The sequence below is a fragment of the Mercenaria mercenaria genome, chromosome 14 (assembly GCF_021730395.1).
Source record: "Mercenaria mercenaria strain notata chromosome 14, MADL_Memer_1, whole genome shotgun sequence".
Taxonomy (NCBI): Eukaryota; Metazoa; Mollusca; class Bivalvia; order Venerida; family Veneridae; genus Mercenaria; species Mercenaria mercenaria.
In genome coordinates, this window is record NC_069374.1 from 75,234,780 (window position 1) to 75,295,727 (window position 60,948).

General features: G+C 34.3%; 2 protein-coding genes across 2 annotated transcripts; both read right to left on the minus strand.

Moving 5' to 3' along the window:
• Nucleotides 1–22,135: 22,135 nt before the first annotated feature.
• On the minus strand, nucleotides 22,136–33,472 carry LOC128548602 (uncharacterized). Its single transcript, XM_053523924.1, has 6 exons — nucleotides 33,222–33,472; nucleotides 27,377–27,507; nucleotides 24,775–24,860; nucleotides 23,065–23,175; nucleotides 22,682–22,816; nucleotides 22,136–22,436 (listed from the first exon to the last, which is right to left on the minus strand). Exons 1-6 carry the CDS (start codon nucleotides 33,369–33,371, stop codon nucleotides 22,420–22,422), a joined length of 630 nt encoding a protein of 209 aa, XP_053379899.1. The 5' UTR covers nucleotides 33,372–33,472; the 3' UTR covers nucleotides 22,136–22,419.
• A 3,087-nt stretch (nucleotides 33,473–36,559) lies between these two features.
• Nucleotides 36,560–57,838, minus strand: LOC123527728 (uncharacterized). The gene is made up of 7 exons (XM_053523925.1): nucleotides 55,181–57,838; nucleotides 53,147–53,195; nucleotides 52,514–52,651; nucleotides 40,056–40,154; nucleotides 39,519–39,635; nucleotides 37,794–37,893; nucleotides 36,560–37,643 (listed from the first exon to the last, which is right to left on the minus strand). Exons 1-6 carry the CDS (start codon nucleotides 55,196–55,198, stop codon nucleotides 37,799–37,801), a joined length of 516 nt encoding a protein of 171 aa, XP_053379900.1. The 5' UTR covers nucleotides 55,199–57,838; the 3' UTR covers nucleotides 36,560–37,643; nucleotides 37,794–37,798.
• Between the last annotated feature and the right edge of the window lie 3,110 nt (nucleotides 57,839–60,948).

Here is a 60,948-nt window from a genome sequence, read left to right on the forward strand (position 1 = left end):
AAAGCCCCGGGAAAATTCTTTAAGTTTTAAAATGTTCAAAATGAAGTAATATAAAATTCCCTTCTTTAAAAGATAATGTCTTTGCCCCTGAATTTGTAGCAATATTTATTCCTTCTTATCTTAGAGGATGAAATAAAAATTTTTAATGTATTGAACCTTATTAATTTTTAATAATTTTTTATATTAAAGCAGATTTATTGTTTTTTTCTAAAAAAAAAACTTTGGACAGACCATGTATGATATTATTTTTTGTATAACGTTTTAAAAAACGGTTAAGTTTGAACATTAGCTTTTTTTTTCAGGTTAAAAAACTGCAGTAAACGGGTTTTTTTTGAGGTCTGCAAGTACGATTTTTAAAAATTTGTGAAACAAAAGTAGTTATTTTTGTCTTTTTAAGACCTGTGGGGAATATTTAGCTTACAATGCATAATTTTCCCTTTTATTTCGAATTCATCATTAATATGTCATCCAGATAGAAAAAGTACTGTTTGTCCATTGAGTACCCCCCTTTTATTTGCTTGAAAAATTTTGCTTTTCACAACTGAGGGTATCAGTTGCCCTTTTTGCTGTGCTTTTTTTAAAACCACATTTTGGGGGATGCATTTTTTCATGCAGGAAAGTTTACCCTTTAAATTTACATAGTTTTGGGTTTGTTAAACACAAGTCCCTGCTCTATTGCCGAAGTAATACCTGGGGTTTCTTTCCCCAAATAAAAGCTTAAAAGTCTACTAAAAAAAATTTTTTGGTCCCTTTTAATTTCTTTACATTTTGTGTTAACAAAAAAAGCAGTAAAGTACTCCCCAAAAGAACTGAAAATATGCTTTTTGTTTAATTGATAAAATGAATTAGTTTTTTGCGGAATTTTCTACATTTTAAAAAATTAATCAATCTCATGTTTAATAATGTGCGGGTTTTAATATCAGGGGTTTTCTCAAGCACTACTTATGAATGTTTAAAAGGTCACCCACACTGTCTTTTCATCATTATTTGATCTCACAGACAGGGTACATAGAGCTCTTAGCTTTTATTTTGTCGAATTGTGCCTCTTTTTTAAAAACTAGAGTTTTGGAAACAATTTTGCCGTGTCTCAAAAATACTAGGCTTCAAAAAATTACTTTGCTGAAATCAGTTATTCAGATAACCCACAGGGCAAGTTGTGTAACTCTAGCTTCGTCTTGTCGAAATTGTGCCTCTTTTAATTTAGAAAATTTTATTAAGTTTAAAGCATGTAAGCGGTTTCTCATAAAAACTTCCCATATGTGATAATATTTTCAGCTTTGAATAGTTAAATAAAAATAAACATGGATGTTAGTGAAGCCCTGTTTTAAGGGTTTGGTGTAATTTTTTAAAAATCAGGTTATCTGCCTTTGTTGTTTTATTGTGTTTTTGTGTGCATTCTTGTGCATTGACCCTAGGTAAAAATTTTCCCTTTTAAATGCTTTTTTTCTTTGGATTTTCTTTATAAGATCCCTGGTCATTGTCTGTATAGTATGAAAACTAAATCTAGGAATATAAACGGTTTTTTTTTATTTAGGGACCAGATGTAAAAAAATAATGTTTAACATTAGGTTTTGGGTTTTTTTTCCCCAAAAATTTGGGGGCCCCGCCAAAATCTAGGGGCCAGGGGCTATGGGCCCATTTAATTTTATCTTGAATCATGTATTAAACTTTTTTTTTTTAAAACATTGAATTAATTTTTTGGATTAAATACAGGTTTTTTTTTTTTTATTTTCCCTAGTTTGAAATTATAATTCAATGGTCCATAAAGTGTTATTAATAATTTTATCTTTTTTGGATTGGCCATTTGTTTAGACGTTAATATTTTGTTTCAAAATGGAAAATCTTTCTTATTCACTGTTCATTCTCTATTTGCATAAAAACCTTTTTAACCCTTTAAAGGGCCCTTTAAACCCGATACAGTGGGTGTGGTGTGTTATGTGTGTGGATATTGCTGTGACTTTTGGTGCTTTTAGGTAAAACCTGGTATGAAAATTGTATTTGAAACCCTTTAATTAATTGCATAGAAAAGTCATTTGATTTACACACCCCTGAAGTATATGTATTTTAGCTGTAATTGCATACACACACAGTATATTTTGAGCCTGAGATGTTTTTATTTGTTTAAAAGGATATGCTTAATTTGGAATGTAGGGTATTTTGGTAACAACTTTGTGTCTTAATGTTTGTAAGTATTTTAGTAAGTATTGTTCTATGTTTTTTTTGGAGCGTTTACAAAATATAGGGTGATTAATATTAAATGAAAAATAAAATTTGGGTAAATTGCTTTTTTGACTTTAAAAGGAAAACCGAGAAAAAACCCCTTTCCCAAATAAACACAATTATTTTTACACCCATTTCATTATGGCACCTATAGAAAAACCGAGTGGCTAACTATTCTATTTTACTGTGGTTAAAATTTATTGTTTTCCCCTCCCAAAAGTTTTAGTATGGGTAGTCATCGTTTTTTTTCTTCATATTTTTTTTTTCACAAAACAGTGTTTAAACTAGAATTGCAGACGAGCAAATTGTAAAAAATTTTACATTCAACTAAATTTTTTCGAAAAATTGCACTAAAGAAAACACAGTGATTATGACTGAAAGAAGAAAAAAGGAATCGTTTTCATTTGAAAAATTTAAAAAGGGGGGTTGGCAACTTTGGCAGTCTTAATTTTGGGGGTTGTTTTTTTTCATTATTTAGGGAAAACATGAAAATATGGTTTTTTTTCAGGTTTATATGGTTGACACTGTACAAGACTTTAAATTGAAGACAGTTTGGTGAGCAAAGCCCGGACACCTTGTTAATCTGCCCTGTTATCTACTGAGTTTTACATACAAAGCCGTAAAACTTCTAAAATGAATTCCCTTTTTAAGCTTTTTTTGCTTGCGTATGAAATATATGGAAGCTGTCCCACTTGCCCCCGGGGTCAGCATCCCTGTTACAACTGTTAGACAAAGGTGGGTTTTTTCAAATTAAAAAACCTCAATTTAACAAGGGAAAAAACTTGGCACCAGTATTCCCTGAATTATTCCCCTTTCGTACTAAAAAATTTCGGTTAGTTTTCAGGCCCAATTTTTTATTCTATTAATTATTAAATTTATTAAAAAAACTTGTAAAATTTTCAGTTGTTCCCGTCATCCCGCATCTAATGAACAAGGTCCCCAAAAATACACAAATTTTTTTAAAGAAATTTTGCCAAAATTTTACTTACTTAAAAGAATGAATTTTTGGGTTTGTTGAGTCAAAAAAAGGTCACTCGGTCGAATCAAAGGAAGCTTTTAAACACTAGGGTCACAGTTTTGACTCAATCTTTTTTTTTTGGTCAGAAATTTAATTTGATGGTCTCTAGGCTAAATTTGAAATGGGTTTTTGAATTAAAAACTAGGTCACTAGGCCGATCAAATGAAAAAACTTGTCAAACTTTTTGAAATTTCACAGTTTTTGTTGGAACCGTGAGAATTGGTTATAATAATTTTTTTAAATTATGGATGGTCAACTTTGAATCTGGGGTTTTCTGGGGGTTAAAAAACTAGGTCAATCTTCATGAAAAATTTGTCGGTGTTTATCTTGATGATCTTAATTCCAATATTTAAAGGGTCTGTGGTTTTAAAAAATAGGTCACTAGGCTAGATCAAAGGAAAATCTTGTTAACCCTGTAGAGTTTGAAAAACATGAAAATGGTCAGGGAAAGCTTTCTGAAGAATTCTAGGTGGTTTGAATAGGGTTAATTGGGGGCAAAAAAACGGTCACGAGTCAAAAAAAAAAAAAAAAAAAAGGGTGTATGTGCAATAGGGGCTGCGTTTTGAATGGTATTGGTGAAATTTTTCAGAATTAAATTTTTTAATGAAATCTAGATAAAGTTTGAAATTTGGGATTGGGGTCAAAAACTGGTCACCTGGTCAAGTCAAAGAAAAAACATTGGTCTGCAATGGGGTGATTTGTCTTTGATGTGCATGAAAATTATTTGAATGTTTTTCTCCCTCAAATCTCAATGATTTTTTTTTCTGGGTCACCTTGGATGAAAAAAAGTTTAGCAGGTCAAATCAAAGAAAAGGTTTTTCACTCTAGGGGCCCACATGTTTATTAAATCTTATACAGCTTTGTCGATGTTTTTTTCCAAAAAGTCAAAAGTTATAGTCTTGGTTTTTGTGGGGTCAAAAAATTTGGTCACTAGGTAAAATCAAAAGAAAGCTTGTTTACACTCTAGAGGCGACTTTTTTTTTCCCCAAATTTCCCAAAACTTTTTCAGATGTTTGTTTTCATCAATCTGATTTATTTTAAATTGAAACATGTAGGGCCAAAAAATAGTTCATTTGGTCAAATAAAAGAAAAAACTTGTTTACACTCAAGAGGCAACATTTTTTGGTCCCTTTTAATGAAAATGTCAGTATTTTTCTCCATGAAATCACTAGGTTAAACATGTTTACAGTTTGGTTTTTTACTAGGGGCAAAACCCTTTGTCATCTTTGGCCATTTTGTTACTTAAATGTTTGGTAAAAATTTTATTTTGATGAACATTCACTCTCCTCTGTTATTATTAAATGGTTTTAAAATTTAATTAAAATGTTGTTTGGCATCATCACCCCCATCACATGACACAAGGTCCACAACTGGCCCAGTATCTCTGAATGGTGCCCCCATTTTGCTCACCGGAACTTTGTTAGGGTTTAGCTGTTGTGAAGAGGGATGGTTCGTTGTACATCGCCCCGGGTTTCCCGTGTATAAAATTCATTTATCCTGTCACTTGCAGTATTTTCGCCGATTCAGGGTGCCGTAATTTTTCTTGAATTTCCGTCAGTTGCCGTGACCGTGTATACGGTCGTTTTAAAATTTTGCCTTATGTCGATATTGTTGTATAAGAAAATTTGCATTGAAACCATCACCATTTTGTTGGAAATGTCGAATAAAAAAAATGGTGGTCAAAAAAAAGGTTTTTTTCAAAAACGAGAAGTTATTGCGTTTTGCCCGGGGATTAGTTATTATTAAGTGACGTCATTAGAATATGCGTCTTTTTAAAACGGTTGTCGCAACTTTTTTTGTAAAATAAATTGCTGTTTTCAGAAAATGAAGTAATGACTAAATAGAAAAATAGGTTGTCCCAAGGGGGAAAGTTTTCTGGGTGGCTCTGGACTTTCGGTTCGCCTTCGGCTCCCCGTAACCCCCTCCCCCTCGCCAGATAAACTTTCTCATCTACGGCACTAACTATTTTTTCTTATTTAAACATCTTCTTTGCTGAAACTCCAGTCAGAATTACAAAAAACTTGGTCAGTAACATCCCGTCGGATTTTAATTAAATGTTTTCTAAAATTCTTTTGATTTTATGTGGCCATCAAAAGCTAAAAAGGGAGAAAAACTTTTAAATGATTCTTCTTATGAACCGCTTGATGGATCTTCATTAATTTGGTTTGTGCATTAATTAAGGTCCCCACCCAAATTGTTCATTGAGCTGAGGCTGAGCTAAAAAAAGAAAAAACCTTAAAATTCACTTTTCATGAAAAAGCTGAAGGTTTTTCTTCAAATTGGTATATCGGCTAAAATAGAAAAAAAAAAGTAGATAAAATCCTTGTCTTGAAGCTTTTTTCAGATGTGATCAGTAAAAACATAGTTGTGCATTGTGAGTTAGGGTCTTACCTTTCCTGCTGTTTTTTTAATGAATTGTACATTACCATTAACTGTAAAAAGGGGTACTTAAGAAAAAAAAAAATGCTGAATGGTAAACAGTGCGTCTGATCAACGCATGGATGGGAGGGGGTTTAAACATGTTTACATGGTCGCAAAAACAGAATCTGTCGTGTCCGCATGATAAGAGTTAACATATATTTTGCTGGGGTTATGGAACTTTGTTTTTTTTAAGCTCACCCCAGCACAATGCTAAGGTGGTTTTTGGCCGGCCATTGTCCGGCGTCCGTCGGGTCCCTCGTGCATCTAATTTGCCTTGTGAACATCTAAAGGCACATTTGGACCCAATCTTTTGTTCTTTGGGCGAATGTTGTTTGTGACTCTAGGTAGGTTTGAAAAGGGTCATGTGGGTCAAAAAAATAGGTCGTAGGCCGTAAAGGAAAAGCTAGTGAACACTTAGGGCCCCAGTTAAATTTCCCCCTTTTATGCAACTTGGCCCCGAATTTTGCCTTGATTATTTCAGGTCAAGTTTGAAGCTGGGTCATTGAGGTCAAAAAAAACTAGGTCACCCGGACAAAACAAGGAAAACTTGTGAACACTTTTGAGGCCACAGTTGTGACCCGTCTTTATGAAACTGTCTTTTATTTCTAGGTTTTAAAATTGAAATGGGTTTTATGTAGGTTCATGGTTTCCGAAAAATAACTCATGAAAGGCTTGACCCATTTTTTTTAAAAATTTTTTGGTACAAAGGTAAATTGAAAAATACATGTAAATTTGAAATTTTTTGGGGTCGTAGGTCAAGGTCAAGGTTGATTGACCCCGAACAGTTAAACGTTTCCAGATGATAACTTGAGGGTGCTTGCACCTTTGGGCATTAATTTTGGACACAGGTGTAACTCATAAAATGCAGGTTAGTTCGACTTTGTGTTGTAGGACAAAGTCAAGGTCCAGTGATCGGAAAAAGTTAAATGGTTTCCCCCTGATAACTTGAGAACACGTTTGGACCTAGGATCATGAATTTGATACAAGGGGTAACATCATGAAAAACAGGTCAAATTTTACTTTGGTTCAGTAGGTCAAAGGTCAAGGTCAAGTGACTCGGAACTTAAATGCTGCCCATGATAACTTGAGAAAAGCTTGGGCATAGGACATAAATTTTGGTACACAGGTGTAATATGAAATTTCAGGTCAGATTCTACTTTGGGGTTTAAGTAGGTCATAGGTCAAGGGCCAGGACTCGGGCAGTTAAAGGTTTCCGGATGACAACTGAGAACGCTTGGGTTAAGATTATTAAAAATTTTGGGACATAGGTGTAACATGATAAAAAAAGGTCAAGTTTTGGGCTTTGACGCTAGTAGGTCAAAGGTCAATGTACAAAAACACAAAAAATTTTTTTAAAAGGTTTCCAGTGAAAACTTGAGAAATTGGGTCTAGGTTAATGAAAATTATAGGGGGTTTGGGTTTTGAAACCCGCAGATCTCAAATGATTTTGGGCAGTGGTCACAGGTCAAGGTAACGTGCCCCGGGAAAATTTAAACGGTTTTCGTTAACTTGAGAAGTTGGCCGAGGATCATGAAATTATAGGGAGGTTTGATCATGCCAGCAAATTTCCCCTTTCTGATTTTGAGGTCGTTGGTCAAAGGTCAAACCTGTTCACTGTCGAATTGGCTTGTTCGTGACAATGACTTTGTGGGGGGGATAATTTTGTCCTCCCGTGAGAAATTAGTTTTCATTAAAAATTTATCTATAGCCTATTGTAAAGTCTCTCTCAAATTTGTTCAAAAGAGTGCACATGCGTGTTTTTGCTTTTTTTACTGATCACAAAATTATTATTCAGATTCTGTGTGTCTAAAAAATTTCAATGTCAGGTGAAGGTTTGACCTTTTTATTCATCGTTCACATTAGCTTGTACTCAATTACCCCTTACAAATTCCTACATGGGAGATTAGGCTCCCAAAAATTTTTGGGGATTTGGGGGTCAAGGTCTACAGTCAGAGGAAAAAACCCATATGGGGCAAAACACGTTCTTCAAACAGCTCTTTGATATGGTATCTTTGGGTGTTTTTTTTTTTTTTTATTTTTTCGGTATCCATCAAAGATTGGCCTGGGTTTACAGAAATGAAACCAGCTGTGATTTTTTAAAAAATTTTTATAAAGTTCAAATGGAAAAACAAATTTTAAAAACACGACGACTTCTTTTATTTTTAAGTCCACTTTAAAAATAGGTTAATTTATTGATTTTCAGACATAAATGTATGGTGAGTTCAGTTTAAAATTGGGCTAAATATAACGCTGTAAAAGGAGGATTGGTCATGCTGAAAGGGCAAACTCTAAGGATTATTCACAAGCCCAAAAGCCTTGTGTCTCTGAATTCGTAAGAGAGGGGAAAATGTCAAAAGGTCGTATTTATGCCCCTTTGAAGAATTGTGGTGAAAATTTTTTTGCCATTTTTGGTTGTCGGCACGTTTTAATAGGAAATTTTCTGTCCTGACGTTCGTCCCTAACATTTCTATCGTAAGTATATATCCCAAACCCCCAAAAGGGTTTCATGAAACTTTGGTCAAATGTACCTCTTAAAAAAAAAAATGCAGAACCTATGAGGGCAACGTGTCTGCTCTGTTCCCTTAACCCCTTGAAGGGCTTCATGAAAACTTTGGTCAAATGATCATCTCTCAGACTTTTGCAGACCCCCGAGCGCCTGTTGGCTCAATGTCAAAGGTTTTGAGCTTGTATTCCCCCAAACCCCTTTAATTATTTTTGAAAAATTTTGGGCAAATTTATCACCTCATCAAGACAATTTTAAGAACTTATGGTCAGCCATTTGGCTCAAGGTCAAGGTCAAACTCAAGGTCAAATGTTTGGCCTTTATTTTTGGGGCTGCTCTGATCTTCTTAACCCCCTTTGGAAAAATTTTCAAATCTGATGTCATATAATTAAAAAACGTCGTGTTCCACCCATTCCTCAGCCCTTTCCTATTTTTTAAAAGGGCGGCGGCGCTGTTTTTTCGAATTGTCTGTGGTAAGAGACTTCTATTGTCAAAGGGCGTTGAGACTAAAAAATTTGTTGCTGATACTTGAAGAGTGCTGTTTCTGACAGATTTAGAACTACAAATGATTCCTGTCTCATCAAAGATCATTAGGGGCAGTTGTTTGAAGGTAAAATGGGGACCTTAGCGAAAATGTTCTCCGGGCCCAAAATTAAAAAACCCCTTTGCCTACAGCCTTTAAAAAGTCCTAGGGAGATTGAATGTAAATGACCTATACTTTTTACGTGGGCGGTTGTCGGGGTAAAGGGGCACTGCCCCCTTTGACTGAAAAAGTTCTGCTTTAATAATATGAAAAACTTGCTCCCCTTTACTTTCCAGGCGGCCTCCGTGGCCCAGGGGTTTTAAGGTCGCTTTACTTCAAATCACTACCCCTAACCGACGGGGGTTCGAGCCTCCTCGGGGTTTGAATTCTTCATGTAAGGAAACTATCCAGTGGCTTTCGGAAGGTCGGTGCCCCCCTAAGATGAAATAATGCACGGAGGGGCACCTGGGGTCTTCATTCACCACCAAAGCTGGAAAATCGCCACATGACCTATAACTGTCGGTGTGAATTAAACATCAACAAGAAAACCTAACTTCACAGACTTACTTTCTATTTTTAACATATGACACTTGAGGTTTTTGCTGTTGATGAGTCAAAGTCAAAGTGAAAAAGATGCTCATTCATATGATTTACATACTAAGCCGGGGTTTGAACCTGTATTGAAGTATGGGAAGTTTTTTGTTATCACTAGGTTAGGAAAGAAACAGCCATAAGTGTCATTTCGTCATGATCTGTACGAAACAAGGCCGGAATGATTATTTTCATAAAATCGCGACCAAGTCTGAAATTTGGATCAAAAACTAGATCAAATCGCAAAAATACACGTTTACAACTAATGTCACATTTTCTACTTCATGTTTTTGTTTTGATGAATTCAAGTTACAAACTGTTCATCTGCGAGCAAAATATACGTCACTAGTTGAAATCATAGAAACTATCATACTGTTTCTGTACACCTGTCCTGTCAACTTCAAGTATTTCGACAGAGTAAGATAGGTATGTCTGTCAGTTAGAAAAATTCTGAATAGTACATGCAATAATTAATCACAGGTGCCCATCCGGGCATTCTTTTAAGAACGAGTGGACACTTATAAATACTGTCCTCCCATAAGCCATACTGACAACATCCTCACGTGATTTTCGAACCCACAGCGAGGCAAGTGATTCGAAGTCAGCGACCTTTACCACTCATAGACACCATTCATTAATCTTACCAAGCAACTGGTGCAACGCAATGCATGGAAACATGGTACCGTACATTGCCTTGTGTATATTTCTACACATTCATAGTTATTTTAAGCATATATGAGCCGCGCCATGAGAAAACCAACATAGTGGCTTTGCGACCAGCATGGATCCAGACCAGCCTGCGCATCCGCGCAGTCTGGTCAGGATCCATGCTGTTCACTAACAGTTTCTCTAATTCCAATAGGCTTTGAAAGCGAACAGCATGGATCCTGACTAGACTGCGCGTATTCGCAGGCTGGTCTGGATCCATGCTGGTCGCAAAGCCACTATGTCGGTTTTCTCATGGCGCGGCTCATGTATTACCCAGAGGGACTTGAAAATCTTGCAAATTGGGCCGTGATAGATCGGATCTTTTTCAGTGATGTATCCTCTGTAGTTTATAGGGCATTTAATAGTCGTATATACCAAAATAAACTTGAAGATATTTCCAATTGATATCATCATCTTTTAGAGCAATAAACATGCGTATGACGTTGCCATGACGTCGCAAACATGACCCGTTTTCGCGCTTTTTACGTCCGTTAATGGTAGCACTAAAATAGTATAAAACTCGATACTACAAGCGTATTGTTGGCGTCAATGCATTAGATTATATATCAAACGACAGAATAAAGCAATTTCTTAGTGATTATTAATATGAACAGGTATTTTCTATCTGAATTTTCGAAGGAGGTTCGAAAACAGACATTTGGTTGTTTAAGAAAATTCAGGAAGAAAATCGATTCTGATCCATTTTGCAAAAAATTGGCCCGTGGAATTTTTGCCAAATTTTTGTGTGTGAAAATTCATTATGTTGTTAATATCTATGCCAAAATAGAAAAAAGTTCCCCGAAGCGTTTTTTGTAGTAAAACCGTTTGAACTTGACTACTGCAGCGTCGTTAAAAGACATGAAATCGTTATGTAACTTCATGTGTTTATTTTAAATGGCTTGTCATAATTCTACCTGGAAACCTAAAGCAAGCAGTTATGAACATGAATTAAATATTTCAATTTAAACGTAAAAAAATTACACATTTCATAACATGCAGTATTCCAAAATATTTTCATTGAAAAGTGCGTAATCTTTTAAATTACTAGAAGTTCTTGATGTTCATTTCAATAGCCACTTCATGCACCTTTTTCAAACTCAGCTGCTCTCTAAAATAAGTCGCGATAAATACGGACAGTTCAGAAGGCTAAAAAGTTAAGTTTTTGAAGAAAAGGGAGTGTCGGGAGTGATAATAAAACGGAGAAAAGCAAAATAGAAGAATCGTCGATTATGCATATTTTGGTAATGAAATTGACAATGGTTGCAAAATATGCGGAAAAAGACTTTACGAAGCCCGCCCGCTTAGCTCAATAGGTAAGAGCGTTGGTCTACGGATTCGGGGTGGCTAGTTCGATCCTCGGACGGGGCGTATGTTCTCCGTGACTATTTGATGAAACGACACTGGTTGATATCATTAGTCCTCCACCTCTGATTCATGTGGGGAAGTTGGCAGTTACTTGCGAGAACAGGTTTGAAACGGGTACAGAATCCAGGAAAACTGGTTAGGTTAACAGCCCGCCGTTATATGACTGAAAAACTGTTGAGAAAATGGCGTTAAACTCAAAACAAAAACTTTACTGGAAAAAACCTATTTTCCGAAACTAAGTATGGTCTATATATGTACTACATTTTAAAATGTAAAATCTAAAATGCTACGGCATTTTACGGAACCCTATTCAATAAACGTTGCAGCTGCATTAGGTAAGCATGGGATAATTAAAATACAAACATTTCCACACAGTTCTATCCAAATGTGAATTTCGTTTAAATTGTATTAATGATACAATTAAAGGCAGATTTATAGAAACGGTAATAAGACTGTTAAAAAAGTTGATTAATTTTCTGAATCAAGTTTTTACGCTCGTTTTCAACAGTATGGCGGGTAGTTTCCTTTAACATTGTTCCTGGGAACGACCAGTACTAAAACCCCTAACCTCCGACACAAACTACCAAGTGTTCTCACATAAAGAGCCATGTTCGGTAGCGGGGCTCGAACTTACAGTCCCCCAAACAGTGAGATATCTCAGTGAATCAGACCACGTAGGCAGTCCTAAAGTTGACAGTTTATATATATACGTTATTTTCTTTGCAAGCAGTACAACGGAATTTTAAAATTCGAATGTTACGTATGAATTTTAAGATTCCGCCGTGTACTGTTTGCAAAGATTACACGTCAAAACATTTACATAAATGGATACCGTTCTACCTGTTTTAACATATGTTATTTGAGCCGCGCCATGAAAAAACCAACATAGTGGCTTTGCGACTAGCTTTGATCCAGACCAACTTGCGCAGTCTTGTCAGGATCTATGTTGTTCGCTTTTAAAGCCTATTGCAATTTAGGAAACCGTTAGCGAACAGCATGGATCCTAACCAGACTGCAAAACCACCGTATGTTGGTTTTCACAAGGCGCGGCTCATTTCATTTAAATATTTCTGTTATTTGTTATTTGTTGCACAGGACGTGGAAAAAAGCCTAATAGAAACGACTAAATTATGAATTTTAAACATGCCATCACGGACATGCCCCTTCCGTTACATGACGACATAACGATATAGAATGATGAATGTTCGTCCATATGCCGTCGCGGCTTGTTTCACAATATTGTCTTTCCTAAAATTCAATAAAAATATATTAAAGTTTGCAATGTTGGTCCAAATAGAAACTAGCGGTATACACTAGAGAACGATCACTCAAAAAGATGCTAAATCCGTTCCCGATCCTGGATTATGTACTGAGCTTTTATTTACACGTATTTTAGAAAGAATAAGTTTGAATAGAATGGCTGTATAATAGGTCTTAATAAATTAAGAATGCTTACATTTTTAATAAAAAAAGCAGCCAATGAGCGGCAGTAAGCTTGTCTACCTGCCTGACATAACTGAAATACTGAAAGGGCCGTTTTAAAAAAGGATTCTATCAATCAAAACAAACAATAATATGAATTCATTTGGAATTTCCATATAAGCCGACAATCTCGCATGTTATGCGCCCTTTTCCGAGGTCACCGTACCGCGCTACTGATAATTTCCTGACAAGTCAACACGATGCTGGTACAAATCTATACTTTAGGTTGTGTTTCTGTAATAAGAATGTATATAACAGCCGTACTTAATCAGTAATCTGTTTGTCTCCCTTGGCTATATTTTTGCATGAAGACAAAAATGGGATAATCTCGTAAATATTGTACTAAAGAAATATTATCAATAAATCTATCTAAATATAAATTTGCCAATCAAAAAATTATGTTTGTTTTAAGCAACTTATTACATAAAATAAATACACATTTCATAAATTATATATATGTAATTTAACACGCCCGTGTGAGTGATAATTATCTATGACTGCTATATAAGTTTAATAATTTTCTGAAAGTTAGAGTGAAAAAGAGCAATATTTTTATTGAGTTTTTTGTCAATTATTTATGTTAATTTCGTTTTGAAAATTATATTATTATTGACCTTGAGCCCTTGGATATGCTATGGTATTCACTGGAAGAGGTCAATATTGTCCTCCTCCGTTGAATATCACATCATATCCGATGGCTTAACAGTCAATAACTGTTTTATTTTTATGGGTTCAAGTTTATAAATAAGTAACAAATATTGTTGCAACATATGTAATGTTTGAAAGTAACAATAACTGTGTGAAAACTTATCAAAGTTTACACGAAAACAATTAAATATGGTCAACTTCACAGATGCCAAAAAAAAAATGGAGCAATTCTGTAAAAGCTATGGAGCCCGATATTCGTGCTCAATTGCATAAAGAGGCAAGCAATTCTGGACTGATGTACAAACATATTTTTACTCTACATTTTAATTGTCCTGAATATTTTTTTTTTAAAGAACAATTAACAATAGAAAATAATTTCCATTGCAAGCTTGTTTTCCAGTGCAAAGTGAGTTTCAATAAATCTTGAAGAAAAAGGAGAAGCTGAATTAATACAGGCGCTAGAAAGCATAGTTCCACATATGTATGGAGAGCACCATCTTTGCAGCCACTGGTGTAAAAATAGGCTAATAATGTAAATATTCACGTGCTTACGTCATGTCTTAAGCGACGTTGTTTATTGCGACACAATGCTCTAATTCAAACGGTTGTACTAGAAAAACGCTTCGGTGAACTTTTTTCTATTTTGGCACAGCCATTAACAACATAATGAATTTTTACACACAAAAAATTGGCAAAAATTCCACGGGCCATTTTTTTGCAAAATGGATCAGAAGCGATTTTTTTCCTGAATTTTCTTAAACAACCAAATGTCTGTTTTCGAACCTCCAACGAAAATTCGGATAGAAAATACCTTTTCATGTTAATGATCACTAAGAAATTGCTTTATTCTGTCGTTTGATATATAATCTAATGCATTGACGCCAACAATACGTTTGTAGTATCGAGTTTTATACCATTTTAGTGCTACCATTAACGGACGTAAAAAGCGCGAAAACGGGTCATGTTTGCGACGTCATGGTAACATCATACGCATGTTTATCGCTCTAAAAGATGATGATACAATTTTGAAATATCTTCAAGTTTATTTTGGTATATACGACTATTAGCAAATCTTAAATTTTGACAAAGTACCATTCCCCCTTAACAGGGCCAAAATCATTTCAGGTTATGTAAAAAAAATCGTACTGTTTTTAAGTTTGTACATCAGCTCCATTGCCTGTCCTATGGTTTTCCCAAATGTCCGAAAATTGCCCCAAGTTATGTTTAGGGTATGTTCACATCAACAGTTTCTTTATTTCTTACACAATCCTTCAAATTATAACAATTCTGCGTGACACTTATCAATATCCAGAATACGATACTCAGACCGTAACAAGGAACCATACTTTTATACATTCTTTCATGGCACATATATAAATTTTATATAAAGTCTTCAATGATACATGCAAAGGTCTCAGTTCAGCAGTCAGTTTTAAATGTCTTGTTTTGTATCATTTTCACATAACAGTTTTGTCAGAAATAAACATTATTTCTTGAAAATGAAAGTTAATTTTCACAAAAGGCGCGTTTCCGGATTTAGACCGTTGAAAAACTGAGATTTAGTTAGGGAATACACGTATGTAAAGGAAGTATAAGACGGGTGATGGTAATGATGGCTCCAAGATTTTTAGTGAGAGTAGTGAGTTTCTAGAAAGATCTGGAGGTATCATTCCCGTGAAAAATTAAGAAAGAAATTTGGTGATGATTTTAAATTTTCATAATACATGGCCGTTTTCGTCATCCAAATTCACAATACAAACATTAGCATTTTACTGTAGCTCGAAGTAAACCGAAAATATCGTAATTGATGGCTTATATCTTTATTTTTAAAACGATACCCAGTAAGCTTTAGGGGTTTGAGCGTCGCCTGATCAATCCGCTCGCCTATTCTTCCGTTTTCATTGAATCGGGGATCCTCGGTAATGTACGTTATATCACGAATATTTACGGAGGCTCCCTAGGGTTATGTTTGTGTCGTCTGCTATTTTTTTAATCGGGGATCCACGGTAATGTACGTAATATCACAGATATTAACGTAGGTTCCAGGGGCAATTCATCCGTGTGTTTGTCCAGCAGTCTTTGTGCACACTTGTCATGTTTTTTTTTTCTTTTTAATATGTCCAATCGTCGTGTCTGAATGAGAAATTGAATGAGAGAAAGAAATACATTGGTCTGTTGTTTTTTTTTAAATCCCTTTGCACTTTTCACCGCCGAATTCCTTCGGCCCTCAGAACAGTCTTTCTACTCCTACGATCTACTTTCCAGGGATCTAATTTTCAGATTTTATTTCTACTCCTAATTGTAAGATGGTAAATCTTACATATACTATTCGGCCTACTTCAAATTCAAATCATTTTGAATTATTTAATTCACTTCAGTTGTGGTAAAAATATTTAGATATATTGTTGATATTGTATTTTGTATTTCTTTACACAATGCGTGAGTTATTGTTTGTGCAATTTTGTATTAGGCGTATTTCATCTTATGTTAGGCTTTTTATATTACGGAATAAGAATGAGAGTAACGAACCGACGCCGGGAATTGCTATGACAATAGTAAAATAAAGGCTTTGACATTATTATAGTTTGTTTGATAAAAAGATGACTTAATGCCTTGTGGTTACACAGTTATATACAAATGGCTGTGATCATGCGCGTAGCGTGGCATACTCGGTTACTCAGCTGAGTATCATTTAAGATCCAAAAATAAAAAATAAAAAGGTTAAAAACTCCATATAAGCAATAAAAAACAGATCAGGAGTAGGTATGGAGGTATTGAGGTATGGACAATGTCATAGCATATGAGTATGCTGTTGTCTTGGTCGTTGACTTTGTTATAATTTTTTTGTGACGGCAGACTGTTGTTGCTCTTTTATCAAAATTTCTAAATTTTGTTTTTTTCTTGCTCTACTTGCTCTTGTTATTGTAAATACTTATTTAAATCTAGATATATTTAAAATTCTAAATACACATATGATTTCAGATGCATATATACTATAGCTGCTATTGACCATAAGAACAATCTTCCTAATGGCAATTGTCCATCAATAGTAAAATAACAATTGTGTCTGTAACAACTATGAATTCACATGGCTCGATTTGATTAACAAAGACGGAAATGTTGTGATTTATTGTTTAATTTACCACGGTTCAGATGCTTCAGTATTTAACCACTCGGGCTAACACCTTGATGGTTCAATTCCTACGCATCTGAACTCTGAACCGCGGGGAATTAGACGATAAACCACTCGAAGGCCTTGATTATTTGTTAATTATTTCCTGTTTCGCTACGCTGAAACAAAATTAAATTATCTATCCCATAATCAAAGAGAATCAACGGGAGCAAAAAGAACAAATTCATAAATTAACATTTAGGCTTTGTTATCCGCATTGCCATAGTATAACACTCAACATCAGTCATATAAACTATCAATTCATTAATTTCTACTTATAAATTTATACTTTCTGGGTCATTATGCTAAGAGGCACCTACTCATCCCTACTTCACCCAGTCGTGGGAAGGGGGACTATAGAGAAACAAAGTTTCAACACCAGTCACCTTCTTATGCCCCGACGCTCATTTCCCAAAATGTATTGCCAGAAAAATACATGAATCAAAATTATTTAACGCATGAAATAATTATACATCCTACACCTCAATACCTTTGAAATACGGTAATGCCTCGATTTCTTTAAACCTAGGATACACATATGTAATAAATGCTCATAACCAGCATTTACGGTAAATTCTCTTTCTTTTAAATATTGCAGTTGAAGAATAATGTTGTAAGCATTATATTGATTTCTATACCAAGGTTTTTTAGCCATCTGTTGCATGTTTACAAGTTGCATGTTGCATTTTAATATAACAGTCGTCCTTCCCATGAACATTGATTTTCAAAACACTGTATCTCTACATCCTTGGAAATCAAGTAAATAATGATACAGAGACAAAGTCTTGTGACAGATGTTTAGGCTGAAATATAAAAATCCAAGTTCACGAAACGATAATAAAGGAAATGTGTAGACGACATTAGTAATTAAATATTTGAACTTGAAGAATGAAATAAGAATCTATTGAAATAGCTTCATCATTTTTTTCTGTTTTGAAATTGTGCATAGGTCAGTGTTTGTCCTCAGCAGTCTAATCAGTTCCTAGGCAGTTTATAGTATTTATTGCAAGATGATTTGCATATATTCCGTTAAAACACGCATGCAGACATGTGTACTTTATTTAAGAACTGAATGCTATTTTCTGGGACTTCTTGCAAATTCATGAATCGCGCTAGCGATTCTTTTGATTGATTGGCAAGAAGTCTTCCAGTGTGGTTCATGCCCATATAAACGCACAAAAATACCGTTCAATTTTACGACAGCTTGCTACAAAAATAAACTGATTTACTTTCCAGGAGTATCAGAAAATCAAAATAAATGTCAATATATCGATCTTTTAGTCACAGTAAAAAAAGACCCGCCCACGTTCAACTATAATTCTGATAAAAATACAGTTCCTGGTTTTATTTAAAATATGTTTAACTCCAGTGATGATTTATACAGTCATATCATTCAGCTGTGATCTTTGACGTAAAAAAAATTAGTTAAAGCTATAATTAAATGTTCTTTTTGAATGCTTTGGCGTCCAATTTTGAAAGAATGTTTGGAACGAGGCCATTTTGTTCATGTTTTTGGTGAAGGACGTCAGATTACGCGTGCAATCTCGCGGAAAGGACCGTCATTGATATTATTACTGCAATGTTTAACGCATTTGTCTTTACATTGTAAAATGTATAGTGAATGCAAATTTTGTATACAACAAATAAGTTTGGAAAAAGAGCTCATGTTGCTTAATTTGTGAATAACAAATTTCGTCCTGAATAAATAAACAGCCTAGTTCAAGTCCTTCCAAAATGCCAGCCCCACCCCTCTCACCGACCCCGATTTGTATCGTTCATCAACTTATATAGACCTTTCTTTACATTCCGAGCCGTTTGTGAATATTTTGTTCAAAACTGAGGAAGCATAGTTTTGGTGAGAAAAGTCTCCAGAAGCCACCCTGCTTTCTCTAGGTTTGCTCTAAAGTTTCCACGAGGGAGGCTCCTCGGACCCAGCCGGAGGAGGGGATTCCTCTCCCCCACACTCTTCCCTTGAGTAACATCTAAGCTGATCACGCTACGCTTCTGGTGATTAAGATGAAAATGTATTTCAGATTATACACCAAAGCACAATCCAGACTCGCAAAAATCACGACTTTTCGAATTGTTCGTAAATTTCTTCAACGTCAGATCTTCTGAATATGATGTACGCATAAAAATTGCTTTTTTACCAGTCCGAATTCAAACAGACGAAATATGAACACTTGAATATCATCTCAGCTAACTAGTTTTCCGGTGCGAATATTTTTGTTTGTGTTTTGGAACACATTTATTTTAAACATTTATCTCTCCGCCGAAGAAAACTTTTATAAAATATGCTTATTAAGTAAGATTCATAAATTTTATTACATGTTTATGTTTAAATTATGCCGGTTGTTTTTTTACTAAGCAAGTGCCCGTTTTATTTACACAACGTTAAAAAAAATGTAGACTGCGTCACTGTGTTTAACCAGTTACGAGAAAGTTACGAGAAAGTTACGAGGATTGCGATATGCGGACTTACGAGGACGTTGATAAGACGGTTTGCGAGAATCATAAATATTCTCGTAAATCGGAACTTACGAGAAATGGACCTCGCAAGTTTCTCGTAAAGTTACGATATTGATAAGACGGTCCCAATATATTCAAGACCTTCTTGTCGTTTGTCGTCTGATTTACCATGTATCAGATGATTGCATACTTAAGCACTCGTGCGTACGCCCTTGTGGTTCAATTTATGTGAATCTGAATTCTGTCCGGTGCTAAATCCAATGATTATCAAACTATGGCCTTGATCAGTTAAATTGTATTGTTACATTTATAAAGTAATCATAGACCAATCAACCTTGGCTTGCGCAATATTGAGATATATTTAGACTCGTACGCTGCTAAAATTCTTATCAGCTTGTCCATCAGCTAGTTACAAAACCTGTCATGTAAAAATAAAACTGCTTATTCTAAGTTCGTTCAAATTCTAAACTTGTTTTCTGAATCTTCCTTACTGTGTGGAAAACATATACATAAAATGATATTATGTTTCTGTTACTTGTTATTAACTGTATCCAGTTTCGTTTTTGTGGCTTTAAAAAGAAAGCACTTGTGGTTTATTGTAAGCTTCATTTCTGTATTAAAAACGTTGAAATAAACTTAAAATGTCTCGTATGTTTTAAATGTATTACAGTAACAGCAGCTGAACCTACAACCTTAAACTTGGACCGCTGTCCATTGTTTATACTGTATAAAGTAATGAGCTTAACCCTGAGCAAATTATTCCAGGAAGCATTGACATACTGACGGCAAAGTCGGCCAATTTACAGGTCTGCGTTTATATGCATCGAAACTCTTTGTAATTTCTTACATGTAACTTGTTTGTCACGGATAACGTAAGAGGCTAGTACATGAAGTAACCTACAGCTGGGAAACACTTTTCCATTATTTGCTGCAATGCGTTTTTGTTATAAAATTCATTTCGAAAATAACTAACATTATCTTGATATTTCATGCTTATTCATTATCATTCAGATCTGTCGCATACTGAAATAAAAGGCAAAATAACCGAGTACTTACGAAAACTGCAATACTTAGTATGGGTACACACAGTCAAAACAGACAACGTTAATTCCGATCTTGGCGGAAAATGGCGACTTTCCAGATTCTGATGGTAGAGGAAGACCCCAGATGTCCCTCCGTGCACTATATACCTTGGTAGAACCTAAGACCTTCCGTAAGCCAAATAGATTGCTTCCTCAAATGAAAAATTCAACGTCTCGAGCGAGGCTCGAACCCACATAGGTGTGTGTGTGTTGCGGGGGCTGGGGGGGGGGGGGGGGGGGGGGGGGGGGGGGGCAAGTGATTTGAAGTCAACGAGCCTATCCACTTGGCCACGGAGATCTCCGGTGTTACTAAGTAGGACAGATTTTGCTAAGTAGGTAAAATGGTTCTATGTAGTTCTGGTTTTGCTTGCTAAGTCAGATGCTGCTACGTATGACACATGTATATGCTGATATCATCCGTATTTTACATCAATGATCTGATGTTTATTTTATTTGGGATATTTTCCAGAGTCTGCCCTTTGCTTGCATTTCTTTATTTTTTAAACCTGGTAAAAGATATTTTCTGTTTTGGTTTAACTAGACATTAAAGCTAGCACTCATTACAAAATAATCACGTTTCTTTACATATCTCACGATGTAATTGACAATATCACAATCGCTCTGGATAAAACAGCTATTCATTACTACTGTATGTCCGGAACCGTAATTCTAGCCGTAACATGTGGGCATTGACACAACTGAATTTATTTGCAAAAAAATGCAAAAATGAAGTTTCTAATTACTTATTGCGCTTTTGCATTTTATATGTGTGTAAAAGCGTGTGCTTGTTGTCATCTCAGTATAATAATTCTAGCTTACTTGCTGTAAAACAAAAACTGCAAAAAGCGAGAGAATAGTCACGTTACAATAACAAATACGCGTCAGTTTGCGGGAAGATCTAACAGTGGAAGCACATTTGAATGGTAAATATGCTTTGTGAAAAAGGTAATTTTCACCAAGGGCAATTTGCTAGTACTCGGGCGGGAATGCAGTGCACGATGATAGCGATGGTTGCTCTTGCGGAACTTAGGTTTGCCTAATGCCAGATCGTGGACTGAGGCAGAGATTGACCAAGTCGTTTTTCCAGGCAGTGCTTTATATGACTCGTATATTGGCATGGGCACAACTCGACTGTTGGTTATAATGACCTCCCGATTGGTTTTGAATTATCTGATTTATTGGTTCAAAGTACAACTGTACATGGTTTGTACTATGGTGTTGTTTGGCGAATATGCGGACCCACTGTCTTTGTCAACTGATTTAAGAGAAGCGTTTATTAACGGAAGGACAATTTCCAACTGCAAGGGCCATGACAGTGTTTCTGTCCTGGGATAATGAAGGTATTTTTTTTGACTCCCATGCGAGAAATGTGTATGGTTTTCCTGATCCAAGTGGTTCTGCTGTTTTGCATGAGTTTAGTTCTGTTGATGTGGTGGGGTTTTCATCACGTTTGTGATAGGTCTAGTTGAAAACAGCGTCCTGTACTGCACGTTGTCTGCTGCCAGCGTAGTGTGCCATCTGGAACTGGTATAACACTTGCATTGGCACGACACGTATAAGCTACTGTTCAATGTGCTGTACAACCCTAATGAAATCATACACCTGCTCCCTTTTATGTCTGGTAAGTATTATATACTGGTTTAAACACCCAAATCGTGATCGTTCATCTGGATTTGAGTTCAATGTGTACGTTATTTGGCAGGGTTTAAGGGGCTTCCTGTTAAACATGTACGGTATATAATGTAACGGCAGGGTTTTAGGGGCTTCCTGTTAAACATGTACGGTACATAATGTAACGGCAGGGTTTTAGGGGCTTCCTGTTAAACATGTACGGTACATAATGTAACGGCAGGGTTTTAGGGGCTTCCTGTTAAACATGTACGGTACATAATGTAACGGCAGGGTTTACGCATGCATGAACAACACAAAAATATTTTATTTTCAATCCTTATGATTCCAAGTAATCAGTTTATTTATTATGACAGTTACAATATTTACTAAAACGTCATTGCGTGGATAGGATCTAGAGAATTTTAAAAGAATAAGGCATAAATGATGCTATGAACGTATAAGGACTAAGTATTCCGTGACCGGTGCATAAAAAGAACTGTGATTTCAGATTATCTTGCACGAAAAGTTATTTGGAATACTCAGTATCATACGAGAAAACAATATTCAAAATGAGAAATGCATGATCTCGTTCACGTATACCATCCTCTACACTTGGCAGGGTACTGAAAGGGAAAAAAAACAAACAAAGTCTGTGCGAGTTAAAATGCTCATAGCGTTTTGTGGTTGCATTTGGTGTTCTGTCGTATTTCTTTACAAGTTATTCATTTAACTATTTTAAATGTCGTTTTAAAACGTGCTTCAGCCAGATGTTATTCAGATATGTGTAACGTGTAACGACTAAATTTGTTTCTCCTTGAAAATAGATAACACTGCATTGATTTTAAAAGTGCTTTTACTTATAACTTACCGTCTTCCAACCTTGTAAAATACCATTCAAGTCCATTAACAAGTCCAAATTTTACGCCTGTTGTTATCCATAGATCCTCGACAATGTCATTTAGTGGAGCTGTACTAAGAGCTGTCGGGTCACGTAGGAAAAAACCTAGAATGATTTTGCCTTATAGGTTTTATACGTTTACAATATTTTACGATGATGAAGATAAATACAAAGTGAGCATGTCTTTTGAAATACACAACAGAGCTCTGTTTTAAATAAGATGGAAATTATAAATAATTATGCGATTGTTTAAAAGTAAAGGAGGCAAGAAAAAGTATAATAACTGAAACACTTTAACAGGAGAAGGTATTCGTGTTCAACTATATAAAATAAACGCTGCAAAATGTCCATACTTAGCCTCGTGTTGCTTGGTGGACACTCTGTATTACCGGCATAGTTTGTACACTGTATTCTCCAAATAAACTTCGTCGGACAGCGAGACCAGTATGCTTCAGTTATAGTATCTGTTATAATAAGGTATTAAAATTGTCATCCTATAATACAAATACAAATGCATACAAAAGTATTAGTCAAAATCAACAGACCACTCATGGTAGGAGTATTGCCTCACATTTGGCGTTCACATTTATCATACTTCTCCTTCATGGTAGGAGTACTGCCTCACATTTGGCGTTCACATTCATCATACTTCTCCATCATGGTAGGAGTATTGCATCATGGTAGGAGTATTGCCTCACATTTGGCGTTCACATTCATCATACTTCTCCTTCATGGTAGGAGTATTGCCTCACATTTGGCGTTCACATTCATCATACTTCTCCATCATGGTAGGAGTATTGCCTCACATTTGGCGTTCACATTCATCATACTTCTCCATCATTGTAGGAGTATTGCCTCACATTTGGCGTTCACATTGATCATACTTCTCCATCATTGTAGGAGTATTGCCTCACATTTGGCGTTCACATTCATCATACTTCTCCATCATGGTAGGAGTATTGCCTCACATTTGGCGTTCACATTCATCATACTTCTCCATCATGGTAGGAGTATTGCCTCACATTTGGCGTTCACATTGATCATATTTCTCCATCATGGTAGGAGTATTGCCTCACATTTGGCGTTCACATTTATCATACTTCTCCATCATGGTAGGAGTATTGCCTGATATTTGGCGTTCAAATTTTATCATATTTCTATAACATGGTAGGGGTACTGCCCCATATTTGGCGTTCCAAATTCAATCATATTTCTGTATCATGGAAGAAGTACTGCACATATTTGGCGTTCAAATTCAATCGTATTTCTCTATCATGGTAGGAGTATTGTCCCATATTTGGTCATCAAATTTTATCGTATTTCTGTACCATGGAAGGAGTATTGGCTGATTTTTGGCGTTCAAATTTTATCAAATTTCTCCATTATCTGTGTTTTCAAAGGGAATCACAAATCAAGGTTTGCAAAAAGTAGGGTATTACAATTTTTAAAAATAACAGAACATTCCTCCGTCAAAGTATGTTTCATTGTCATGCATATTTATGAGCGAAATTGCCATACTCATACAAATTATAAATATCACTACATCAGTATCGAGAATTAATTGCTGAATGACTCAAGTTAGAAATGAATTATGACACGTACTTTAAACGCACCTATGAATGTCATGCTCCACTTGAAATTACTAGCCTATGATTAATATCTTGTACTGTATTTGAACGAAATTAATTATCTACTATCGGCAGTTGTTGGAATTGCAAACGTCCTGACGTCGCATCACAAGGAATGCCTTTCAAGTCAAACGTTTATTCAAACTGCACTTATTTCATAAGATGACGTGACGTACAGAAACCATCGAGCGTTATGACTTGAAGAATGTTTTGCCTTTCCGGTCCAAAATACTGTAATTGAACCTGCGGATTTTCTTACTGTACATTCTGATGATAATAGAGATTTGCTTTGACTGATACATTTCTTTCAATTTGTGTTGAGAAATTAAGTATACATACATAAAATCTAATTCATAGACTTGAAATATTACTTGCAGTTTTTGATCATGTCTTTGCATGTAACATAACTAATATATAAACTAATGTGTTACGTACCGCTCCCAGACACATAGGTAAACATAGCTGAGTCCGTTCCAGGCTGAGTGGATAGGGATATATTGAATTGTACGCATTGTGGAGCTCTGCAAAAGGAGACGCAGTTATCAAATTTTGAGTGTCAAAATATGTGGGCATTGTGAAAAGACAAGCGAATAGAAGGCTGTGTTTACACTTTTTGTCATTTCTACTCACAATTACCAAATAAATCCTATTTACAATGAATAATGAATTCATGCCTGCCACAATGGCTTAAAATATATACTGTTTTACTAATTACATCAACTAAAAGATAAAAGGTAGTTTATAGGGCGGGGTGTTTGGGGGGAAACAAGAATGAATATTCAACAGGGAAAGCCACGTTCCTAAAACGTAGTCTCTCCACACACAGTAAACCACAGTAGCGCAGACACGCACGTACAAAAGAGAAGATTATAAACAACTTTGCCTATCAGTATCTTGTTAGCTCTCACATGACGCATTATTGAGATATCCTGAACGAGCCAGCAATATACATTTGTATTAGGCTGTGTCTAAATTCTGAATGCGGCAACAATACACATTTGTATTAAGACTATGCCTACTATGTTTTAACACTGTGTACGCATTTAGAATTAGCTTGAATATCAAAATATATCAAAGTATATATAAAAATATTGAATATACGATAGAAAGCACCTATTAAAGTGAATTCTATCCCAACCCGATTTATTTTCCTGTTCAAAGGAGATTTAAATTGTATTTTATTATGCAAACAACCACTGTTAGTACGACACAGTTATTCCGTCATAGCGTCAGACGTCATAGCGGCACAAAAACAGACAAAATGTCGTTGATGTCGTTAATGATGCTGATAATGATCATTGTTAGATTCGAAATAATATACAGTCTAACCTGTCTTAAGCAGCCAGCAAGGGGAAACAGACAATTTGGCCGCTTAAGCCAGGTGACCGCTGATCAGAGGGGCAGCCAGTATATATATATTTCAGACTTCTGACGACTTAAGCCATTAGGCCCATTTCTTTTTCGTTTTACACTTATTATTTTACCAGGATACATTGACGTGCATTTGCCTTCGCAATACGATTAGTCTTCTTAGCAATCAACAACTCCGGCTTTTTTTGGACAACAAAATGTATCTCTTACATTGATTTGCTCTTGAATAAAATGATTGTCTTTCAGCTACGCCCTCGTGATATAATTCCTTTGCATCTGAACTCCAAACAATGATTTCATTCAACGACAAATCACCGTTTTGGGTACTTTATTTCCTAACTATAAACGTGGAATAACTGAATAAAGACAAGCAAGGTTTTCCTTTATGTTAAATCCATAGCGGTAATGCATATTGTCATACCTCTAATAAGTAGGTTTAATGAAACTGAGTTTGATATCGTACAGCTTGGAGTTGCAATAGGCTTCTAAGGGATATGCTTTTAGTTTCGATTTGTTGCACATATCAAAATTGTATGTCATTTGCTACCAACGTGATTTATTTTGTATAAGTGAATGTTTGGTATCAAATTCACAAGCGATATTTTAGAAGATAAAGATTTGAGATAACAACATAAGATTTACAGGCGGTAGTTTGTGAGAAAGAGATGGGATATAAAAAGGTAGAAGTAACATGTATAAGCTTGGAAGATAGATGATGGGATATAAGAAGGTAGAAGTAACATGTATAAGCTTGGAAGATAGATGATGGGATATAAGAAGGTAGAAGTAACATGTATAAGCTTGGAAGATAGATGATGGGATATAAGAAGGTAGAAGTAACATGTATAAGCTTGGAAGATAGATGATGGGAGATAAGAAGGTAGAAGTAACATGCATAAGCTTGGAAGATAGATGATGGGAGATAAGAAGGTAGAAGTAACATGCATAAGCTTGGAAGATAGATGATGGGATATAAGAAGGTAGAAGTAATATGTATAAGCTTGGAAGAGAGATGATGGGATATAAGAAGGTAGAAGTAACATGTATCAGGTTGGAAGATAGATGATGGGAGATAAGAAGGTAGAAGTAACATGTATAAGCTTGGAAGATAGTTGATGGGATATAAGAAGGTAGAAGTAACATGTATAAGCTTGGAAGATAAATGATGGGAGATAAGAAGGTAGAAGTAACATGTATAAGCTTGGAAGATAGATGATGGGATATAAGAAGGTAAATGTATAAGCAGAAATTAAGGAGACAGATAACGGGAGATAAATACGTAGCATTTACAAGCGGAAGTTTAGGATGTTGGAGACGGGGCATAAGAACGTAACATTTACAAGCGCGAAAAAAAAAAAAAAAAAAAACACTACAAAAGGATGTTTAAGAGATAGATAATGGGAGATAAGAATGTAAAATGTACAAGGCAAATGGCTATATATAGGCTGCTGATTTCTTCATTTAATATCATTTGCGTTATAACTGAAAGAGAAATAGTGAGTTTTACGGATTATGGTCATATTTACTTTATTTAAGTCTGCGAGCAATGACGTGTATTTATCCTTGTGATGATACATCACAAAGCTCAAAAATCTAACAAATATTTAGTTAAAACATAAGGCTTTTTACATATGCTCTATCGACATCATATGTATGCCCTACTTACTGTCCAGTACAAGTTCGCCAGTATAAGTTCTCGCTGAGTTTTGTTATTGTGCATTGATAATTCAAATCTGGAGTGAACGGAGCGGGCACTGGAAGTGCGAGGTACACTTGTCCTAGTCCGGTACCAATTACCTAAAACATCAACAACAAAACGCAATAGTTTGTTCAATCACATAAGTCATTTTCGCAGCATAGTTCAAATATATGGAACAGAATTAGGGCAAAAACTGCATTGTGCTTTCGTACATCCAATCTTGCGATTTACATGTATGCATTTGTGATTCTCACGTTCACATGCTTCCTTCGGACATCCCATTTTGCATTGTTACATGAGCATTTGTGCATCCTATGTTTACGTGTTCCTTTCTGACATTTATACATGCTTAATTGTGAGAAATGATCTGTGCTTCCTTCATTTTTTCTAAAATATTCGTGTTGCTTTCGGACATGCTATAATCTGACAAACCACATCCATCATTCATTTTATTTACTAGTGGTTACTTGCACTGTGTGTTCTCTGGAGCGTCAACGGTGTATGCTTATTGATGAAAAGAACATAAGTGGTTCTTTAAATGTTTAAATGCAAGGAGTTTTGATGCTTACATATAAAATTAGCTGTGGGTTACGATGCGTTGTGACAACATACCTTTTTTACATTCTCAAATTCTTGTTCAAGTGGAGACAACACCCTTGCACTAAAATACGGAAACACACGAACTGTACCGAGAGTGTTAAGACTACATGTCCGGTAACAGGACAAATAACAAAATTATATTCTTATCTGAATCCAAGTGAAATAAGCATTGTTTTCGAAACACTACCTTTACTATTGTGTAGTTAGCAGATATTTATAGCGCGCTTTAAATAGCCTACACAACAAAATTATGTCAACTGAATTAATTGTCTCCCCACATACGCAGACGAGCGTATATTTGATAGCCTTAAATTGAGATTTAATGTAGCGCTATATCTGTATCAGTAGTTTTTTTTTACTTTATAATTTACGACTCAAACGCGGTATCACCCGCAGAACCAAAACATTTTAAGACCATTTGTGCATCGTGTTTACGTGTTTCTTTCTGACTTTCATACATGCTTAATTGTTTCATTTGCATATCATGGTTACTTCTTCATTAGTCTATGACATTATCTTGCTTTCGGTCATGCTGCAATGTGACATGCATCACTCGGTGTATTAGCTTGTGGTTAACCTAGACACATCTTCCCCATGTGTTTATGTTGTCTATATGCTGATGTTATGTACAGAAGTGGCTCCTGGACAGGTTAAATGTGCTTACTCGTACGCATGAACAACTAACAAAGTTTTAAACAAACATAATCTCACTTGTCACAATACAGAATGCAGCATAGCACTAAGCATAATGAGGTTACCATAATGTACATTTCTCATTATGATACCAGAGGGCGCTTTTATATTTGTGCTCGGAAGCTTCCGCTAAGTCACGGAAAAAATATACGACACTACGCATTTTAGCTATGTGTCCGGTGACCGGACCTAACCTGTTTGATTTGTCTAGACGTCCGGTAATCAAGTTTGAAAAGGCCTGTGTATCATCAAACATGTACGCATCTTATTTATTGCATTAATTCAATTGAGATACCATTCGTTTTAGCTCGACTATTCAAAGATTTTTTTCTAGGTTAATTACCAACCACACTAGGTCAAGTCTTATAACTCTGATATGTATTTTGGCCAAATTAAGCCCCCCTTTGGACTTAGAAAATCACACGTGTCTTCGGGGTGGGTTATAAAACTAGGTGATATCTCTACTTGAACAAGGATTTGAGAATGTAAAAAAGTATGTTGTCACAACGCATAGTAACCCACAGCTAATTTTATATGTAAGCATCAAAACACCTTGCATTTAAACATTTAAGGAACCACTTATGTTCTTTTCGTCAGACACAATCAGAAGACCGAAACATAATGAAAAAAGAGAGTTGAAGATCAAACATACGGTTTCAATACATCTGCAGATGTCTCTAAATTAATTACATTCCGGTACTTACAACATGTGTAAATGTTGAGTTCTGCTCAACCCGGGGCCAGAGGGCGTGAGCGGTAGCTTGTACTTCCACTACCGTCAATGAACAGGCTTTACAACATTTTCGTTTATGTCGTGTTGGGCGACCTGTGGTTTTTCACTTTTTTTATTTTAAATCAAATATGTAGTTCAAACTTAAATTGCCCATCGATCAGGAACTCGTGAATATTAAGAGACAACAGCTGCCATCTCAGTTTAATTGGAAAATTGATGTTCTTAATCAGATAGTGTGAACATGTCAAGTTTTGATAAATGAGATGTAAACAGCTTGCTTTGAATGAAGTGATTGGAAATGAATATGGTAAATTTCTAATTGTAGCAAAAAGACAAATCTAAACAGTGAGAAGGGAAAATTAAAACAAACAAGTAAAGCAAAGTATATTAGAGGGAACTCGCATTAGAAAGGTGGCAAAACTATCACTTGAACGTTTCAAAAAGTTAATTGTGAGCACCAAACCTAAGTCTATACCTCCCTTACGTTCTAAAAGTACGGCACAGGTAAATACAAAATACACACAAAGGTACTCCTCATACAATAATGGTTCCAAACAGAAGGGAATCCACGCTAAAAAATAATGATAAAATACAATACATATTGCATATCCGTAGCCGCGACCGACCTATAAACCGGACCAGTTTATTTTATAAGTACCACAACACTGTTGACCCATTTAAAACGAGGAGTAACAAAAGGCATGCTATGTAAAACAACACACAAAATTGTCTGTGTAAACTTTTATATAAAATAACTATTAAGAAATCATAAATGTGTGTATGCAATGCAGTTGCAGAAGACAGCGCCAAAAGAGAAACAGGCAATTCCATCCCTGTTGAATTTAACTACCTATGTTTGAGTCTACCACCTGTTCCTTCAGACACATTCAAAGAGAAATGCGAAGCGAAAAAAGTAAGAGGGCTAAACACCAAACGTGCGGTTTTAATCAAACATGCTCAAGTAACAGTACCATGTGAAATTTTGAAATACAATTCCACATCGTTCATGTACTCGTACACATGTTGATGATGAGTTTTGAATACATCAATATTTTGATTAGTGAGGTGTAAACAGCTTGCGGTCTGTAAATTCTGTATTTGTTGAAAACAAGTCGTTTTGTTGAAAATTAAAGATAAAAGAGCCTTTACAAACTCAAACGTATCTAACATGTAAAATGCAAATAAAGCAGATTGAGTTCATTTGAAAAAAAAAGAAAAAAAAAAAAAAAAAAAGGAAAAAGTGTTTACAATTTAAGAGTTAATGGCCTGCAATACTTATACATAATAAAATGATTGAACAATTTTATTTCTAAAAAGTCTTATAAAGTGGACAAATATGTAATTATCTTAAATATAAATTCATACGACGTTGTATGGTATTATTAAATTTGGTTTACAAGTCCACATATGAAGGTTCTGTTACCTTCTTAGTAAGTATTGCATACTAATATATCGTAAACAACTGACACAATACTTGTTTATAGATTAATTAAATTGTTATTTTCACCCTTGAAATGACTAGTGCATATCAGAACCAACGTTCAAAATTATGACTAATGCAGAGAAGTAGAGAACGAGAAAAAAGGACATCTGAAATTTATAAAACTGCTGGTGCTGAAGCTGACATGTATATAGATAACAGAAAAATAAGGATGTAAAAATAAAACGGTCACCTTTTCGCACGTGCTGACGCCAACAGTTTTAATACGAATAAGTAAAGAATGTATAACGTATATACTTGAAATGAGAAAACAGACAATTTATTCTCGAGCATGTTGAAATAGAGACATTGTATTGTTGAAATCATTTAAGCTGTGGTTTATTTTTAGAATGAAGTTCAACACATTTGTTCCGAAGGACAATACAAATGCGATAATTATTGTAACAGTTCAACGGGTAATGTATTGCTTAAAATAGAAACAGTGGAAACTCCTCAGGTCGCCCAACACGTCAAAAATGAACAGACTCGGTTTGATTGAGCCTGTTCATGGACAGTAGTGGAATACATAGTACCTTCCAAGCTCACTAGCTCTGGGTTGAGCAGAACATTTGCACGTGTTAAAAGCACTAGATATCCGTAGCTATGTTCATAGGCGGTGTACATCTTCGTCCCATTCGTTCAGTCAATGCCCAAGCTAATTGAGTTTGCAACAGAAGCATATATCATAATTTCAAATACGCTCAAGTTATAATTCATACAATATGACAATTAAAAACATAAGCAGAAAACAGTATTTTAATCGATCGGGTAGTCGTTTGGAAACCTTTTGGTGATAAGAAAATATTTTCATATTATAATAATGGAGTCTGTTTATTTCTATATTGATTAAAAACGCTTCCCGGCACTGCACGTGTCTATCCAGCATACACGTATATGCAACGGCTTTGTGGAATGGGCAAAGCCGTAAATCATATATCAATTAACTTTGGAACGTTGTGGTTAATACCAGTAAACATTCACCAAAAGAAATAACCCGCTATCCTCCATTAGAAAATCGTAACAACTCTGTAATTGGACTTCTAGAAGAAAAAAAAGCTATGTCCAGCATATATTTACAAAAAAGCAGTATGCCAGCTCTACCTTTTTGATACGTTTGTTTAAGCATTTGAAAGGGCTAATTTAATGTTAGAAAAATATGTAGGCCGACACAATTGTTCTTATTATGTTTAATATATGTTCTTATTATATTTTGCATTATTGCAATATACTGTAATATTTTCTATACATACAAAATACAAATATTTGATCCGTATAATTTTATGTCTCAGTGTTTTGAAACGCATAAAATCATAAAACAAGAAATGGTAACAAAGAGTTGTTTGAATATCTTTACGCCTGACAAAATATAAATTTGCCTGACAATGTGTGAAATATGGCATTTTAAACAAGTTTGACTATCTGTCTGCCTAATAAAATGCAAATTTTGCTATACAATGCGTGAAATGTGGTATTTTAAACACTTGTTTTGCCTAGGCAGTACAGAGGTTACGATTTTATACTTACTCGTGTAGGATTTTTTCTATATCTAAATATATACCTGAAGTATCAGAATTCCAAACACAACGAGTTATTCAAAACAGAATACATTTCTTATCATTGTCGTAAGAACATTTACAATTATTGCAAGTTTATGAGATTTTTTCACTAGTTGTAGGTGCAGACAGATGGGAATATCCAGCTCGAGGGTAACTATTTAGGCGATAACGAACTCTCATCTACAGAAAGAGTGTCATCTACCCAGAGGCATAATAAGTTTTCCAGCAACGGTGAAATTGCCGGAAATCCCATTCCGGTATATAAGAAACTTTAAATATGTACCTACTTTAGGCATATTATCCTCTTCTACGGTAAAGTTATTTTGACATGAGTATACATGCGATAAACATAAATTACGTAACAACTTATATTAATATGATAACAAATGTATTTAATGTGTCTAAGATTTGCATTGGCACATAAATCGGGTTGTAAGTAAGTATTCCTGATTCAATTCAGTTTCATCAAAAAGTAAATGGCGTGGGTTTTTATTTTACAAACATATATTTATAATAGCTTAGAATGTGTCGCATTCCCAGTGTAATCTAGCATTATATTCTTGAATAATCTATTTTTCGGGAAAAAGAGTATAAAAGCTAAAGCATTTAACATAAAAAGAATCGGAAAACATACATTATGTAAATAATATCTTGAACAAACTTTACTCTTAAGCCATTTTGATTACTTACATGTAGTGACATCATTAAAGACGCTTCCAATCCTAACAATTAATAAAATATTTTACTCACATTGTTTTCAAAGTATTGTAGTGATAATAACTTATTTCTTTCCGGAAACCTAACGTGATTCAGGTTTAATGGTCTGCCGCATGACTTTCCAGAACTTGACGCATATACTCCACACGTAAAGCAAATAAATGCAATTATTCTGAATTCCATGTTAAAATACCCAGTTTGCTCCTTCGTATAAGACTGTATGAAAGTAATGTGCTTTGCTATGTGTATATTATTTTGTATTCTGATCAGTCTATTGTAGTGCAGAGATTTGATTGGCCGAGGAAAGTGTAGGCAGAAAAGGTTTAGACTGAACAGAGCGTATTGGTTTTTTTATCGAGAATGTAGCAGACTGAAAAAGACATGCAATTAAACCTTGAAATTGATTGTCGATATATTTAATGAACATAAGATATTTTAACCTTTACCATGCTGGACATGATTGATTCTGGCTTTGCGACCAGTGAAGATCATGATCAGCCTGCACATCCGTGCAGTCTGATCAAGATCTGCACTGTTCGCCATTCACCCGCCCGCTTAGCTCAGTAGGTAAAGCGTTGGTCTACGGATCGCGGGGTCGTGAGTTCGATCTCGGGCTGGGCGTATGCTCTTCGTGACTATTTGATAAACGACATTGTGTCTGAAATCATTAGTACTCCACCTTTGATTCATGTGGATAAGTTGGCAGTTACTTACGGAGAACAGGTTTGTACTGGTACAGAATCCAGGAACACCGGTTAGGTTAACTGCCCGCCGTTACATGACTGAAATACTGTTGAAAAACGGCGTTAAACCCAAAAGAAACAAACAAACTGGTCGCCATTCAGTCAGTATCCTTTTGGTAAAAACCCCTTTTAACAGTTAATGGTACTGTCCAAACTGAAAAATGGACAAGTTCATTATAGAAATTTAGGAGGGTAAGGGTTAAGAAGATATAGCACATATTTTCATGAGACTATTTTAACAATTTTAGAAAAGGGTATATTTTATAATTAAGGTAACAATTTGTCTGATGTTAAGACCTTGAACGCTCGGTGAAACATAAACTCCATACTTTATTTTAACGAAACAACTATCCAAAGTCGATAATTGCCGGGAACTTAGTGATGATATGTAGACAGCATGAATATGTCAATATCTTAATACTTGAAATGTAAAAAAGCTTGGTTGGAATGAAGGGACTGACAAATTTGTATCATAACAATCCACTGCAGCAGTGTGTACATCTGGCTTTGTGAATGACTGATATTTACATTTAATTTAAAGGCATAGAAAGTACACAATCAGACGACAAAGTCATAACAAACAAATAAAAGAACTCACTCGATGGGGAACCGCTTACGAACGTTCGCAAGGTCATCACTTGAGCAGTTACTTGAAAGTATGGAAACAGGACTTTCAGAATCAATAAGCATTCCACCCTTATCTTGTCCTATAGCAATTTTTACATAATAACAGGATGCTTTTTCTTTATACTAACACTTGTAAGCTGCTTAACCTCAGTACTTTCACATATTTATTGACCTCATTTTTCACTTATTGGCCCATTTATATTTCTGGTGACTGAAGTTTCGGCCACAACCTCAGTCCGATCTAGTTTTCCTGAGACGACGCATTTTGTTTTGCGTAACAACGACTTCCAGTATGCCATCTTTTGTTACAATATGTACAAATAATATCCCCAGCACCAGATTTCATGTTACTGTTCTTTTGAACTGTGAACCTCGTGTTTCATTCTGAGACCCTGTCATGCGCGGGGCACCATACTGTACAACGGAGAATGAACTACTTGCATTTACATTTGAATTGTATCCTTATCTCGCACGGCCGTAATTATAACTAAGGCGTTCCAACGAGATATGTATTGGTCTCTGGTCATAACCTTTAATTTTGCCGTCATTTGTTGCAAATTTTCGAGAGTGCAATCAGTTTTCAATTTAATTGGTCTAAGGGACGATATACTGTAGACAAACCATGTTTTCACTTAATGATTGGGTTGTCAATCAATTTCGTAACTTTATTAAGTGATCCTTGTAAAGTAGCATGTTCAAACACTTCACTAATTGCTTTGTCCAAAGTGGTTGGGTGTAAAAATTGCACATGGGTCTGCAATTCAAAGTTACCTTAGCCGTGAATATATTGGTCTAAAATACAAGACTCAGGGGCAGTACTGGGCATTAAAGAAAATGCTTTTTGGCCAATTCATTGCAATGCCTATCCTTGTTGCAAAAATCGATGCGAAATACTAACTAAATCTTTTAATTAAGACATGTTTGATGTCAGATTTATAAGTTAAATGAGTTGGAAGTAATCGTTGAGCGTTTCTTCTCAAACTGACCGATAACATACATGCTTTCTGCTGCTCACCCCATGTATTATATAATCGGCCCATTCACTGGTAGAACCATCGACCGTATCTGGTTTTATGCCCTTGATCATACTAGGTTAGGTACTAATAGTATATGTGCACAAGTATTAGTTACTGGACCACTGGTTGTCACAGGAATATATACGTGTTCATGAAACTTGTTTGGTTTGGTAACACAAGAGGTGATGAGTATGAGTCATTTGCTTGCGAAGCACATACTTGAAAGCTGGTATGTGTAGACTGACCTATATTTACAGAAGAATACATATAGAACAATATATGAGACAACGGTGCTTGATAAGTGTTAACCATAAATGGAGTAGTTCTTCTACTTAAGTTTTTAACAGTTATTAAAGGGGCTGAGCTCTTAATATCAGTATGAAAATTTGGAGAGCATATATATGACTCGTCATTGTGACCTAACAGACTCGTCAGTTACAAAAGTATTTTCGAAGCTTTTTCTATACCTCTATGAATCCGACGTGCATCATTGCTGTGGCGGAAATGACCTTATATTAGGATAACAGGTTGGATTCTCTGAAGTCTTTCTCGTGCGAGACAATTCATATACGTATACATTCTGTCTATCAAAACCGGTCTTGTAATTTAAAGACACTTGTGCGAGAAGGTATTTCTAAATGAAACTTGGTTTTAGATTTACATCTCTCTATTTATGACAATATTATACATACCAAAATTTATGACAAGAGGATGATTTTAACTTTAGTATTGTAAATATTCTCCATTTGGATAAGGATGTACCTCAGGCTACATCTTATGGGGTATGTATTTCTCAATTAATTCTGTTTGCCAGAGCGTGTAGTCATGTCAAGCATTTCAATGAACGCAATCTATATATTACAAGTAAACTTCTTCAGCAAGGCTACCGTTATTACAAATTGCGTAAATATTTTGCTAAATTTTACTATCGTAATTCTGATTTAGTTTTAAAATTCAATAGTAATTTAAAGATACTTCTGCGAGAAGGTATTTCTAAACCCGTTTTTTATGGGGATGTGGTTTACAAACTTCGTTAGATCTTAGGTCATGGTAATTTTCCAACTGTATTTGGTAAAATTATAACACGTTTAATTAAAAGAGGTTACGACCCAACTGTTTGAGACATACCGCATGTTTAGTGTTCAACCCGTTTACATTTGGACACTACGCTTCCCTCTTTGATTGTGTCTGACGGAAGAGGGGGAGGACTCTATGATAAGCAGTTTTTAAATCTTACCAGGACTGAACTGTTTTGATATCTGTCTTCTGGCCTGTTTCGTCGGGCCCTTAAGGGTGTTTCTCTTTTTTCTCTGTCTTCTGAAAAGGCATTGAGTACATACGTTTTGGTTCTTAAGGTTTGCTTTTTATATATTTATACACGAGCATTTTTGTGTTTTACATGCCATGCCTTTTTGTTTCCATTACGTCTGTTTGAGATCACCTGGAGGGGATTACTTTTATTTACACCGTCCCGTGTCTTTGGAACGTGGTGGGGGTAAGAATGAGGTTGGGTGCGCACCATAAACTGGTTTATGCTTACTTAGATGTATGACGATAAAATATTGGAGTTTCCTCAAATAATAAGTTTATACAAAACTGATCAAAATACAGGAGATTATTAATTAATGAGAATTACATTGTAAACTATAAACCCTAACGAAAATAAATCAAACGGATTTGTCACTTCATTTAATAGGGACTAATATATCATTTTATATCTTCAAGAGATGCACATATGTTCACTGTTTGTGAAAGGATATTTCTAGGATGCCTCCACATTCCACAATGTTCCAAAACTTTTGTATGTTTTCAGTTCGCCTATTGCATACTCAACACACACACTATATTTCCTGGTACATCTGTTAAGTTTTCGGCATTTTCGTCCTTCTCCGCGATGCTTTCGCCTCAACTGAGCGGACGTGTATGGCGTGTATGGCGTCATGATACAGCCATATTGATGAGTGTTAAGAAAGTCCACAAGTTAAAGAATATTGCCCATATGTTCAGGGAAATAGCATATTACGACGTACATTTTGAATGATCCAGGCTTCTACTGGGTTAATCTGTTTCTATAAAGGACAAAGAATATGAAATGATTTGAAATAAAAGCTTTCTAAGAAAATATACATAATCTGTATCGAAACGAAATATGTAAAGGTTGGTCGCTTTTTACAGTAAGTTTACTGTTTTAAGTTCAATGGAATTGTGGGCTATTTTACCTTATTTAGAATTCACAGCATTTAGCACAAGAGCCAATGTCCTGCCAGAGTTTGGGACATCTTTGAAAGCAGTCGCATGCCTCGTGAGTTTCATCACGTGCTGTAGAGAAACGAAAAACAAACACGTACTAATAAATATACTTCCATAAAGATGCGTTAACTCATTACAATACCTATCAATAACTCGAAATACACATACCCCGACCATTTACTGTGAGCAAAAACATCACAGTGAGTTAAATTAAATGGTTGAAATGAATTATTTCTAATATATCAGTATAACACAAAGGTACTTCAGATCTCTTAGTAAAATATATACATGTAATTTACAGTATTATGACTTTGAGGCCATTCATAATTGTTTACTTATAATGACCTTAAATAAAACAAACAGTATTCTTTATTATCTATACTATTGAAATATCAACGGTGTTTAATTCTATATTCTGTTTACATGTAAAAAACCTGTATTGCTAACAAATTTTGCACCTGAAGAGGACATTCTGTTCTTGGGTTATATTTCATTTTTATGATACCGTTGTGTTAATTTATGTATAAACCCCGGTAATATTCTGAAATAAGTTCCACTTCACTGCTTCTGTTATTAAGACAATAATGTGACGACAAAGAAAAGTAAATGCAAATATATGTTTTGTTTTTGCAAAGCGATACGCAACGGTATCATAAAAACGAAATAAAACGCAATTTTCATATTTACAATCAACATTCTTGGTTTATCCAGTTTTGTTCAATCATACAAAAATCAGTTACATGAAGTACTTGTTTTATTATTCTACATGACAAGCTAAACTTTCACAGAAGCTGTTTACAATTCTACTTACTAGGCAAAATACATTGCGACCTTTGAAACTTTGAATGCACTGACAAAAAAAAAGATGAAAATGTTTAGATATCATAAAATTATAGCTATATTTCTTAAGAAGGCTTTGAAGCTTACTTTCTTATGGAAACACATAAGAAGTAGTATTTTTTGTTTGTTGTTTTGTTATTGAACGAAATCTTCAAAGTTTATCGATATCAAAATTGAATAAAGTGAAGTTTTTATGTGCGCTATTTATAGAACTGTGTCAGGTCATGCATATTAATGAAAGTAGTCCAGCAGCATACAATACGAAGGTACAGTACGGAATTTAAAAGGTACAATACGGATTTCTTTTCTGCCTGTTCATATTTAATTGTGAAATACAAGCCGATGTTTTACAGAATTTATACAGGTATATAACAAATCTTTATATTTAATAACTGTAATGTACGTATTCCTCTGCGGTGTCATGAGCAAGAATGCAGGAGTTTTTGTCTATGGCGCGGCGGCCCCGGTTCGAATCCCGGGTCGGGCATGTCTTTCTCCTTGATTTTGCATTTGTTAAGATAGGTTATAAACAAAAACTCATGTTTTAACTTTCTCATAATATGTCTAACCTTCAATTTTAAAGAAAGATCATTTTATCTGGAGGTCAGTGCCTTAAATGCTTAGTAAGATCAAAGATCCACCTCCTTACGCTAGTTTATACATTGACGGACACTGGCTGGAACCACCGGCTTTCCGCGAGCATGCTTAAAAGCTTTCTTACAAAACATTATTTTACACACTTAGCCAGGTTTTGAACCCAAATTTGTGACAGCGAAGTATTTGCAAATCAGCAACCTTAACCATTTGACCAACGAAGTCATTTCATAGAAAGGTAACTGTCTCATTACACTTACATGGGCAGCAGTAGCGATTTTTATTGTTGTCACATCTCCCGAGAGGTGCCTCGAAATTGGGACAAAGTTCTAAATCGACACTGTGTCTTTTCAAGGGTACGCATCTTTCCTCACAGTCTGTTTGAATTGAAGACATTAGTAAATTCCTATACTGAAGATTTTATTCCGACCCAAAGTAAGTATAAATATGCCGACATTATCTAATATTACTTCTTGTAATACTGATTCCTACACATCGGATTTTGCATCAAACACTAAAAGAGTGCAATAACCCGGATAAGGAAGGGAATTTAGTTTTTCATTTACTGACTAAAAATATTTGTCACTGCAGAAATTCAAGATATTGGACGACGGTAATACAAAAGGAATGGATATTTATTTGTTTACCTTAAAATTGACAAAACTGTGACCTCGTTATATTAAAATAATGGAGGTTGGTCATTGTAATATATAGCTTCATTTGAAATAATTGAAAGAATCTTAATAAATTGTCCTTGGAAAGTTAATTTGAAAGCTTAAAAAAACAGTTAGACTCACCGCAGCAGACACAGCTTGCTCCAAAATCACCAGAACGTTTATATGGAAATGGGAGTTGTTCACAATATTTCAAGTCGGTTACACATATACAGTCCCCAACTGGTTTGAATGATCAGAAGTTGTATTAGTATTTTGATATAAAATAAAAAATGGCAAATGATTATCAATCAAACTTTTAAGAACTTTTAAGTGTATCAGTTTATCAATTAAAATATTGTTATGGCAAATCCTTACTGCAACAATAAATCTAAAATCTAAAATGCAAAACAATCAGATATATGGATACGACATTTAATCATCCCCAGCTTTTATTATATTTGACTGGCTTGTCATAGTAGGTTGTCCCTCTTGAAAATTATCCGATATAATATTGGGTTCGCTTTTGATATTACTTTGAGCAATAGAATATATAGGAAATTTATTTTTAATGATTATTTTTGAATATGTCTTTTGGTGAGAGAGAATGTGTACATTTATTGAAACAAAAGACACAACATGGTTTCTACGATGTGCAAAAGAAAGGGTGAAATTATCAGACGCGCAATATCATGTCTATTTTAGAAATGAAATCCAAGCGTAAAAGAAAAATTGGCATGTTTCCATGAGTTTGCACGGTTGGATTATCACTTTAATACGACCTACATTTTTTGTCACGGCTTTGTTCGTTAAAAAAACAGCCATCTTTACAGCTAAAGACTTTAGTTTACACGATAAATTTGATTTCATGATTGAATTGTATAATATGTACAAACACATATCTGAATGGCATATTTGATTTATGTATAATCAGGTAGTTTAGACACTATAAATAAGTAGACAGGATGAATCAGAGCTAATTGTTTAAAAAATGAGTAAGGATCTCTATGATACACATACACCAATTAGAGATGGTACCTAAGGCTACATATTCAACGACAACAACAACAAATCAGGTGCAAAACTGAAGCAAAATCAGAAACTTGATTCATAATTAAATAGATTCTTTCTTTCTTTGATTTCTGTGGAAAACCTCGGATGAAGACCAGTTAATAAAACATGTGTGTGCGTGTTTTAGTAATATGTATGTTTTTTTAAGTTTGTTAAATTGCTCGGGCTTTTCTTCGCCATTGCCTGTCTAATACAATATTGCTTAGTTTATTACTTTATTTTATCATGTTTTAAAGAGTAAACTTCTAGGCATGAAAGTTAAACAAAAGTACCGTTATATGGACAAGAACAATCAGTCAAAATGGGAACACTGTACATGTATTCTTACACAAGTTTCGTTTTTCTCGAGGAAAACTATTGAACAGAACAGAACAGAACATACCTTTATTAACTTAAAAAAAACCCATTACAGTTATATGAGTATACAATGCGATACAATTATACAGATTCACATGACATGGTGATTGTTGTGTGTACATTGGATAAAAAAAGGTTTACATGTAGCATGGTACAATTTGGAGAAAGAAAATAAGACACATTAAGTAACAATCAATTGCTCAAAGTAACTGAGTGAAAAAAAATGAATGCTTACAGAAGGAAACTATGAAATAAGAACAGAGAGAGGGAGAGGGGGAAATGTTGTAAAATGTAATCACCAATTATATAGCCTATGTTGAAATCATTAGGGACTTGACCGATTAGTAGTTTTGATATTCACTTTACTGTGGGTAATTTTTGAAATAGACTATAAATATTCTATTTTTTATACTATAATACAGGTATTATTGGAAGTTTATGACCTACTAATAGCTGTGTAGAACATGTGCGTTTGTTTTTGTTTTAATGTCACAATGTGCAGTTGTGTAACAGTAATTCTTTGGATTTTAATACAATGTATAATCAAATGGACTTTATTCGTTAGCCTATGATTAGGTAAGTCTACTCTTATGTATATAAGCAAGAACTTGTTGGATTATAATGTGTCTTATATTCTTACTGACATAATATAGAAGAATAAAAACATTTTAAAAAAGACGTATAAGACAGGTGTTTTGCTGACAATTTCGAAATATGTGTACATGTATCAGCAATTAAGTCGTCAAAAGTGCATCGAGAGTGCTCAGCAACTTCCTGCATTTTTTTCTTTTCTTAACAAATCAACCTTGAAAAAAATATTGTAGATTACAAACAATAGACACTAGAAAGTACATATTAAGATATTTCTATTTCTACCAGAGTAAGTAAAATTTTCCCAAAAATTGACAGGTTGTGATAGTTGATGTTTGGTATTTGTTGTAGAAGCTCTTTGTATTTAAGGACATTTGAACCTAGTAAAATTAAAAACTTTTTTAAATATTTTTTTCTTTCATATGCAGAAAAGGGACACTTTAGAAGATAATGAAATTCTTTCTGCTACATCCAACATAGTGCATAAAAAAACAAGTTCTTTGTTCAAAATGATATTATCCCATCTACCGTTTCACAAGGGAAAAAGTGTTTTTCCAGTCCTAAATCTAAGGAGATAATTGTATTCAGACTTTTTGAGAGAGAGCAAGTTGATTCTAACATTATTCCTTCTTTAAAAACTTGAATAATTTAATCCTTTAGTTGAATTTTTGCAGGGAAGCGTGCCAGGTTGTTAAATTTTGATCTATAAGAATTTGTTTTATTGGTTTTGCGTGATTTTATTTAAAATATCATTCTGATTTTCCCTTTAATCTGGTTTTCCTATCTGAGTAAAGATCTGTCTTATACACTTTATCCATTTGGAATCAAAATTTGGTATTTGAAAGCATTTTATTTGTAAAATTTGGGTTATTAATTTATTCTTATTTCCTGTTATTAGTCTATTCCAATAATTAACCATTCTTTCATTTAATTAGAATATGTAAAGGATAACTGCCTAGTTCTGCATAGAGACAAAAAAAGAGGTGTGGTTTTCCTGAGGTTTGTTATTTTTCTTAAAAGGTCTGTATGTGTCTTTTAATGATATTGATATCTTCATAGCCCCATATTTCAGATGAAAAGGTAGAATAGGCACTATTGTATGGTCAAAAGTTTTAAACACTAGGTCTAGAGGTAGAGATAAATTATTTACTCTTTTATATAGCAGGAAATAGCCTTTCTTGCCTTTCTGGGCCCAAAAGCTTTCTAGCTGTTAAAAACTGCCAGACTTGGAAAAAAAGATTCCCAGGTATTTGTATGAGTTTACTATTTCTATTGGTGTGTTCTTGATGGTAAATACAAAATTGGCATCATTTCTTGAACCGAAGACCATCGCTTTAGTTTTGTTAATGTTGATTTTTAGTTTCCAAAATTTTACAGTAATCTACAAAATCATTTAGGCAATTCTTCCCGTTTTATAGGGTCATCGGACAATAAAATTGTGTCATCAGCATAAAGTAAAATTAAAATTTTCAAAAAAGTTTTCAAATTTTATTTCTATGTCGATGAATTTAATTCCCTTGTGGTCCCTTAGATTCGGATAGGTTTCAGGTCATTTAAGAAAAAGAAAAAAGTACAGGGGACAAATTTTCCCCCTTGACGCACCCCACAGTTAGATAAGAAAAAAAAGGAGATTTGTTGCTATTTTGAGAGACAAAATGATTTATGTTTGCGTAAATTCCTTATAACTCTGAAGAATTTCCCATTTATATTTGCTGCTAAATTTTTTTTCCCCAAATTTCCCACCCTCCATATTGAGTCGAAAGCCTGGCTAAAATCAATAAACAAGCAGAAAAACTTCTTTTTGTAATGTGTAAGTATCTCCACTATTGAGTTTAATGAAATATGGTCAGATTTGAGTAGTCTTTTCTAAACCTGCTTTATATTCTGACAAGTATTGTTCTCTAGCAGAAATGTGTTTAATCTTTCATTTAAACCGAAGTAAAGAGTTTACTTATACAACTCAATAATGTGACTGGCCTGAAGTTTTCTGGGGATTTAGAATCACCTTTATTCTTATAAAAAGGATTTTAATTATTACCTTCAGACCATTTAGTTGGTAAAATTCCGTTTCTAGGATTATGTTAAACAGTGATACATAGATTGGTAGGGATTTTTCTCTTTAGGCTTTTAATGTATTCATTTTAAAACCTCATCACTTCCTGTGATTTACTATTTTTCAGTAGCCTAATGCATTTTTCAATTTCTTTTCCCCTTTGAGATCTTTGAGTTTAATATAGCGTTATTATCTGTTTAGTATATTCGTTTAATATCTCGAGTCATCGGTGGTATGGTCTTCATTATTATTTATATTCTTGAAAAAATCGTTTTAATTCGTCTAAGTTAGGCTGCTCAACTTTTTTATTTGTTGTATTAATTTTATTGATGTTCCTCCAGTAATCTTTTGGGTGGTTTTTATTCATATTTCTCAATTTATTTTCATTGTCCATATTAAATTTATTAATATATTTATTCATTGTAGCTTTATACTTGTTACAGAAATTTTTATACACCAATCTATTATATTCAGATGGATATTTGTTATACTTTTTCTTTGCTTTGTTATATGCTTTTTTAGCAGCTTTGCATTCTGGTCCGAACCAAGGCTTATGTTTTTTATTTCTATTACTGTGAAATGTATTTTGACGCTGGAAACTCTTGTCAGCGCTTTCAACAGAACTATTTGACAGCTTATTTGCGATTTCATCAATTCTGTTTTGGTAAACTTGATTTTTATTTGTATATAATTTTTCTAGTAATAATTCTATTTCTTGTATTTCAATATTTGCAACAAATTCCTCTGAATTTTGTTGTTTCCATTTAATCTTCCCACTACCGTTAGCATTACTTGGTTCTCTATTATTAGAATCGGATTTATGAAAACGTAATGAGAATTCTATTAAGGCATGGCCATCAGAAAATAGACTATCTACCTCAGTAATCTTCAAATCAACAAAATACAAATATCCAAACATTGATAAAACACAATAATCAATAACTGATATATTTCTAAAGGTCATTCTACCCATGCGGTCATTCGTAGACCTACCATTCATTATGGCTAAATTGTTATTTTTAAGTAGATCAATAAATCTGTAACCATGATAATTCTTCTTTTTATCTTGTGAAACTCTCTTGATAGGCATTTTCAAAAATTCCATTTGTGACTTTTGATCAATAAAGCTTACAGTTTCGTGGTCTAAGTCAAAATAATCTGACAAAAAATAATCATTTTCTGTATAATCAGGAAGATCTGATGTTTGCGCATTAAAGTCTCCAGAAATATAAACATATTCATATGTACTACAAAAAGATGCAATTTCTGTTTCAAAAATATCAAATTCGTCTTCATTGTAAAACCTGGAACATAATGGTGGTACATATACAAAACCTAATATTATATCTTGATCTAAATCAGTCAGTGTTTTCTTAATTTTCAACCATAAAATATAATCAGACTGACTGTCAACAAAATCGCAATATTTAGCGATGTCAGATTTTATAAAAGCGCCTATACCGCCCGATTTCCTTAGATATTTCTGTTTTCGAGGCTTATTAATAAATTCATAATTATTCATTTCTATTACATCGTGTTCATCAAGTTTTGTTTCGACCACTCCAAAAATATCATATTTATGTACTAATGAAGAAAACTCTGGATACATAGTTCGCCTTTTAAGGCCACAAACATTGAGTGCCGAAATTTTGAACAGGTTATTGTTATCTATATACATAATAGGACTATAGTCCGTTTCCGAATTATTCGACTGTGAAATTTTCCCACGGTTGTTTACAGTCGCGTTTGTGTAATGATTGTTTATTCCAAATGTTTGTACATTTCCCCCGGTGTCCTACCGAGGATTAGAACTCACATCAGCGGGTCCTCCGCTGGCCCCGTTCGATTCCGTAGTGTGTATGTCAGGTGGTGTTTTTCCATGAATCACTACTTTGTTCCATGGTGTGGTTGGTTTTGCACTTAATTTAATAGGTTGGCCGACTTGCTGAGAATTTGAAAACGTCTGAAGCCTGTGCATTTCTTCGATGTACTGGTCAGTCTCATCGTTGTTTCGGCCTGTATAATCATCAGACGAGCTCGCTAAAGATTCGAACGAGTTTTCCGACTCCATCAATACTTCGAACATGTTGCTGGTTGTTACATTTGTAGTATCTGTCGGGAGACTTACAGGTTTGCTGGCATCAACCCTCGACTGTTGCATAATTTCTCGCCAGTCCGGAAATTCATCCCGAATAATCTTTTTATTTACAATAAGTTTCGCGGGATAACCGATAAACACCGCTCCTTTCCTGTTTTTGGCCTTCATATCTTTGTATGTTGGCCAAAGTCTGGATCGCGCCTGTACTATTTCGGGTGGGTAGTCTTTGGTTGATGCCAAAATCTTTCCCCTTTAGCAAGTACGCTTTTGAGAGAATCAACTCAGTCTCTTTTTGGCTGGAGAAATTGCCTATTATTGGTCGGGTTTTACCTCGGGCGGGGCGCCGATGCGATGGACAGAATCAACAGACAGCTCTGAGACATCAATGTCAAGATTTTTCTCAATGAACCGAGCTTAGACATATTCACTGTTTTCGTTCATTAACACTTCAGGGATACCCCTGAATATCAGATTGTTCCTGCGGCTTCTGGCCTCTTGGTCTATGCTTTTATATTGGAGAATTTGTCATATGTATTTTCATTTGCAGATACGATATTTTCTACTATGTGTTCTATTTTCGAGACCCTTGTTGTGATTGAATTTGCACACGAGATCATGTCAAAAAGGGCTACTAATTTGTCATCGGTATTTAATGATTTAAACTGTTCTTTGGTTATTTTGTTCTTATTTGTTGTAGGATTTTCAAATGTCCCACCTGGTTCAGATGCTCCACCTGTCGACATTCTTTTCCGCTTTTGACGAACTTTTGACCAGTTATTATGTATACGTGTGTTTATGGGAAAGCTCGTTTATGAAATAATTTTCGGATATCAATGTTTGGCGGGATTCAAAGATTCAAAAGAAAAGAAATTTAATTGTAGGGATAATACACGTTTTTTTGTGTATTAACGTCTGCAGAAGCCCGCGGGATTGTTTGTGACCGAGACCGAAGGTCGAGGTCACAAACATATCCCGCGGGCTTCTGCAGACGTTAATACACAAAACAAACGTGTATTGTCGCTATTCTTGCATAAAAATATATTTCATGACGATTTATGTATTGTTTTCATATGTGATGACTTGACGATTCCGGTACATTTTTTATTTACCATTCCAGTTGTTCTTGGAAACGGTAAACATGTTTTAAATATCCGTATCCAGGGCCCGGAAATAAACAACACTAAAAAAGCACATCCTGAAGGTTTTTAAGCGATTTTTTTATCTCTCATTATTACAAACATAAAAATACCAATAACTGTTCATATCATTTCACAATTTGGTGGACTCGATCACAATTTCAAGAATAATAACTTTACATCGAGTTATATTGAGTACGGACACGCAGTTGGAGTACGGATGAGTACGAATGTAGTGTCAAGTTTCCAAGCTGTTTATATAAATTCTTCGAGAAATTAGAACATACTGACAGATACTTACCAAAATCATAAATATGATACCTAAAAACAAAGAATCGCACAGGTAAACACGCGATTCTTTAACATTCACGGTTGTCTACAAAATCTGAATTGACGCAGAGTTCTAAAAGGGGAGTAAACAAGGGAAGAAACGAGTACGAATAATGTTGGAGGCAGCGCATTTAGCGTTAGTTACTGATACAGTAAAACATTCTATGGTTTAGATTGCATCTTTAATGCTTCAAGAAGAGGTTTTTATGAAAGAAAAAAGACGCAGATACCAGATGTCAATCTGCGCAGAATTACATATACGTCCCTGGGAAAGCATTTCAAAAAAAAAATCGGGTATTAACAGCACGTGAATTGCCTTGTTTGCACATGATTTTTCTCCCGTTAATACATGGGCGGATCCAGTGAAAAAAGTAGTTTTTATGCAAGAATAAATGTTTTCATTTTCTGTTACATGACAACACGAATTTCGCAATATTATAAGCTAACATAATGTTTTTTGTTTTTTTACAGAAATGTTTTATATCTTTACATGAATAATACTTCTATATGAATCTATTAAACAACATGATTTATATCAAAACCTGGCTATATGTTTTGTTGCTTTCTATGGAGTAACATGCGAGCTTAATTTCCGTGTATTACCTAAAGCAAAATATTAGATTTATGCAAAATCCATGACAAAGAATTATTGACTTAGGTAATGAATAACACGACTTTAGCTAATGTAAGGGAGGCAATCCAATTTGAAGGGAATTGCTTTAACACAGTCAATAATTAAGGGAGAGAATTCTTGCAAATTCTCGTTAAAAACTGACCTTGTATAATTTTCTATTATAAAACTATGGAAAGCCGTAGTTCACCCCCGGAGTACTATTCAGTTTTCTCTATTTAACCATATATGGATGTTCTTCTATTTCCCAAATTCATTGTGTTGAAAAGTATTATTTGTAATTTAACAACCGATGGAGAAGAACCCAACATAGTTCAGAGTATTGAAAAAAAAAATGAGGGAGTTGTATAACATGCGGGTGGTTGTTCTTTGTTTTCTTACAAAAATCAACAGAGAACACAGCAGAGTTTAGATGCTTCGTTGAAAATATACCGGTGTTGGTTGTTCTTCGTCTTTTTATCCTATTCTGCAATCGGTGGAGAAGAACGCGATTTCAAACAATATGGGAAGTAGAAGAACAGCCATATATGATTATATAGGGAAAACTGAATAGTACTCCGGGGGTGACCGGCTTTCCATATAAAACAATAAAGTCTGACGATTCATATTAAATATTATAGTTATTCAAAACATAGATGTACATCATTTTTATCGCAAAACACTTATACGGATTTCCCGCTGAGATGATGGTGTATATATCACTTAGCAATAGGTAGAGGACAGCGGAGTAAGTGATTCTCTTATTTTGTCCAAACCTGTGCAGTCTCAGTTTGTTTGAATAATTAGTAGTAGTAAGTAGTTACTTCAAATGCGCTGTTCAAAAATATGGAGTGAATAATGTTAAATAAAATATAGGAAAACGACAACGGATGACACCGAGGACAAAGCCCATATAATATGCTAACAACACAGAAAAGAGGGTGGGCAAACGTATTGCCAATTGATAAAGCAATAAGTACCTGTTCAGTTAGTAGGGGGTAAATATTTTTATTTCTTTTTTCAGCTATTTAAGAGAATATGGCAAAATATCTCAGTCGAAAAAAATAAAGCTATTCTGATACTACCCAAGAACTTCAACAACGAGACTGATAAGCATGGTGAACGGACGTGTTTTCTTGTGCTCCTGATAATAAAACAAGAGAGCCAAGATGGCCCTAGGTCGCTCACCTGAGAAACACATCATAACAGTGTAAACATGTTTCCCAGATGACCCATATTTGAACTTGGCCTAGATTTCATCAAGGCAATCATTCTGACTTAATTTTATGAATACCCAGTATAAAATACAGCCCCTATTGCGTACACAAGGTTGTTCTTTAATTTGACGGGGTGACCTAGTTTTTTTATCCTAGATGACCCATATTCAAACTCGACCTTTATTTCATCCAAACAAACATTCTGATCAAATTTCATAAAGATCTGGTGTAAAATGCAGCCCTTATTGCATACACAATGTTTTTCTTTGATTTTACCTAGTCTCCTAGTTTTTGACCCAAGATGACCCATATTTGAACTTGACCTAGATTTTATCAAGGCAATTATTCTGACCAAAATTCATGATCAATTGAAAAATACAGCCCCAATTGCATACACAAGGTTTTTCTTTGATTTGACATAGTGACCTAGTTTTTGATCCCAGATGACCCATTTTCAAATTTTCCTAGATTTCATCAAGGTAATCATTCTGACAAATTATTATGAAGATCAGTTGACGAATACAGCCTCTATCGTATACACAAAGTTTTTTTATTTGATTTGACCTAGTGATCTAGTTTCTGATCACAGATGACCCATATTCCAACTCCTCTTGGATTTGATCAAGGCAATCATTCTGACTAAATTTTATGAATATCCAGTGTAAAATGCAGCCCCTATTGCGTTCACAAGGTTTTTCTTTTTTTTGATCCCAGATGACCCACATTATAACTTGACCAAGATTTCATCCCGACAAACATTCTGATCAAATTTTATGAAGTTTTGGTGTAAAATACAGTCCCTATTGCATACATACGCTTTTTCGTTGATATGACATAGTGTCCTAGCTTTTGACCAAGAATGACCCATATTCGAACTAAACATAGATTTCTTCAAGGCAATCATTCTGACCAAAATTCATGAAGATCAATTGAAAAATACAGCTTCTATCGCATACACAAGGTTTTTCTTTGATTTGACCTAGTGACCTAGTGTTTGATCCCAGATGACCCATTTTCAAATTTGCCTAGATTTCATCAAGGTAATCATTCCGACAAAACTTCATTAAGATTAGTTGAAAAATACAGCCTCTATTGCATACACAAGCTAAATGTTGACAAATAGACGACAGACGGCCGCCGGACATCGAGCGATCCCAAAATTTCACCTGAGCATTGCACAGGTGAGCTTTAAACGGATATATATTTTTTGAGAAACAAACCGGGAGATAATAACTGAATGCGGAAATATTGATATTATGCTGAAAAATGCATTTTTAGATGTCATTTATAAAAATGCACCAGTACAGATTAAACGAGTTAAACGTAAATATCAACCAGATTGGTTCTCCACAGATATTTCACAAGCGATAAGAGACCGCGTTTCAATTTCTCATGATAAAACATCAAACTTGTATAAGGAAAGGAGAAATAAGGTATTAACATTAATAAGAAGCACAGGAAGCGAACGTCTGAGAATATGATTGAAGAAGGGAAACATTACCCCAAAACTATTTCGATAATCTTTCAAGAATGTTGAACAAATAGAAGTAGTAACGAGTAAGTATGTATTGATAAATATAATCGTTAATGAAACATTTATTACAAATAAACGGGAAATAGCAAACTTCAACGAGTATTTTGTTACTATTGCAGAAAAATTAAAAGATCCTGTCCATTTGTCTGATTTTTCACACATAAAAACCTTTGACTCTAAAGTTCCAGCAAAATTTTGTTTCTCATCCCACTGATATCTGTATTTCAGGTACAATAGTATTTATCAAATCTTGATACATCAAAATCAACAGGACTTGATAATATAGGGCAAAAACTGTTGAAACTTTCATCGCCATTTATATCGCAGAGTCTGACATTTCTAATAAATTGTAGTATATCAAATTCAGCATTTCCAAGTGTATGGAAGAATGCTTAAATAAAGCCATTACACTAAGCTGGCTATCAAGTTAATGTGAATAAATACAGACCAATATCAATTTTACCAACCTATTTAAATCAACTGAAAACATTTTCATGATTCTTAAAGGCACTGTCCTCCAGATCGTTCGAGAACAAAAACAGAAGAATTGTTTTAGATATATATCTGGAATGCTGTATTTCCTAAGAATGCTTTGAAACTTAATTACTGACACAATATATGTTACAGAAACACATGAGAATTAGTTGTTGTTACTACTGTCGAAAAGCGTTTGTAACGCTTTACTCGAGCTAAATTGCCTCGATTATAAATATCTATATCTAACGCTCACTGAACACTAAATCTTCTATAGCGGTATTGGTAACGACAGCGGGAAACTACTTTATTGCCGCGGCAGCCTGGGTTCGATTCTCGACGCGGTCATCTTTTTTTCTTGATTTGGCATTTAAATAGTTTAGAAACAAAAACTCATACTGTAATATTGATTCGTGATTAAAATCAATAAATTATGGTTTTTAGTAGGAACCGTAACGATAGACATTAGAAAAGCATTTGATCTTGTTGATATCAATATTCTTTTCACAAAAAAAAATGGAACGTCATTAGTTAGTGCAAATTATGAACAAGTAATAAAATTATATCATGCGGCGTGCCACATGAATCTATTTTAGGGCCTCTGTGATTTCTTTTATTTAAAAATGACTTGCCGCTCACAGTTGGAAATATAATATCAGATCTGTATGCAGATGATACAACATTATACGGAATGCAAAATGACAAAACTTTAGGAAGCAAATCTTAATTCCTCAAATCGAATACAAATATATAATAATATTCATCTATGCAATATTCAACATGACATGACATAAAATGTGCATATCAGAAGAAACTTTTTGGTTTGAATTCCGAGGGGTGCGTTCTTTAAATGTGATTTAAATCAAAAGTTATATAAAGAATAAATTTGAATATCATCTAATAAAATGACATGTGCCCACGTTTTTCAAATGATTATAATGTCGATCACCAGTATAGCTTCATGTTTTTTTTCGAGAATCACACAGGAAAAGTTAAGTCGTTATCCATTATGCTATTCGTGGCGTTCTATTATGATTCGACTTAATTTCAAATATATTTTTACAAATATGATCTATTCTCATATCCCAAACAAGCCACTCTTTGTTAATGCTTTTATAGCAATAGACCTACCAGGCGGGGAGCTGTTAGAGAACGTCTCTTTCTGGCAACACAACAACTGTTGACAATGTCCCGGAAATGGGGATTTGCATTCATATGTCGGGGCACACACATTTTGCTCATCGCTATTTCCGTACCTTGATTTGAAGCCTGTATGAAAAAGGACAGTGGTAAGTAATCGAATAATTTGAACATCTATATGCATTTCACCAAATTCTAATATGAAATTTAAATTAATGCAAAATAATCACTAAATGAAACAAATTGTTCAAAGCTTCGAAAAAAGTATACTAAAAATAAGAACTGTATAAGACTTGAAAAATATCAATGATTCCTTATAGTGTGTTTGTTCATTGAATGATGACTAAACCGTTGAACACGTAAATGATAAAGACTTTATATCCTGTCATTCCATCGATAATAAAGAGCACACTTAAGTATTGAATATGTATTTGGCAAAAGAATAATGAAATGATTTAAAACATTTTTTGCCACTCGGATTACTAAAAACCATTTTAAAAGGAAAACAACTTTACCGTAATTGATGAAAGCGCGTTTTTGTAAATCATTCGAATAATCAAGAATTTAGACAAAAGCGAGTAACGAACGAATGCTGAGCGAGAAACGGTTTAATATGAACGCTACCTCCGTTTGCTTCACCAAAGACTATTACCATCACGACAGCTACAGAAACCTGAGAAGTAAATGTACGAAATTAATTTTTGTTTAGAAAGTTTCATCTATCAAACTTTACATAATTTTCAAATTGTCTGTATGTGATATTACTATATGTGAGCAGAAACAAAGACAATATTTAAGTTTATTACAAAATCATTTAGAATCTCTGTTAAATTACAGTGGAATCTGAAACGTCAATATTTTTTTCCATACTGACGTTCAAATTTCATATCGGATGCTTGACGTCATTTGTGACGTCAGTTTCATGCATTCCGTCGCGTTTAAAAGTTCTTTAACGACAATATTTTCAATTTTATTCAGGCTAAAGGGCAAATAATATTATAAATAACAATTATAAGCGTAGTATGTGTATGTAATAAAACGATTATTAGATCTGTATCGAGAAATATGCACTCTTTCTTTTTCGGAATGATATTGCGCTCCTAAAGTCGCGAAATATTTCCGCTGCAGAACTCGTGCATATTTCTCGATACAAATCTAATAACCTATAAGTATCATTAGACAACGTACCGGTAGCTGTGTAGTAAACACTATGCAAAATTTGAAGTACATGTATATCACAGAAGAGGAAATTTTGGAAAGAAGCACAATAATTGATTCTATGCCGTTATGTTTTATTCTAGAAAACAGTTATTGCAAGTTTATGATATCTCTTTATGCAAATATTGTACACAAATATAAAGGCAAGTTTATTTCCAGTGATATGATCTTTTTCTTTACAATAATTATGATATTGGCAGATATTTTTGTCATAAAGTCAAATATCGAGTGTGCACTATATAATTATCTTATAACTTTACTTAAGTGTATGAAATTATAAATTATACCATGATCGCAAGGTTGTAACAAGTAATACCCTGGTATGACACCGGTACAAAGAGTATTTGACAACAAATTCACGTGATAAATGTTCTTTCTTTATACTACAGGTAATAGGATAATTGTCTACGGCCTAATAAGTAGATAAACTTAAACAAAATTATTAAAAAATATCAGAGCAAGAGTGTAGTATTATACTTGGTTAAAATTATCACTTAGGATATATCAACCATCGCGCTATGGTTTTAGAATATGTTTTACGATTAATAATTGATTATACAGTGTCGAACAAATGTCACAGTAATACCATTATACAAAATAAGTCTGAAAATATTTCGAAAGAAATTCACCTAAACTTATATTACTTCAATGTATTTTTACATGGGGGCGTGGGATTTATTTCTTTATATCTTACAATTCACGACAACCATATTCACTGTAACAATTTTATTTTCTGTGTATAAAGAAAGGCTCGAAGCCGGTTATTTAAGATTAAAGAGTGAAAGGCGAACAGATGTAAAACCTGTTGTCATACATGTGCTTTTCTGATATTGATATGAAAGATGCGGCGAGTACCGAGGAAAGAAACCAAGATGTGTTTATGTATTATATAGGTTTATTCATATCAAAGTTTGGTTATTACCATTTATCGAACAAATACGTTTAGCTTCAAAAGTAAATGCTTAATATAATTACGTAAAATTTGAACAAATCGCCTAGCTGATCCAGTGATTCAGGGTGAACGGTGTAACAGATCCAGCACCAAACAATAGATTACAAAAACCAATCACAAAAATATATCTAAAAGCAACCGTTTTTATAACTAATCGATCAAAACGACCTTTAACGTTGTAAGCAGAGTGCTACAGCCTTATCTTCTATAAACGCTATTATACCCAATATATGTACATATAGTTAATGTCAAAAACTGTGTAAAAGAGGAAATTTCTCTGTTCATAACTGTTCATAACTGTAAATAGGTCATATATTCAAGTTCCACATTTTATTTCCAATCGCTGACTACATTTAATTTAGAAGTTATAGATCAGCAAATATTTTTATTTGACTGTATACATGCATGATATCAGTAACAATACCTGGTGAAACTTTCTGATAGAAACAATGTGAATTAGAACAAAAAGAAGACAAATGGATATTTACCTGGATCATCATTATCATTATCCTTTCTGGGTAAATTTTCTTTTAACTGCTAGCTGTTTGATGTTATCCGTTTATTTGTGTTTGCATACAATTGCGCAATTACCTACTACCGATGTATGTCGTAGAGTTTGTAAATTCATTCACGGTATTCACACGAAATGTTTAAGTATAAAGTTGAACTTTATTTAGAATTCAAAGTTGTTTAGCATTGCAGTTAAAGAACGAAAGTTAGACGCATTAAAAAAATAATCGTATAAATAGTGGTACGGCTGAACATCTATAAGCAGTAGAGAGTTGGGTTTGTTTCTTTTTTATCCCCTAAGAAACTTGCATTTTAAATCAGATGTCGTTTTAAGATTGTCTGTTCCGTACTTCATGTTATCATGCTCATATTAACAATTTCCGTAATTACTAGAGACATTTTGTCACTGCATGTATTTTACATAAACATTTTACATTAGAAATGTACGTATATATTTGTTAGCCGAGTCAATTATCTGATTTATACAATACCGAATAATTGAATCGATTTCTTTTTTAATAAAAACAACTTTACATATTAGATAATACAGGCTGTGTCTCTGCTTACTTGCAGAAGAACATTGTTTTTGATCCCGCTTAAGCTAAGACATGCACACTTCCATTAAATAGAGGCGAGTTAACATAATTCATTATACTGTTTAGCTATCTTACTGTTTATCATTACTTACCATTATAATAAATGTCTCGAACATACTGTTTTCTGTGTGGCCAAAAATATTTATCAAATGCCTAAACGGAAGATTCTTTTCCGCAAAATAAACGACACTATACCTGGCCGGTGGATAGAAAAACAAACAAATATGGTTGTCAATAAGTAGTTGCTTGCATGTTTGTAAGGATGAATTCCACTGCTTTATTCAGAACACTGTCTGCAATACGTATATGTATACATATACTCCTTATGCTCAGGTGTAACAATGCACAATGTATTCTCATGAGGATACAAAATGCCCTGAAGAACTGCTTACACAACATAAAACTAATATTGTTCAGTATAAAGTAGAGGGCTTGACAATGGGATAAATATTTCAATGAAAATCCCAAACAGAATAATTTACTTAAAATTCAGGCTACATACTGCTGTTATCACACATAGTATAAATAAGGCACTGCCTCAATCGGGAATCGATACGACTTCAAATCATTCCAATAAAATTTGGAAGGAATTGTCTAATGACAGCGCGCTCAACATTTTGAAACCCTTCCACATATTTTTTAACTTACAAACAAAAACTTGCCTTTGTAAACTTAATTCGGAGTTACAAAAACTGGCTAAGAGAGGTCATTTCATGACGATGAAGCCTTAAGAAGAGTACGTAAAAACATTCGATAAATAGGTTCCTGAGAAACCTGCTTACTTGCACAATTGTTACCAAACTTTCTGTGATAAAAAGCAACATTTTTGCCGGAATATAAGTCAGACTTATGATCCCTGCCACGTGAGGCCATAGCATGATGTTAAAGACTTGTGTAGTGTTTGAGAATAGTTCGTCAACAACTTTCTGAGAAGAACATGCTTAAATGCAAAACTTTCACACAATGTTAAAAAGTGGCATATTTGTGACAAAATGTAAGCCAGACGTATGAAACCTGTTCTTCGAGGTCATCTCATGATGCAAAAGACTTGAGGTAAGTTCAGTCAAGTAGTTTCCGACAAAACAGCTTACAGGAAAAACTTTCTCAAGTTTTCTAAGTATTTAAAGCATATCATGTGAGGTCATCTTATGAAGACATAGTCTTGTGTGGAGTTTGGAGTTTGGCTTGGTAGATTCAGTGAAACTTGCTTACATACAAACATTTTACAAGCTTTCTCAAGTTATAAATGGACTTTATTTAAGTAAAATATAAGTTAGAGCCATGTACCTTGCCCTGTAATTTATCTTATGATGTTAAAGACTTGTGTGGAGTGTTAAAGCACTTAGCCTAATAGTTTCGGAGGAATCTGCTTAACTTTCTAAGATATAAAAGAGCTTAATTTTGAAAAATGAAAGTTAAAGTTATATAGCTTATCTTGTGAAGTCAGCTTATGATGCAAAAGACATATATTCATTTATATACCATAGGGTGTGTTAGATAATACAATTTTGGTTTAAAATATGAAGTCTGAAAGATACAGATATATTAGAAAAGTTTATGACATGATGATATATGAGATGGAACTTAAACCAAATATCAATTGTGGGGCAAAATCAGTCAAATCAATATATGAGCACTTAGCATTTCATTATGTTTGGATAAATCAAGGAGTAGGAAATGAAACATAATATTTACTCAGCTTCAAACAAAGAATAAGAAATAGTTTCATGTAACACTGGAATGAATCTTTAGAGAATTCTTCAAGAGCTTCTTCTTATAAACTGTTTTCAACTTTCGGTTTTAAGTCCTGTTTTATAATGCTTCTGTAATGAAATTTAGAATAGCATTAACAAGACTGAGATTGTAAGCACATAGATTATTGATAGACACAGGTAGATGTATTATACCACATTTATATAGCACTCTTTTCATGCACATGTACACGTTTAAAAGTGCTTGATGGTAGATGTCACAAGCCGAACAAAATTCCAAGGAATGATAAGAAATGCGTTATATGTAATATACAAACAGACGAGTTTCACTTTTTACAACACGACTTCCATGAAACACATATAAACTGGGTCATATCGACTCCAGGCTCTTTACCGCATTTAATAATGGCAAAATAAAGAATTAAAATAGGATTCGCATCAATAAACAATACTTATATAACATCTCAGTAAAAATTAAAGAATTGTAGATAAACTTGAAATTAAATTCGGCCATTTTTTTAGCGTTACACAGACGATGGATAAATGCAAGAAAATCCATCAAATTACTGAAAAATCTTCAACTAATCCGTTATTAAAGTACGATGAAAATGTGACATAGATATTCATGTTTAACAATGCAATATGATTTTTACAAATATACTTTTCCTTTCCTATGAATTTTGATGAAAGATGTACAAAATTTAAGGACGAAAATGTACCTGTTTTCAAGAAATGTCCAAAGTGACGGGGCAAGGTTGGATAATCGTTAATTGGTAGGCAAGGACGACGGAGTTGGCTCCCTTTCAAATAATATGCACTAAAGAAATACTGAAGATTTCCATAATGCTACTTATATAAAGACCTTAGACAAAAGTAGATGTAAGGGGTAAGTGCGTGACTGGCGTGTCTAAACAGCGGTTAAATCCCAAATTCCATTAAAATAGATAAATGAACGTTTCAAGGTCGTGACCCAATTTCAACTTGTTTTCTGACCATTCCGAATTATATGTTATGACTTAGGTTAGGTATCAACCATATACTGGTTGAAGCTCCCAACAGATGTTCTCGCCCCGGCCATCCATGTGGGGTATGCTCCTTTGTTCGTTTTGTCATACTTGTCATTTAGTTTTGCTTTGCTTATGTTTTTGTACGTGTGTATTTGTATGTGTGTTCGTGTGAGCAAGCATGCGTGTTTATGTATTGGACCTGTTACCTATCAAGTTTGCACAACTGGTTTGTCGTCTAGGGAGACTGCACATTTTGAAAAGTGTTTTCCCTAATGAATATTCATCCATGATTTCCAACTTCCCTCAAATCCTTTTCTCCCATCCCATTATTTAGTCTCTCGAATAATTAAAATGCACTTGTTGATAGATACTTGAAGCAACAAAATTGCTATATCTTTTCCACCACAGTTTATATTTGTGACAGGCCATTTTTGCCCTGTATGATTTAAATTATGAAAGCATGTACCTTTAAGATATATTTTAAAATAAAATTTTGAACTAGCGCAGTTTTAAATTTAACATGCGTTTAAACGAAATGTTGCTATCATTTTATTTTGTTCTTCCTTTTCTTACCTTTTTTATTTCAGGACGTGGACTTATGTCACAGCGACACATTTACAGGTCAAATAGCGACTTTCTAGCAATTGGTGGTGAAAGGAGACACTAAAGATGGCTGATTTTTCTGATATTCTTTATTCACTTAAACTGATACAAACTGTTGTATATACTATAATTACTGTTGTACCTTCAGCTGGATGATGTTTGCTAATCGTTGGCGTGCGAGCGGGTAATGTAGCACTTATCGTTGTATCGTGCTAATGCCAACGTGACAAAGCTAAACTTACAAGGCGACATAACGAAATATAGAACTTAATAGCAAAAAACATTTTATGTCGTGCTGGTGCGCCTGCAATCTTCAAACATTTTATGTCGGAGAGTTGGTGTACATGACACACGGAATGAAACATTTTATTTTTTGCCTTGGTATGCGCCCATTTACAAATAGATTTTGCATCTTGGCGCGCCCACCAAGACAAAATGTTTCGTTGTCTCGCGTTGGCACCAGTGAGGTTGTTTCAAACTGACAGCGGTGAGATTCAAGCTTACTGAAATTCGAGTTAAGGTCATTAAACTATAAACAAACTAAAATGATTTCAAATTATAATGCGGTCCAGCAACAGCTGGGGCCGTATTCATAAAGCATCTATAAAGTATAAGTTTTGACTTAATGTGAAGATTTTATTGGTGTGAAGTTTGTGGTGATTTCAGCTTATTAATAAGTCTAAGTAAAAAACTTAAGTCCTATTCATAAAACAGCTTAAACTTAAGATACGTAAGAAATGACTTAAGTCAGAAAACAAAATGGCATCGTGAGTACGATTAAAGTGTTTTTTTTTCAGATAAAAGCACTTTAAACATAATTGTGCATGTTGTATCTGTCTGAAATTAATGTTGTCTTTTATAATGTTTTCGTCCAGAATAAAAGCCAAGAATTACTTATTAAGTTGTTTTATGAATAACAAATATACTTAAGTAAAATAAATTTCTTACCTAAGTAATACTTATGTAAATAATCAATTTCTTATACTTTTACTTAAGATGTTAAATGAATACGGCGCCTGGACTACTTTATTCATGCTTTGGTTAGAAAATGCGTATGAAGACATGGTAGATATTAAAACACAAACAGAAGACGACACTAATTTTATACCTAAGCGTAACCCATTCTATATTAATTATTCTTATCAGCGTACCTTACATTCGTATTAGGGAATAATCATTCATGCAAGAAGAATAGTGTAAAAGTATGGAAATATATTTCTTTTTTTTGTAGTTTTATTATACGATATAACTGGCCTTGAGGTAAATGGTGAAATGTTAGTTTTAGTTATCTACAATGAATAAAAGCCATGTTTGAGTATTCTCTATTCGTTTCAAATTCTGATTATCGACGAGTATACAGCGCATGTTTCAGATACTGATTATCAACGGGCATACACACTTTATTCAGATGCTGATCTTTAAAGAGTATTCACTACTAGTTTTACATGCTCATTATGAATGAATAAACACAATTTATTTCAGATGTTGAATATCAAGTAGTATACTCTACTTGCATCGCATACTGCCTACCAATGAGTGTACATTACATGTTTCTGACACTGATGATTAACGAGTATACAAAACTTGTTTCAGAAGCTCATTTTGAATGTGTAAACAATACTGGTTTCAGATGTTGATTTTCTACGGGTATAGGCTATGTTTAACTTCAAAGGTAAAAAACTAACCAGTTGCTTCCCCTGGATAATTGTTATTATTTTAATTATATTATCATTATACCAGATTTATATAGCGCCCTTTTCATGATAAACACGTTCAAAGGCGCTTTGCAGCAACTGCAGCCACACAGGGCGCGAAATCATCCTCTACT

What these genes read in the sequence shown, in the direction of transcription:
- LOC123527728 (XM_053523925.1), bottom strand. An exon ending in CTTTGGTGAAGCAAACGGAG is followed by an intron (nt 52,652 to 53,146) that starts GTAGCGTTCATA and finishes TTTTTCATACAG; the next exon opens with GCTTCAAATCAAGGTACGGA. An exon ending in CTCTAACAGCTCCCCGCCTG is followed by an intron (nt 40,155 to 52,513) that starts GTAGGTCTATTG and finishes CATTCAAACCAG; the next exon opens with TTGGGGACTGTATATGTGTA.
- LOC128548602 (XM_053523924.1), bottom strand. Translation starts at nt 33,371, where the DNA reads ATGGAATTCAGAATAATTGCATTTATTTGCTTTACGTGTGGAGTATAT. An exon ending in TACCTATGTGTCTGGGAGCG is followed by an intron (nt 23,176 to 24,774) that starts GTACGTAACACA and finishes TTATTATAACAG; the next exon opens with ATACTATAACTGAAGCATAC. An exon ending in ACCAAGCAACACGAGGCTAA is followed by an intron (nt 22,817 to 23,064) that starts GTATGGACATTT and finishes AAATCATTCTAG; the next exon opens with GTTTTTTCCTACGTGACCCG.